This window comes from Anolis sagrei, chromosome 2 (genome assembly GCF_037176765.1).
Source record: "Anolis sagrei isolate rAnoSag1 chromosome 2, rAnoSag1.mat, whole genome shotgun sequence".
Lineage (NCBI taxonomy): Eukaryota > Metazoa > Chordata > Lepidosauria > Squamata > Dactyloidae > Anolis > Anolis sagrei.
Genome location: NC_090022.1, coordinates 121,516,604 through 121,588,692, shown reverse-complemented (window position 1 = coordinate 121,588,692; position 72,089 = coordinate 121,516,604). Strand labels below are relative to the sequence as shown.

Sequence of the window (72,089 nt, the reverse complement as noted above, 5' to 3'; positions counted from 1 at the left end):
GCAAGCATCACAGGAGGCAGCAGTAGCAACATGAGAGGCTTATGCAACATGGGAACATGTTGCATAAGAAACAACAGGGGAAAGCTGGGTGGCGAATCTTCCCCCTCATGGGATGAGGTCAGGAGGAAGGTGGGCCATGCAGATTGCAGGGTGATGGGTTCTCCGTGGCTCCTGTTGGACCCTGCCAGATTTACCATGATCCGTGGCAAATCAGGGGGCAAATATGATAAGGTCGTAGAACTCAAAACAGATGCATCCATTCTACTATTGAAGGAGCCAGGAGTTACTGCACCACAAAATAGCCAAAGCATGTAGAAGAAAAGTATGAATGAAGGAGGGCTCTCCCTCCCTTTTTCTTCTTCTCATCTCTCTATTCTGTTGCATGCCAGAAAAGAGCTGAACTTTCCTTGCCTCTTCTAATGAGAATATATCCCTAAGAATGAAGAACTGCTTGTTGAACATAATCAGGTGATGATTGTGGGGGTTACCATCATCCAGTCCTATTCACACAGTGGCATTGTCATGTATCAATTTTGCTCAAGGGCTGTTTTTAGCCCTCTACCTCCTGTACTCTGCTGAAGCTTTTTGGATTTCTGGAATGATGGGAATTAAGCAATTAACTGGAAAAATGGTGTTGCTGACACTTGGCAGGCAAATTGTCTGCCGTGAATAGATACGGTTCACATTTTTTAAGATTCTATGCAGCACAAATGTCTTTTATAAATTTGAAGGTATTTTTCTCTTCTCATGGGGTTCTCCTTTCACCTTTCAGATCCATGACTGGAATTGCTATGAATGAAAAAGGACCACATATGAAAACTAAACCAGAGGAAGAAATCACTTTTCTAAAAAGAGTGCTGCTTGTAGTCTTTTTTAGATTGGAAACAGCCTCCGGGTGCAACATGTATCCTACTAGTTGCTCATCATCCTGGGGTGATCAAGGAAGTGAGGGGGACACTTCTTCCACTCTACCCCATTGCATCACCCTGATGCCCCGATTGGCATCACTGCAGGTGTCAAGCGACCAGCAGGACCATGTCATGCCTGGAGACTGCCATGACGAGGAGTGTGGGAGGAGAAAGTAACGAGGCAGTCTGGCAGAGCTGAAACTGGGTTTTGTACCACTGTGAGGTTGGGGCTTTCACTGCACAGAATCCAAGAAGTTGGCTGTGTAATCCATCCCAGGGCCACTTTGGAATACACCATGCCTAATTGGTTATGGGATAAGAGGCTAATGTGGATCTGCCTCTTGACTTTATTCTTGACCTTCAAAATGGGAGTACATGACTTTCCTTACAGCAGACTTCTCTGGGTTGGGGCCTGTATTGAACCCAATAGGGTCACGGAAAACTATATTCCCTGTTTATAAAGACCTTTTTACACTTGCCTCTAGTCATGGAGGAGCAATTTCCTCCCTTTGGGCCAGGAGCAGACTTTTTTTTCCAAAAAATTGTAGATCCACTTAGGAGGAATGGGGACACTTTTTTGGCTTATGCATAAATAAATGCATTCAATGCTGGAGGTTCCCCAAGGGTCTCAAAATGGCCTTACACATGCATGCTGTGCCTTACAGTTTTGCATGGAGATTAAAATAGCTGTACTTTACTTATCAGTTGTACTTTACTTATCAGTCTACTGATAAGCAAGAAGGTTTATTTGTTGTAAGATGAAATCAATTATAGAAAGTTGCTATGCAAATAAACAAAAATGAAGACTGCTATATAAAAACATCATTTAGCATTATCCAGATCCAAAAAAGCTTATAATTATCAAATTAGGGTATCTCTTTAATATTTTTGTACTTTTATGTGAATTCAGAGTGGCTAAAAGTGGTTCTGAATGTTGCTAATATTTTCCTAGATTTACCGGCACCTAGATAAAATGTAAAGTACGACAGCACCCAGACAGTGTTTCACTTGCCAACACATTTACATGTAATTTAAGCATGCAAATTAAAAATCTATGTACCGGACCAGCAAAAGCCCATTTGTGCTGGCGTTCAATGTTTTCATATTGGCCTAAAACCAATGGGTTCCCTGAACTAGGACATTCCTGCTACATCGATGGCAACTTACCAGATGGATTCATTGGTTGCTATGAATCCATCTGGTAAGCAATTGATATCAATCCTCCTCCTCAGATTCAGTGACTATATTTTATTAAAGCCAGAGGGTTTTAAGAATAGTTGTTGTCATAATGGAATAGAATGTAATGGGACAAGAAAAGAAGCAAATTTTGACCCTTTAAAGAGCTGTGTAAAATGAGATACACTGGTGTTGTTGTTTATTTATGCATTGCCCGTGGGCTGAGAAAAGCGGTATATAAATATAGTAAATAGTAAATAAATAATGTTCATTCAGTTGCTTCTGACTCTTCATGACCTCATGGACTAGCCCACGCCAGAGCTCCCTGTTGACCATCACCATCTCCAGCTCCTTCAGTCAAGCCAGTCACTTATAGGATACCATCCATCCATCTTGCCCTTACTTGACCCCTCTTCCTTTTCCTTCCATTTTCCCCGACCTTCTCAACCTTGAAGGGGACTAAGAGCGGCCTTACAAAGGCAACAATTTGATATATACACAAGAGACATAAAATAAACATGTACATTAAAACATGAATTTAAAATCATGCAAAGATTAAAACAAATTATTAGCTTGGAGAAGACAATGATGCTTGGGAAAATTGAAGGAAAAAGGAATAGGGACCAACCAAGGACAAGATGGATGAATGGTATCCTTGAATTGACTGGCTTGACCTTGAAGGAGCTGGGGGTGGCAATGGCGCCGCCCATGAGGTCACAAAGAGTCGGAAGCGACTGAATGAATAAACATCAAAAATATACAATTCAATATCATAGTCAAAAAGCAGTTCCAATTGTCATTGCAAATTTTCCATCATCACTTATTGCTCTGCACTATTGGCCAAAGGCTTGTTCCCAAAGCCATGTTTTTACATGCTTTCTGAAGGTCAGCTGACCTGATTTTGCTGTGAAGGGAGTTCCACAGCCAAGAGGCCACCACTGTGAAGGCTCTGTCTCTTGCCCCACCATTCGTGCCTGCGAGGGCAGCGGGATCAAGAGCAGGACCTCCTCAGCCAATATTAATGCTCTAACTGGCTCATAAAGGAAGGTGCATTTGGTCAGGTAAGCTGGGCCAGAACCATTTGGCTGTTTCCCTTTCCAATCTTCCATTGATTTTTTTCATTTCAAAACTTCCACTTGTAAATCACATATTGTCTATCCAGAAAGGTTGAAATATTGTGCAACTGGTTTTGAAGCATTGCTGTTTTATGTCTGTTCATTTAACATCTTACAAATAGATACTGTCCTATTTGTGCATTGTAGGCTGAAGATGTGAATTGCTGAGATAGGTTGGTGTCAGTCACATTGGAGGGTGGGCAAGTAAATGTTACTCTGGTGTTGTGGCTGATGCCTTTAACATCTGCCAGACAAAACCCTGTATTCTTTTGGAGCTGAGCAGTTCTTTAAGACTGGGATAGTTAAAATGTGAACTGAAGCTGCTGCAGTCTTCCCTTTCTGATCCGCAGAAGTCCTGTATTAGTATTATCATCCTGAAACAAGAATGAAGACACTGCAGATCTAATTATTTTCCTTTTGATGCTTTATTTTGATAGTCCTTTCAAATGTACAATCCTTAATTCACAGTTCCCTAAGAATTGTATAAAAAACTAGAACTTTTTACAGCAGAGGCACTCACAATGTCAGAATATTCCTCCCTCCATGTTAGAAGCAGTCTTGCTGCCTGATTTTAAATATATAAAAATAATTATATTGGTGTATTTTTTCTATCCATCTACATCCATCTAGTATCAAATAATTTAGTAGTAAATAAAATAATGTGTATTCACTTAATTCAGCAGAGAGGAAGGTGGCAGGATCTTACCCTGACCAGTAGGCTCAGACAAAAGCAAACTGCCTCACACTCTCCTAGCTTGTATGATCTTCCTCCATAATAACTTTTATTATTGGGGACACACTCTGATGTTGCTTGGCCACACACATCCCAGATTTCTTCTGTGAAATGTTATAGGGTATGAAAGATTTGCGAGCAATATGGTAACAGATGTTTGGTAACTACTTGTCAAATATTGGAATAGTATTGAAAGGCTGAATGTAATAGAGAGAGTAGGAGAGAGAAACGGGGCAGAATCTTATTTCTGATAGTTGCGTTGAAAGATACGATTATATTCAAATATATATGTCAGGAAGTGTGATTTTTGAAGGTTTAGGAACTGCAGCTTAGGCTCAGTTGGCAACCAGGAGACATGAGATAAGTCAGAAATGAGTACTAAATCATACAGAAATATTCCAGGGTTCATATCCATCTTTCAAGTAAACCTTAATTAAGCCATGCTCCAGTCCTTAGGTAGCCTGGGTGGACAAAATCCAAGGCCAGAGAATACAAAACTGACAAAGCAAGGGCTACTAATTTGATTTAAGTTATGCAGATGAATACAAAAATAATTAAAACTCTTTGGCGCTTCCAGAGATTTCACCTGTTTGTTATTGTTTGCTGTTTCATGGAATAAGATGGAAGAGAAGGTCAAATGTGTACGTCTCTGAGTGACAGCAGCAAAGGTACACCATGGCTAGCCGAAATGTCAGAAGCAATTCCAGTCCTCAAAAACAAATGTAACCCATTCGTTCTTATCTTTTAGGCAGGTGATTTTTCTAGTTGTGTTGTATTGTTTCAAAGTTCACTGCAGTACAAGACTTTTAGTACCAATGTGTCACTCACTGACTAGAAAGGATTGTTGGAATTTTATAGGATTCATTACAAGAGTTCAAATCAAGGGTTGCAGGCCACCTCCTTAAATTAAACGCTACCATGACCCCCCCCCCCCGCTCCATGACCCCCCTGCTGTTCATATGGTAGTGTACAGCCAGCAAAAAGAGAATTGTTTGCAGATTTTTTTAAAAAAAACCTCAACTCTGTGACATTTTGGGTTACAAATGGAGAATGTGTATAGGATACATGTATCACTTCCTTTCAGACATACTGCAAATGTCTTCAGAAATGACATGTGGCCATGTTTGTACCCCCAAGTACTTGAATGAGTATTTTGTTTCAAAATGCCCTTTAAGGTGGGGGGGGGGGGGTTGCCACATGTTGTCCTCCTCTTGGCCATTTTAAGTAGAGGAAAAGGTCTTTTAAAACTGAAGTTAACGGGAAGTGACTTCTTTTGAAAACAGAGAAAGAAGTGGAAAGCATGGTGAAAATGCCCCTCTCAAGATGCTAGAAAGCACTAAGGAGCATGGGGAGCAAAAAAGTGAGGTACTTTTTCCATGTGTGTGTTATGATCTCCAGGATTTCCTAGGAGGTAATTGGACCCCTAGCCTCCCACAGTTGTCCACTCATGGTCTAAACAGATCTACATCTTCCATAATCAGACATTGGCCCCTTTCATGACACCATGATAGAACTATGATTAAACAGTAATTGCAATTACTTCATCATATGGCACCCTGGAACTTGCACCTGATTGATGAATTCTGAACCAGAAAGCTCTCATACCTCTGACCAAATTACAAATCTCAGGATTCTGCAATGGCTTTTAAAATGGAATCATAGTGCTAAAAATGTGTGATATGAAAGGGTTCTTGGTCAAACACCATAGTTTCCTAGACCACCAATATTAAAGGCAATATGGGTAGTACATAGTTTTCAAGGTGTTCAGAAATAGCTTTTGAAATCAGTGAATAGATTCATCATAAAAGGCATCTCAACAATGTTTTTATTTTTCAGAAAGAAACCTATAAATACACATTTGGGTACAAATGAATGTCTAGAGATCAATAGGAGATGAGCGTACTAGCCTCCTCCAAACTTCATGTTTTTAAGTGTAATGTATGCACAGAGCCTTGGAAAAGGAATGGTACCTATTGACAGAAACAAATACAACATTGTCCACATGGCCATGGTTAAGATAGTGACATTCTTTCTGAAGGTTCAGTGTTACCCACAAACAGCTCCTGTCCCCCAGCATTCCTCACTCCCTGACCACTTCTCCATACTTCATCCCTTTCATAGTATTACTCCCCATCAAGTTCCATCATTCCCCCGTTTTCTATTCCCCACCACTGTTCTACCCTTTTGGGGCCCACCACAGACTACTTGCTGGCTTCACCTTCTGTGTCACAGTTGGGGGTTGGAAGCATGTAGCTCTTTCTGATCTAGCTTCTGCCTGATGCTGTCACTTCCCATAGTTGATGTCTGGCTTCTTCCCTTGTATCGGTGTTCAGTTAAGTGTCCTGCTGTGACAGACATAATATCAGTTGCTAAAAATTCCTTCTATGTGAATAATCAAAGCACAAGGTCAGTAGCATAAGATTGTTTATTGTACAACAAAAGCACAGATGTATCCATTAGAGACCACCCATATTAATATTTATATAATATAAAAATAACATATTTTATATAATATAGTCAACTCTGTACAGAGAACAATATAACAAGTAAGGAAATAATTTCTCTATGGATTCAGATTCACAAATGGATAAGAATTACTCTGAACCTTCTTCTGCTAACTTTCCATTTTAATCTTTCATCTGCATAATCAGAATCTAAGGGTGCAACATTTCCATCTGAACAGAGATAAATCCATAATTCATCTTTAAATATTCATACTAGGAAGAGTTTGTGTTCACCTGATAATGGAAATATCACAAATTAGGGACCTTCAGAGTTAGTTTTCTTGGTAATTAAACTGTAAACAGATTTTGGAATGATAATTCACCCAAATACTGCATCATAAGAAAATTATTGGAGGTTGTAGCATAGAAGCAAGCAAAACCAATTTGACCATTATTGCAGACATAGAACCACATTGCAGAAGTTAGAGATTTCTAGAGTAAACAATTTAAACAACTCCATGAACAATCAAATTTGAAAAAGTCAGACCTGTAAGAACTTCTACAGCAACAACTCTAACTAAAGATTGGGAAATATGTATTTTTTTCAAAGGCATCCGTTAGAGTAAAAAATCATGAGGCACCATGACAAGAGGTGCAGGATGAGTAATGGCTAGCCTCTTGCTTTTCTGTAGGCTTGAAAGGCCTGGTATTATTACAATTCTGCACCCACAGCACATTGAGTTTAATGCTTTGTGTGTAACAAACACCCTCTTGTGAATTGAAATCGTGCCCAACCATAATTTCTTCAGACCTAATCAAAATTATTCTTTACATCATGGTAAGCACCTTGTCTAGAAAAGGAAGGGGAAAATTAAATAGTATGATATATAGAAATTGCATTGCATTTCTTTTTACTAGCATAGCACATTTAAGTCATTGCTTTTGTATTTTTAATTTGTTCATGCTAAATTAATGCATGCTACTGTATGGAATTAACTGTGGCATTTAGGATGTCAAAATGTAGTTATTACTTATTTTTAACCCCTTGTTGAATATTATAAGCTGGAGAAATTCACCATAAGGGAATATACATACATTTGGGCTGGAAATTGAATATAAAATGAACTCATGAAAGGCACTTGCTAAATTTGTATTTGGATGTGAGAACATGAATTATTTTTTCATGACTCTTAGTAAATACAGGTATACAATTACAATCACCCAATTTTCACATGCTCTTTCCTCAAGGTACTTACTTCCTCTTGTGGGTTTTTTTTCTGAGAAGGGGGGTGGACAAAGATTCACTTCTTATTTCTCAGTACATATTTTCTTGGAATGAAATAAATTAAACCAAAACCCCTACAAACCACCTAACTATAATGCAGACTGGACATCTATTTTAAAGAAGGATAGGGCCATCATGGTGCAGTGACTCTGCAGAACAAGGTTGGTATCCTGCTTAGCCATGGAAACCCATTGGGTGACCTTGGGCACATCAACCACTTCTAGCTTCAGAAAACCCTGTGGTAGGTTCACCTTTGGATCACCATAAGCTGAAAATAGCTTGAAGGCGCAAAACATGAAAAGAGCTTAGAAACATGACCATGCTAGTACAGGGATTTTTGGAGTTTATATTCCAAAAAACTAAAGTTTCCAATTTCTGCTTTGCAAGTATCTCCCCAGAGATATTTTTTTACTCTAGCTAGAATAAATTTATTCATTATTAAAACAATTCTCTGGTGTTTCCAATTTAATTTGGTGGAGATATTTGACTGCTATTTCATTACTTCAATGTATTTCCTGTTTCTTCTCCAATATGATGGTCGATTGGAATATGGATATGATGTGATATACCTCACACATGTGGACAGGTCTGGAATACTATCTAACAATACTACCGAACAGGAGCCCTACAGTCAGCATAACCAATAAGGGTAACATGCTGGGACCTGCAGTTGGGCAGAATATTGAGGGTTGCACAGTTCCCAACCATACTGGGAAAATCAGAAGTATCTAAGGTTGCAACTATTTCAGTTGATTAAGGTGCAGAAAAGACATACCGTCTCAACTTTTATGGGCAAGGTTACAGAATAGCTGTGTTTCTGAAACGTCTTCTCTTATTCTGAAGCTATTCCCCAAGATCAGGGGAATGATTTCATCACTTGTGATTTCCTAATTTCAGAAATCATAAGCTTTGCCTTTAGAAATCCTGGATATTTCCAGACACGCATGAAATTTTCTTAAATTAGGGTATCCAGATACTGCAGAGGTAAAGCACAGATGGTTTTGTACTGATGAAGGTATTCTGCAGATATGATTTTTTTTCATCTCAGCTGCCTGATATAACTATTCCTAATTATGTAAATCTCTTCATGCCAGTATGCATGTTAATTGCCATGTCTCCATCTTGATTTCATTGAGCTTCTTTACTTAACTAAGGATGAAATGTAAAATGGGAGTTTTTTAAAAAAAATACAGTCAATACCTAAGGTTCTTTGGGGTCATCTTACTTTAGTTCATTCAAAGAGATATGATTAATATACTTCTTCTTTCTTCCATCTTTGGTTCTTCTGCTGTTGCCTTGCTCTAGAAACAACATGTTTTCATTTATTTATTAAAATATATGTCAAAACAACTCAGGGAAGCATAAAATAAAGTCAATCCGATTACTTCATACAATTTAAAACCATAAAAGTCATTTACACAAAATTTTAAAAAGCATATTAAACTATTCAACAAATTAAAACAATACCATACAAAAACAGCTAGATCAGGCTTTTAAAAATGAATTTTCACGTTCGCACTAAAAAAGCATGAGTATTAAAATGGTATTTTTTACATGGTATTGAAATGACACCAGAACTGGCACAAATCTGGCCTCTCTAGAGTGAGGGTATTCTGTAACTAGGATGTTCCAGTAAAGAAGCCTCCCTCTCAAATCTTCCATAATGCATGGCCAAAGCCAAAGAGACATAGAGAAGGGCTCCTTCTGTAAGCCGCTTTGAGTCTGCTTGTGGAGAGAAAAAGCGGGGTATAAATAAACATAATAAAAATAAAAATAATAATACATAGATTTTCTGGGTGGTCTCTTTCTATTCAAACCAGTTGTTACAAGACAAGATGCAAAACCAAAAATGTTTAGGGGTACTCTAGGATTTTTGGGTTTTGTTGTTGTTGTTGTTGTTGCAATGAACCAAGCCTTCTTACTTCCTTCAGTGGTTACAATGGCCCACCTTGTAGGAAACCATCTGTGGAATACACAGTACCTCAGTATATCATTGCCTCATAACCAAATCCACTTCACAAGGGTGTTGTGAGGCTGGGAATCTTCTCTTGAGATGTTTGCCTACATAAATCAATGATAAATGAGTTCATGGGCTACAGAATTCCTTCAGACCAAGCTGAACATACAAGAACATTTTCTAAATACAATAACATCAGAGTAGGTTGGCTTTTCTTCCCCCTTGAAGTTTTAACATGACAAAGAAAGCTTTCAGTGTTCTGAACTAGCAAGTCATCCTTCCATTCCTGTGATATAACACACACACACACATTGGAGTTTCTGTGACATGAGACTTGTCTTGTCACACCGTTTCCAACCAAGATATTACTTCTACCAAAACCACTTCTGCTGCAGAAATGACTTCATGTCCAAATGGTGCTATGCCTCCCTAAACAATTTCAGGACTTCCTCATTGTCCAAATATAAAGTTGTGATGAAGATCTTACCACATAAGGAGATATTTTTCAGCCCGTGATTCCTTCAGAAATTGCTCCCCATACAGTATTGAAGTAGAATGTTCCTTTACTCTGTCATGGTATGTGTCATTTTATGCATTACAAACTAAATTGTTTCCGAAAGATAAGTGGAGACTCATGGAGAGAATAATTGCAGCATATAGAAAGAGAAGGAAAATATAGGCTGAATATAACATAGAAGTACAAATGCCCAGTCACATCAAAGAAACATTGTTTTGATGTGTGTGTGATAGCTAAATAAATAAAAAATAGTGTTTCATATCAAAATCTTGCATGTGCATCAGATAAGCCTCAAGCAATATAGGTAATATTGTGCTTTTCTAATAAGTATATTGAATACCAACTAGTGTGTATTTTTGTATTTAGTTTGATGTAGTTCTGAAATAGTGGTTCACTACATTTTGAATCTCAGACAAGCATAATGAATCATGTTCAAGAAAAAAAAGAGATATAGCAAGAAATCTGTTTACATTTCCCCAGGACAATATTTCTTTCTACATGATGATAGCATACCCTCTCTCTGCTCTTTAGCCACTGTGTATCAGCTGGAGTTGCAGAGAAACTCTGGTCCCATCTACAATAACCATTTAATACAGCTTCACACTGTGGCAGCTAGACAAGGAATGCCCACAATAGTGTGGGTAATCACCATCTAGACCTCAATCTGGTTCCATGATTTCCTATGTAATCATTTGCACAGTACAAACATTTTCTTCTACATTGGTTTATGTGGTCAGTGTAGATGTGCCCGCACCTCATCATATAGTCTGAGAGCTGTAATATGGATGTGCAAGTAACCATGGGTTAGCCTTAGCTAATAATCATACTTACTAATATTTAAATGGAGGAATATCTGTCAATGGGACTGTTGTCCAAGACAACTGAATGAGGTGTTGACAAATATGAATAATAATCAGCAGACCTGTCAATGGTGCTCTGTTGTTCTTGTCAGATTATTAGTCATTAGATGCCTTGGTTCTGAAGGCCTGTAACCAGTTCTGTGTGTGTGTGAACGCATGCAGGGGAAGGAGGTAAATATTCATGATGGGAGATAACATTCAATATGCTGCTTCCTTGCATCTATTACATTTGCTCCAGCAGATTTAATATAATGGGATGGCAGAGAGAAGCACTGGGAAACTGTCCAGCAAGACAAGAAGAAGACGAACTTTTCTGATCAGAGATGGAAAGTGAAAGGATTAGCTGTATCAGAATATGGCCAATGAGCAGAACTGTTTCCTTTTCCAAATGGCATTACATCGCTTTTTCTTTCATGCCAGAGCATGGAAACAGATAGACCGTTCAGCACCTGTAGTTCAGGCTACAGGTGCATAAGAGATTTGCCAAACAGGGTCTTCTGGGCAATTAATATACCCACAGAGCTGTGGACATATTTCATTACTTCTTGATATTAAGCCATAGCAGTGTGGCATCTGGACAGTGCCAGTTGTAAACAAAATAACCTGCTAAAGACTACATAGATATTATTTTGGAATAGCCTAATGATGGAATTTACTTCCAAATCAAACTTCCTATCTTGTCACATAGTTGTCAGAATCGTTGTGTGTTCTTGGGGGGGGGGCATGGGGAACCCGCCCCCCATGTCCCATGTCACCTGGCTCCAGAGTAAGGTGATCCCTTGGGGGGAAGTGTTGACCACAGCAAACCTCCCATGTTGCTGTGGTGGTGGCATGTGCCAGCTCCACCCTACTTCACCCATGGAGTCTTGCCACCACCATTTGATGGGAGCCGGCGGGCTCCGTGGATGTTGTAGTGCAGAGCCAGTGTATGCCACCAAAATCTGTCCTTTGTGATGAGATCCTTTTTTAGACCATCAGCCCAGAACTGTCAGATTCTCCGACACTAACTGAAATCAGTAAGATTTACTCCTATGTTTAGAGGCCCAGCATGGTATAGTGGTTTAAGCACTGGACTATAACCCTAGACAAGTGTTTGACTCCTTGCTCAGCCATGGAAGCTCACTGGGCGACCTTGGGCAAATTACACTCCCTCAGCCTGAGAAAAATACAAAGATACCCCCCCCCCCAACACACACACTAAATTTTACCGACAAAACCCCATGATAGGTGCCCCATGGGGTCGTCATAACTCAGAAATTATCTGAAAGCACAAAAAAACCCCAAACAAACCGATTCATAGGCTCAAGAGTAAGGATGCAAGTGCCCTGAAATTTGCTTGATTTGCATTCATTATAATGCAAAAATAAAGGATTGCTCATTCAAGGAAATATTACTACTGGGATATAAAGAGATTATACAGATGTAGGTTTTCTTCCATAAATCTATGGGAGGACTATTCTGATAGGCTGCCAGTCCTGGGGCATGAAACTGGCCAAGAAGTGCCAATGAGCTGGTCATGTGTTTCTGTCATTGCTGATTGTTTGAACATTTGCTTAGGTTTTCTGAAAAGGAGTATAAAAAATTGCAGTGTTCATTTTGTTGTTTTTCCAAATGCCATCTGCATTTCTATTAGTGAAATGTTTGGAAGACTTTGTTTTTCCTTCTATATGGATATCTATATCCTTTTTCTGAGATGTTGGCATTCAGTTACATGGTGTAGCTTATAAATAAGCTTAAAATAGTGCAAAATATCATTAGATGTCAATACTGTTTTTCCAAGGGAAATTAAATTTTAAAAAATCTGGCTCATAGGATGAAAAAACCTTTTCATTTCATTGTCCTCTTTTAAAAAAACCCAAACTTTCAAGCACAAGTACCATGTTATGCCTATCTGTCCTATATGCACTGAAGATAAGGGGCATCTCAGAAAAACAAAAACAGCAGCAACCTTACTATACCTTCAATGTAGCCAAATACAGAGCATTCAGAGTAAGGATGGGATGTTCATTTAACTTTTTAAAAATAAAAAACAGCTTTTTTGATATGAGAAATCCTGACAAGAAGATTCCCAGACTATTGAGAATCTTCACAGTTTAGAATTTATCCTGAGAAAATTTTGCATGGAGTTTTTTAAAATGAAAAAATAGCATCTTATATGCAACAATATTATTTTCAGTGCAAAAATTGGTGCTTATGGGTAAAACAAGTGGTGTTTTCTGTGCAAAACAACAATGTGAAAATGTCATGCAGGAATATATATCAACCTGTGGGTTCAAGGACAGTGTATTTTAAAAGACTCTCCAGCAGTAGGAAGAAAATTGCCTAAGATTATTCATTACTTGCTTTGAGAAGCAACTTCGTGAAGAATTGCATCCCTATGAATAAAACATTCAAATTCCTGGATAGGCGAATACCCCAGTTTCAAGTTCCTTCACATTATGCTTTTTAAAAAATTCTCAGGTTCTTTCCATTCTGAATATGAAAATACTTGTGAATTCTGGCAACCCATAGCAAAAAAACAAAATGAAAAAAATTCTTCCTTCTCCTAATTGCATTTTAAGGAATGTACACTGTTCAGAGTAAGATGAATGTAACCATAAACACTTCTTTGTTTGAAGTTGCTATCCATTTACAATCATTTGCTTTTCCTCTTGTTTGTACTCGGTCTCTCTCTCCATTCAAATTAATTCAATTTCACACCTAGGTAAAATAAGCATGACTGAAGCCATAAAGGTACTTAATATTGGTCAGTTCATTGCCAATGTTACCCATGGTGGTTTCTACTTTGGAAGAGGTACAACATTGCACTTTCTTAAACAATGTTGAATAATAGTGATGCCAGTTCCTCAGCATTCAGATATGAAAACAATTAAAATACAGAGTACATAATGTACAAAATGACAGGCTGTTCCATGAAAATGTTTTTTTAAAAGATGGTGGTAATAATAGGTTTTCTGATCTCTAGAAATAATCAATGCCCAAATTAGGTATCTTTGCAACTGAATAAAGTTGCACTCTCTACTACAGCACCAAATCCAATTGGACTGGTGTTTCTGTCAGTCTCTTCTAAAGGAATTCTTCTGTTACTGTTCCTGTCTTATCAATTTAGAGGAGACAATATCAGGGATTAATAAAGATTCCATTATGCAAAAGATCACTTTGCATCCTGGTTCGAATACAATTTATTTTTAAAACTTCTTTAATTTCTTGGGTTATGCTCCCAGAATTCAGACCTTCATTATTCCTTTGTAAGGGAAAAACCTGTTAACTATTGCACTTGGTTAACTTTGCATGCTTATGCTCATTAGATGTTGGAAGTTTAGGGCATGAAATGTATCCATGGTGATGTGTTTGTATTTATATGTGCCTTCAGCTCACCATTAAAGGATGGCAATCCAATATGTTTCACAGGGTTTTCTTAGGAAATGAATTCTTTGCCTGTTCCTTTGGTGAAGGAATTGTGATTTCCCTATTCAGGTATTAGCCAGGGCTTATCCAACCTACCTTCCAAAATCAGATAAAATCTGCTACCTTTAGGGTAAAGTCTAGCAGGCTACATCAAATGTTTGTTTTTAACTCTTTCCTTAAGTAAGCAAAATGGAATAATATACTCATTCATGAACAATGCCTTTAGCTAAGATTTTTTGTCATGATTTCCAAACAGAAAATATATTTCCTTTCCCCTTTCTCTTTCTTTGTGTACACATTTGAATGATATGCTGTGAGCAACATTTGGTAATTATTTTTGTGGTTGCGTGCTTTCAAGTGATTTATCACTTTTGCCAATTATAAGGTGGATCTACCATGTGGTTTTCTTGGCAAGATTCACGGGGGGGGGGGGGGGGGGTTGCCTCTGCCTTCCTCTGAGGTTGAGAGAATACGACTTGCCCAAGCTCACCCAATGGCTTTCCATGGCAAAACCTGAGTAAAGCTGCTTTTACACACACACACACCCAAACATCTATGTAACACAGACATTACCATTGTATTGACAATTATGATAGTGCTATGCCATCACAACTTACCTGTTTAGTTGTTGCAGAGATCAACATTCTCTACTTTTGTAACAACTGATCTGTTTGCCAGTCCCTTTTTAAGCTTCTTCTTCCCCAAATCTGGACATTTTCTGGTTAGCTGATAGGAAGTGAGTGGAGGACTGCAAATAATCTTCCAGTTGTTTTCCTTATAGTTGTATGAGGAGCACTCATGGAACCCTTCAAATATCTGTTGCTGTGTGTCCATCTATAGGATTACAGGTGGATGCTTATTTGATGCTCTCCCTCAATTCCGAACTGACGTGAAATGGCCATGTTCAGGGATGGGAACCTATTACAACTCCATCTCATTGCTATGTCTCCTAATGCAGGATTGCAGGCAGATATGCTTCTTTCTCTGCTGGAGCCATGTGGATGGGTAGATGTGGGACTGGTTGCTGTTCAGATTCTGTTTGAGAGATCCACCAATATCTCTCACATTTACCAACAGCATTAAAAGTCTTCAATAAGAGATGTCATAGATCAACTGATGAGGTGGGGAGAAGTGCATTTTTAAGAGGAAGGAAAAGAAAGCAAGACATCAAATCTTTAAAGACTGTAATTTTGAGAGGAACATTCTAAAAGAAGATACACTCAAATACTAGCAGTTATATTGTATACATGTTCCACCACTTCCCTCTTTCTTCTCTGGACCCCTGTGACCACAGAAAATTTACTCAATAGGAGTGGAATAAAATTAACATTTTGTCCTCCAATTAATTCATTATTGTGCACTTTTCTGGTCTAAAACGTCAGGTCTTTTTGCCACCCACTGTCACCTCCAGTGAGATTTCAACAATATGACCTCTATCTAAAATCAGCCTGCTTAGTACTCAGCTAATAACAGGGGATGAAGCTTCCTGGCTTTATAGACTGCATTCAAAATCTTAATTTCCTTTACCAATCAATGGAGAGATACAAATTTGCTAAAATGAGATTAATAATAGAACAGCTTGTACAATAAAACTTTAGGGCCCACTGTGAATTTCTGTGAAAATAACATCCATTTCATCAACATTGTTAGAAGTCCTGGGCTTTCAGTAAATGTGGTTTAAATGATGTTAATTTTGTATAAATTTCCTGAAAGGAACATACAATAGCTCATTGATAATTACAGATGGGGAACTAGAATTCTAAAACATTCCTCTGAAAAGAACAAATGTTTCAAGTTCTTAGAATGTTAATTAACAACCTAAAATAGAATTGACTGGTAATTTACAGCAAGAAACGGGCATGTCACAAATTCTGGGGGGGAAAAACATGAAGTAGCTTTCAATATTATTTCTGAGTGCTAATATTAAGCACTTTAAAACTAATAGCTATAAAGTAATGATGAAGGCCTTAACTTCTACCTTACAGTGGACCTTGGTATCCACTGGAGTTTGATTCCAGAATATTCTAAGGATACCAAAATCAATGGATGTTCAATCACATGATAGGCAATGGTCTAATGAAATTGTATCTCTTATAAGTAAAGGTAAAGGTTTCCCCTGACATTAAGTCTAGGCATGTCCGACTCTGGGGGGTGGTGCTCATCTCCATTGCTAAGCCAAAGAGCTGACATTGTCCTTAGACACCTCCAAGATCATGTGGCCATCATGACTGCATAGAGCACTGTTACCTTCCCGCAGAAGCAGTACCTATTGATCTCCTCATTTGCATGTTTTCGAACTGCTAGGTTGGCAGAAGCTGGGGCTAGCAGCGGGAGCTCACTCCGGATTCGAACAGCCAACCTTTCAGACAGCAAGTTCAGCAGCTCAGCAGTTTAACCTGCTGTGCCAACAGGGGACCCTGGTATCTCTTATACTAAATGAAAAAAAATCAAGGTTTGTTTATTGGATTGTTTAAATCCGTGGGTGGTTAAACCATGGATGTAGAATTTGTAGATAAGGAGGGTTAACTGTACCGTGCTATATGCCTGCTTTATAAAGATTATAATGTTTGAGTCAGGTAAAAACTGAGAATTACTCCTATTTCAATTGTAAGTCAATTTTCCTGTGTAAAAAATGAGATCTTTGCTGAGATCATTCCATATGAAGACAGAAGCAGCGCATATTCCTTGATTCTGTTAGTGGAATCTGCATGAAAAAGATTGCAATGAAATTTTGTTTCTTATTAGGACTTCTCCTGTTTGGGATTTCTGCTTATCATCTGGCTTTGCATTGATGTGCCCTTGGGGGCTGTGGGGGGTGGTTGGAGTGTGGAGGGAGGGGTGTGCTTTTGGCGGTGTGTGCTGGGGAAGGCATTTAATTTCGTGTGCAACAGCACAATGACAATACAGCTATTTTGCATTGGCCTCATTTTGATTTCAGTCATGTCAGCCCCCTTTACTGATAGGAAGAGTGTTAGAGAGGTTTTCCCTGATATCCTTATCAACTGCTTTCACCATCTATCAAAGCTTTAGGGAATGAGAGATTCTTATCTTTACATAGCACATGCAAAACAGTATATTGTTCACCCCGTCTTATCTCTCCTTGAATCCCTTTCAGGCTGACGTAGTGGCTTTGCTGTGTTATCTATTTCTACTTAAGTCAAAGAAAGACAATTTTTGTATGAAATGACACTGTACATATTTGAGGGATAGGAAAGCGTTTAGAATGACCCCCTCCTCCTAATTTTGAGGAATGCAGTAGTAGTAACAATTTTGATCTAGGTCTGTATTCCAAAATTGACTACAGTGGCTAAACTGAAAGCTTCATGGTGAAGATTAGTATAGACAAAACTGGCTGAGGGGGAAGCAAGAGGAAAGTATAGAGTTGTTTGGGGAGAAAACAAAAAAGGGGAAAAATCGAACTACAGGTTCAAGAATGCACATGCCACCATAGCTACTGGCTTGGAGGTAACATAAATGGATCTCCTTAGTGACAGCAGTATTGAATATCTACGTATACAAAATTGCATTTGCAGTTGTTTCCAGAAAGCACCCAAATATGGACGTTCTGAACACCAAGAGCCATTGTGAAGGTGCACCAGAAAAATTCTTGACTACTTATTTCTACAATGCCATGAAAAGGAAGACATGGATAACTAGAAAGTGCAAGGGTTAATCTATTATCTGTAAATCATAGAATCATAGAGTTGGAAGAGACCTCGTGGGCCAAGGAGTAGGAAAATCACCTTCAAAGCACTGACAAATGGCAATCCAGTCTCTGTTTAAAAACCTCCAAATAAGGAGCCTCCACCACACCCCAGGGCAGAGAGTTCCACTGCTGAACGGCTCTCACAGTCAGGAATTTCTTCCTAATGTTCAGATGGAATCGCCTTTCTTGTAGTTTGAAGGCATTGTTCCACATCCTAGTCTCCAGGGCAGCAGAAAACAAGCTTGCTCCCTCCTCCCTATGACTCCCTCTCACATATTTATACAATAAACAAATGTTCACTTGTTTATTTGTTTCACAACTATCTCTGCCTCTGTCTACTAGCTAGCTAAAGAGTCAAGTCATGCTTATCACAGCAAAACCATAACAACACTATGGAGTTCACTCTGAGGCCCAGGCTCCCAGTCTACAAAGAGATTAAGTGGGGGGAAGGGTAGGTTTAGTGACAGGAAACCAAGGGGACCATCCTGGAAAAGGGATCTATCACACCAAAAAGGTACATATTCTTACAATGCCATTGCAATGTGTCTAGTGCTGCTACCTATCATTTAATGGTGTGGTCTCAATCGATATTTTAATGACTAAGTAATATATGTGCTCTGATGGTTATGCTTGCTATAAGCAGATCTTGGTTGGCTAAGCAGTCATGTTTTTGTCTTTCATTTAATGAAAGAAAAGTCCATTAAGAAGGACTTTAGCTGCCTAATTACTTCAGGGCTCAAGAAAGACTTAATTGGATTTTTTAGGTAATGGCTTTGGAGAGGCCATTATTATTGTTTCTATGAGCATTCCATTTACTCCAGCATAGAGTTGTGGGATGGAAAGAGATCGAGAAACTAACAGGTAAAGAGACAAACTCTGGCTATTTTCCAATGGCAAGTGTTTAGGGGCTCAGACCATTTTTTCTAACTTGTCCTTTAATCCGAGTTTTGGCTCCTCACTAAAAAAGGGAAAGATATCTCTAATGCCATAGCCTGTCCAAGCCAGCTCTTCTTACCTCTGTTAAAGGCAGATTTCTTTTAACAGTATAGGGGGATAGCAGTATTATAAGTCATTTTGTGAAGGGGAAGGTACACAATCTCACCCTCCGAGATTTTGGCAAGAAAGGCCGAGTTAACCTTGTATTTCAATTTTGCAAGAGATAATGGTCTAAGATGCATTCCATTCTGTCTAGACAGTTTTCCCTGGTGTACTTTGATCAACTCACTGCAAGAGCACTAGATTTATCCCAATCCCAATTCTACTACAGGGCATTTGCGGCTTGGAATGGGTCTTTTGGTTTCCTTGCATGGAAGACTGCCTTGAATGGACTCATGCATCTCCTTCCCTTCCCCCTCCTTAGCATGTGTTCTGTCCACAAAGCTTTTGCTCATTATTTGCAATGAGCAATATTCACTACTGCTGTTTCAAGAACAGAGGAGAAAATTGTCAGGTGAGGGAATCAGAGACTAGCCTAGAAGATGCTTGTGGACAGCTCCTCCTTTGTGTCTTCAACATGTTGGTTCAAAGAAATAAAAGAAGTTCATTATTTTTGGGTTCAAATCAGTATGCAATGGGTGGCAAGAATCAATCCATTAGTGCATCCTCTTTTTTACACTATTAATACTTTGCAGTGGGAACTGGTTTGGTTTCAAAACTAAGACTAAGACATTTTGCTTTTTACAAATAGCTTGAATATAAATCTAAGAAGAGATAATGTCAGAAAAATATGACATATATTTTTAAAGAAAATGTGTAACAAATAGCCAATCTGTTTACTGAGAAGATTTCAAAATATAATTGAAATAGAAATAACAACCCTAGCACCATCAGTTTTATGTGCATTTTCTCAGCATTCAAAAAATATGAATGCAAACAGTATAAGAGATTGCGAGATGAAGGCATGTATAGAGTTAACATTGATTATCACTTTGTCAGTCTATATGGATGGCTCAGATGCTCTTCCCCCAAGTGTAATTTGTCTGTTAGAAACTACCAGATATTTTCCACTTCAAACTACAAGAAAGGAGATTCCATCTGAAAATGAAGAAGAACTTACTGACTGTGAGAGCCGTTCAGCAGTGGTACTCTCTTCCCTGGAGTGTGGTGGAGGCTTCTTCTTTAGAGGTTTTTAAACAGAGGCTAGATGGCCATCTGTCAGGGGTGATTGGAATGCAATATTCCTGCTTCTTGGCAGGGGGTTGGACTGGATGGCCCACAAGGTCTCTTCCAACTCTAGGATTCTATGATTCTATGTGTGCATGGTGCTGATACTAATGCTAGCACAGTACATATATTAGTGTTTTCCTGTAATCAATTGTTAACAGTGCTGGATAAATGAAGCTAAGTTGTGGTCATTGAAAATTATTTAACCATGTGAACTGAAGTCTAATGTATGCCTGGTGCAAACATTCATTCACTTAGAAATGTAAAATATGCATAGCAATAGAGACATCTAGTGGATATTTGAACAATTTTCAGAGAGACTTTCTATGAGTGAAAAAGTTTTGTAGTACTGTCAATACTACCAATATCTCTCATTATAAACTTTTATAGAGCCCAGAAGAGAGAGACTGGAAGCCAGGAAGTTGCTGAAATTCTTTGGGTATTTTGGTAACAACTGTTGGCCTGCTGTATCCCTGGAAGTTGCGTCAACAGATTTACCCAGTCACAAGTTGAAAATATTGGAGGGAAAGCAACATTTCTATAAGCAAACTTTGATTTTGTCATTTTATATAAGATATGCCATTTTTAGAATCCATGGGTTTTGTTATCCACAGATTTTGTTATTCACATTGAAGTGGGCAACACAGAGATCTAAGTTTTACATTGTTCCCCACTCAGGGATTTCAGAGGACCAGGTCCCCCTGATCAATTTTTGGGATCCCGAAAGGCCAGTCACACCCCTTGGGGATACAAGTGAGCATTTATCATGAATATTAGGCCTGGAGAGGACTGTTGTCAAAATAAACAATGACAAAAAACTGGGCTTTTGATCCTAGGACAAAATTAGGTGATTCTCTGTTTCAGATAGATCTCTTTAGTTTTTTACTTAGTACATCACCAGATTAATAAATACCTGCTTTACATATGCATTATTATTATTATTATTATTATTAATAATAATAATACCCCACTTTATCTCTCCACAATGAGACTAAATGTGGCTTAATATAAATGCATTAGCATATAATTTGAAATATACAAATATGCAAACATTAAAACAGAATAAAATATAAACAATATTTTAAAAATCACAGTTTAAATCAATTAAAACATATCCAAAGTTAAATACCACAACATCTCCCGAATTGATCTTAAAAACCTCAACCTTTAAAAGCCTGTCTGAATAACAAGATTTTAGCCTACTACTGGAAGGAGAGCAGAGAGGGGGCCGTTTTGGCTTCCTTAGGAAGAAGAGAGTCCCAGAGTTGAAGGGCAACCACCAAGAAGGAAGGCCCGCCTTCTCGTTCCCAGTAACTGAGCTTGAGATGGCGGTGGGACTTAGAGAAGGGCCTCTCCTGAAGATCTCAAGGCCCAGCAGGTTTGTACAAGCAGATGTGGTCAGCCAAATAGCCTGGACCTGAACTGTCTATGACTTTAAAAGTCATAACCAGCACTTTGAATTGTGCCTGGAAACAGACTGGCATTTTCAGAGGCAGCCCCACACAGAGCATGCTACAGTAATCCTGATGGGATGTAACTAAGACGTGTAAATGAATGAGGGAGAGGGGTGATAGGGAGAGGGAGGGGGAAAAACAATGGAAAAGGGATGGATACAAGTAGGGGACAAAAGTGATGGCTTATATTTTTTTCTTTTTTGTTAAATAGTGTGTGTGTGTGTGAGAGAGTTTATACAGACACACACACACATACACATATACATTCATACTGTATACATCACCTATATTATTTTCTAAACTCCCTCAGGAAGAACTGTGGCTGTGTTATACTCTACTTGTTTGGCCCTAATTAAAAAGTTGGGATGTTTTAAAAGCAACCAAACAATTGAAATGACTGAAGACTTAATTAGAACTGACCCTGCCAAACTGGGACCATTGGGGGACATTAGAAATTACTTAACATTTAATTTCCCAATATTTAGAAAATTGCCCAATGTTTAAGTTTTTCCAAAATGCCATAGAGCACAATGAGAAAATCACAATGCCTAATGCTGCCCACCTTCTTCTGCCACAAGCCAAGTGTTGAGAATAAATACTTGGGACAACTGTGAATCACCCTGAGTCCCCTTCAGAGTTGAGAAGGGCAGTATGCAAATACCGCAAATAAATAAATACCGCATATAAACAACCAAGTAAAGGCCCTATTGGGATGCTTGAGCCCAGGTCTTGCTCAGTGATTCCAAGTCTACCATTAATGCTGCAAGATGACTGATTATATCATTGACCTCCATATCGTCTGTGAAAATCTCAGATGCAAATTTATTAAGTGTACATACTGTTGAAACTGATGTGATACAACAGAACTACAGCATGTTAAAAATGAAAAGGGTACGGCAGTATAAAGTGAATAATGCTTCAGAATAGACAATAGTAACAAGGTTAGACACCTGAGTGACTCAGACTGTTCTCTTTTTTGTTTGCCTATTCTGAATGACGTAAACTGATATTCCTTGGGATGGTTTTCTAGATCTTTCCCTTTCAGTTTCTCCCAGCAATTCCTCATAATGAAACTACATTAGATCAGCACTGTGAGTAGCTTTCCTGTTTTAAAATGAAGTTCCCACAGCAAAGCCTTCAATTTGCTTTTCTAAACCATTCGTGTCTTTGCTCAATACTTAGGATCTCTAATGGCTGCACATACTCTCCACTACGCTGCTCACATTTTTCATGTAAATACTGCTGTCATGGCAGGGTCAGCTTTCATTTTCCACCAGCAGAAGCACTTTGGTGCCACGGATCAAGTTCAGTTATTGTTTGCTGTGTAAACAAAGTTTGAATTCTCCTGTTCCTTGCTTGTGTTTTATGGTGTAATGTAAAAATCTTTAAAGATTGTAAAAGAGAAGAAACAACAACTTTCTCTTAATCCTGTCTGATCAAATATTTTCTTGGATTTGCAGATGTTTTATTTTCCAATCTCACGGGTCACTTTTTCATATCAGTCATGACATAAAGAAATTTCTATTTTTATCCTCCTTCCTTCCTTGTTTTTTGAACACAGGAGATCAATGTTCAATTTTTCAGAGCTGACGTTGCAAAGTTTCAAGAGAACAACACTCACATTTCTAGATCCGAAGAATTGCCATTCCAGTTTTTTTTTGTAAATACATTTTGCAGCTAAGAGACAGTTTTCAGAGATAGTTAAAAGTGCTAGTTTTAATCTACAAAGTTGCACAGTGTCTACAGGTTCTGCATCCATGGATTCAATCAACAGTGGCTTGAAAATATTCAGATTCCACCCCACTCTCTACAAAGGAAAAACCTGATTTTGTAACATGTTAAGCTATACAAGATGCATAGGCAGCACATACCCTGCTGAAGCCTGCAATCATTTCACAGACCCTCAGGTCCTCTCTGGCACTTGTCTGAGATGTCTACTGTTTTAATATAAGGGATACAATTTTATTACACATTTGTATATAATTAGGCTTCAGCATACACATATTTGATATTCATAGGGGTCCCAGAATTGAGCCACAGTGCATATGGGTCCCACTGTTTATGACTTGGGTTTGGGTATTTTAAAGAGCATAATTTATTTGACCTATATTCTGTTTCAATCAAAGAGAGAGAGAGAGAGAAAGAAAGAAAGAAAGTAATTGAACTCTATGAGATTAGCATTCAAGGTAAAAACTGTAAGGATTGTCATAAAAGGGAGATGTTGCAGCGCTATGCTGCTGCACCTCTCTCTCTTCCTTACTTCATCTTGCACTACTGGCGAGCCAGCCAGGGGCCCCTGCCTTGAAGCTGATCTGACCTGCACCAGGGAGTTCCACAGTTCTCTGTTGCCCGCTTGGGCCAGCATCCAAGGGAATGTGGCCACAGCAGCAGCTTCAACCAAAAGACTCTCTTTCTGCTTTACTTTCTTCCCCTACCTAACATTGTAACAAATCCTCCCAATAAAGTATCAATTAATTGTAACCTTTTCCTTTACTGCCTCCAAACCATTCTCTGCATGAACTTTCTCTTTCCCAGGCTGCAGATGGCTGCCGGCCTGCCCGGGATGCAATTCCAGCATCCCGGGGAGGCCGAAACTGTGTTCCTCTGAACCGTGGATACTGAAACCCATCAGGTCCCCTTATCCACAGGTCAATGGATTTCCCCAAAATTGGTGCCATTCTTCTCCTAGACTAATTTCAAGACTAATGGCTATCTCGCTTTTGCTCCGCTAACCTCTCCGCCCCAGAAATAACCCTTTTTGCCCCCCAAAACTTAACATGGAACCCAGCTGGCTCTCCGCAGCCACAACATCGCTGCTGCCATCTCGTTGATGCCTGAAGAGCCTGTTCACCTGGGGTACCTGCTGCGGCCACCCCTTGGGACCTCCAGGAAGCCGACGGGCCATCCTGGTCCTTGACGAGAGGGGATCTACAGTTTTCTCCATTTTCCAATATGGATCTCGACCTCCAGGGCTGGCAGTCACCTCATAAGGAATTAATGGACTCCGTGGCACCTTCCCCAAATTGCCTCCATGGATTCTACAGTTTTCCCAGAACTTTGACCAACTTTTAAGAACTTCTGAAAACCTTTTGGAACTTTTGCTTATTTCAAGCCCCATGGACTCCCTTGTACGATTTTAGGATTTTATGATTTCATGACTTTAGTCTGGTGGGTGGGATGGGACAATATGAATTTCCTTTCCCCTTTTCCCCATGTATACCTTATGAACCCCATATGTATAAAAAATATGGAAAGCCACCTTTTCATGACCTCAGCATGACAAACTCTTGGGAAATTCCTTCCTATTTCCTGAGATGAATTCCCCATTCTTAAGGACTCCAACAAAGACTTATTGCATGATAATAACAATGGTGACTCCTAAATTCTTGCTCGACATCAGCACATCCACCATGGCCTTTACAGTGCAAGATAAGGGGGGAAGGGAGAAAAAACAGAAAGAAAGGCAAAGGCCCCTTATACACTGTCATACAAAATCTGGATTATCTGCTTTGAACTGGATTATATGGCAGTGTAGATTGATATAATCCAGTTCAAAGGAAGTGGGGCATAGCAAGGTGTGAGGTCAGAAAGGAAGGGAAATGAGGGAAGGGCAAGAGGTGCAGTGGATCTGAAAGCATAGGCATAAGATAATAGATGGTGCAGGACAATGAAGAGTAAATGGCATGGGGTAAGGCAACGAGAAAATAGAAGATAAGAAATGCAAGCAGCAGAATACAGTGAGCAAGGTGAAGGTTCAAGATGGGGTAAAGGAGAGAGATAGGTGAGGCAGCAAAGTGTTAGAGGGTTAAACATTGTGAAGACATGAGGTAAGGTAATAGAGAGAAAAGTAGGCAAAGAGGGTGAGAGATTACGGGAAGGAAGGAATGAGCAATACGTGTGGTTTGTAAGTTGTCTCACTTTGCTTTGTCCAGGATTCAGTTGACAGAAACTGTCAATGCTTCCTGTGATATTTTCATGGAAGTAGTTTTCTTGCCATCAGTAGAAAGATTATAGCAACCTGATAGCAATTTGAAGAGACTCAGTTCTTGTGGGTTTTTTCGGGCTATATGGCCATGTTCTAGAGGCATTTCTCCTGACGTTTCGCCTGCATCTATGGCAAGCATCTTCAGAGGTCTGCTGGAGCTGGGAAAAAGGGGTTTATATATCTGTGGAATGACCAGGGTGAGACAAAAGGCTTTTGTAAGTTGGGCTAGGTGTGAATCTTTTCAACTGACCACCTTGATTAGCATACAATGGGCTGACAGTGCCTGGAGCAAACTCTTCTTGAAGGGTGATTAGATGTCCCTGCCTGTTTTTCTCTCTGCTGTTTTAATTTTAGAGTTTTTTAATACTGGTAGCCAGATTTTGTTCATTTTCATGGTTTCTTCCTTTCTGTTGAAATTGTCCACATGTTTGTGGATTTCAATGGCTTCTCTGTGTAGTCTGACATGGTGGTTGTGAGAGTGGTCCAGCATTTTTGTGTTCTCAAATAAAATGCTGTGTCCAGGTTGGTTCATCAGGTGCTCTGCTATGGCTGACTTCTCTGGATGAAGTAGTCTGCAGTGCCTTTCATGTTCCTGGATTCTTGTTTGGGCGCTGCGTTTGGTGGTCCCTATGTAGACTTGTCCACAGCTGCATGGTATACGGTAGACTCCTGCAGAGGTGAGAGGATCCCTCTTGTCCTTTGCTGAACGTAGCATTTGTTGGATTTTCTTGGTGGGTTTGTAGATTGTTTGTATGTTGTGTTTCCTCATCAGCTTCCCTATGCGATCAGTGGTTCCCTTGATGTATGGCAGGAACACTTTTCCTCTGGGTGGATCTTCATCTTTACTCTTGTGGCTTCAAAATTTGAAGAGAGTACAGTAAGATTAAAAGTGCCTGTGCATTATAAAATATTGTTGAATATGCCCACATTATGTGATTCCAGGCTTAATATGTGATTTCTTGCCACAAATCACATGAAAGATTCCATGACAAAATAGACTATTTCTATTCTAGATCCAGCACTTTAAACTTGACTCAAAAGAGTATTTAGTATTTTTTAAAAATAGTATGAAAGCTGAACGGTTATGGTAAAAATGTAGTTATTAATCAGTTGATTTTGCACAATTAGAAAGTGAAGGGACAATGTGCTTAATTTTAACAGTTTGCATGCAACACAAACTCGATGCTCTGGATATCAATGCTGGAACATGACAACCCTGAAGGCATTCCTATTGCAATCCAATGTATTTGAAGGTGGCTGTATGAAATATAATCAAAATTCATAGCCACTAAAATAGCTAGAATTTGATTGAGACCAATGCAATCCCTGACACATTTGGACTTTATATAAGACCTGCACTTCAATTGTTGTTGTTGTTGTTAATGATGATGTTATGCCTTCAAATTGTTTCTGACTTATGAAGGCCCTAAGGTGAGCCCATAACAGAGTTTTCTAGGGCTGAGAATATGTTACTGGCACAGAGACACCACGCAAATCCACTATTTGAACAGCAGCACCAGGAAAGGAAAGGGCACTAGCCTTATATGTGTGAGGTGATAGTTTATTAGTTGCTAATAGGCATAATTTCAAAGTATGTATTGCAATTCCTACACCCACATATTTATACCCCATTACCCTTCCTGACTATTGGCTATGCTGAAAGTTTTGCATGGAAGCTGCTATTTAACAGCAATTGGAGGACCATGTGTTCTCCACCCCTGCCCTAAATCTTAATGATAGTTCCAGTAACATATCTCTATTAAAAAGAAATGAAATGTGGCCTAATCAGGATCTTATGGATGCAATGGATTTGCTCTAAGATAGGGCTTATCATTGGACTTGATCCCTTAAAACTGCAAAAACACCAAAATAACATGACATTTAACTCTAATCTAAATTCAGTCAGAACAACAAAGACATAAGTACTATTTTTTTTCAACCTTTTCTAAATGAGAAGAATGTTCCTGATATTTTGTATGGTCTACGTTTTTTAGCATTTTGTTATAATTATGGGAAAGGAGGGAAACCTGACATTATTTCCAGATGCAGTCTTCAACGTGCCATTCTAGTGGCAAAACTCAAGGGTATATAAAACATGTCACATGATTGAGAATGACATGTTAAACTAACACTTCTGTTCCATCTAAGTCAATGATTCATTATTTATCTTGTACAACATCAACTTTTCTAGATCTAATAAGTTCTCTCCGATAGACCTTTGGCTGGAACACCTTGAGGGCTTAGGCCAACGTAATGCCTCAGCCGACATCACTTCACGTAAAGGCTGACAAGGACTCATGTCATGTGACACAGAGGACAGGAGCAGTCGGTAACTGCCATCCCATGTCCCCAGTCCACCTGAACCCAAAGGAGCCCCCGGTGGCGCAGTGGGTTAAACCCCTGTGCTGGCAGGACCAAAGACTGACAGGTCACAGGTTCGAATCTGGGGAAGGGTTAAACCCCTGTGCTGGCAGGACTGAAGACCGACAGGTCGCAGGTTCGAATCTGGGGAGAGATGGATAAGCTCCCTCTATCAGCTCCACCTCCTCATGCGGGGACATGAGAGAAGCCTCCCACAAGGATGATAAAACATCAAATTATCCGGGCATCCCCTGGGCAACGTCCTTGCAGACGGCCAATTCTCTCACACCAGAAGCGACTTGCAGTTTCTCAGGTCGCTCCTGACACGACAAAAACAAAACAAAAAACATGAACCCAAGGGAAACAGGGTGGCTGTGAAAACAGTTGCTACTGGTTCTCTTTCAGCACTGGCCTAATTGATCAAACCGAATTGAGAGATAGTCCAAATTCTGGGCAGTGCCCTGTTTTAATCTGGATTATCTCCCCAGTGGTGCAATGGGTTAAACACTTGTGCCAGCAGGACTGATGATTGACAGGTTGGCGGTTCGAACCAGGGAGTGGGGTGAGCTCCCATCTCAGCTCTAGCTTCCCATGCAGGGACATGAGAGAAGCCTCCCACAGAATGGTAAAACATCAAACATCTGGGCATCCCTTGGGCAATGTCCTTGCAGATGGCCAATTCTCTCATACCAGTAGCAACTTGCGGTTTCTCAAGTCGCTCCTGACACATACACACAAACAAATCTCCATGCTGCATTCAGCTACCATGGAGGTGATTTAGGGTCCATTCCACCAAAATGGTCAGTTTAGCTGTGCCCATCGACACTGCACATTCAAATAGGATCAGGGCATTGTGATAATATAGGAAAATGTGCCAAGGCTCCAGTGACTGTCAAAAATTCAGTTGTAAGTCCTGGAAGAGCTATTACCATATGTTTTGCCTTCTGTGGTAAAGAATGGAACTGTATGAGATCTAGGTTCTGCACCTGACAGTGTTCTGTGCCCAAAATGAAGGCATCTTTTGTCTTCAGTTTATGGTGCAAAAGTCTGGGGAAGGATGAAAATGAACTCCAACCCCTCTGAGGTTAGCAGCTTCTGGCTTGTTTGGATCCATATAAAATGTCTAGTATACAATCTTGACAAGTTTCAAGCTTTTAAGTCAATCTGTTTAATGTTTCCAAATTAAGTCATAGAGCGCAGCCTTCTTGGGCCCCTGAACTGCTAGTTGCCCTTTCCCATACTGAGTAGGCTAGAGGCAAAATGTCCTCAAAACAAAAGAGTTGACTGTGTATACAAAAAGCCCACGCTTTTGCAAGGGTTAGAGGTGCAGGATCCTCATATATGTGGAAAAACAATGAGTAAAAAACAAACAAACATTTTTTCCCTGAAGGCACATTTCTCCAGGTTGTCCAGTGTGAGTTGATGTTCAACTTCCACCAGAGGCTGACTGTAGCATTATGCAGGAGGATCTAGGGATTCCTCATGAAGCCATATGGATCTAATCCATAAATAAATCCACAAAAGTTAAACCTACAAATGTATATGAAGGCAGAATAAATGGAAATGTTATCAACTCAAAATATGGGAAAAGTCTTAAAGCTCATAAAATGTTTGCTTTGTCACATGGAATTGACAAGGGCTCCTTCTACACTGCCATATTAATATATGGCATTGAAATGTTGCCTTTGTAAGGCTGCCCTGAGTCCCCTTCAGGGTTAAGAAGGGTGGGATGTAAATGGGGTTGTCACCCTGCAGCAGAGGGATTAGACAGAGGCCCCTTCTACACTGCAATATAAAATCCAGATTATCTGCTTTGAACTGGATTATATGGCAGTGTAGACTCATATAATCCAATTCAAAGCAGAAACGTGGATTATCTGCTTCAGTAATCTGGATTATACAGGAGTATAGAAGGGGCCAAAATAATGTCTACCTAGCTGGGACTTTGAGATTAAAGTTCACCCTCAAGTTTCATTTTTGAACATTCTCCCTGGGAGTTTGAGAGGCCAAAAAGTCGCTATATAGCCACATCCCAGGAAGTGAAAGGTCAGTCTATAACAGTGGTTCTCAACCAGGGGTCCCCAGGTGTTTTGGCCTACAATTCCCAGAAATCCCAGCCAGTTTACAAGCTGTTAGGATTTCTGGGAGTTGAAAGCCAAAAGATCTGGGGACCCACAGGTTGAGCACCACTGGTCTATAATGTGCCAGAGGATGAAAATAGTGGCCGTCCATAGCTACATTTCAAGCCCCCACCTTAGAAACTTTCAAGAAGAACTTCAAAACGTGGCTTTTCCGTTGTGCTTTTGGAGAGTGATTTTACATCTCCGTTTGTCATTCTCCCCTATAATGGATGTCCTCATATTGCACTGCCTCCTGTCCTCATGAAGGACTGTCTCCACTACACCATTCATGAGTCTCCCTTACAAATGTATATGTTTTATTTCTATCCCATCCTTAGTTTTTATCACTGTATCTTGCACATGTAGCCCGCTCACTGTGATTGTGTTTGATCTTCTACTGTATTACTTTGCACTGTTTATTGTATTTTATGCTTGATTTATTTTATTGTGATGTTTGCTTTATGTTTTTTATGTTATTGTATTGTAATGCACTTCTGGGCTTGGTCTCATGTAAGCCACCCTGAGTCCCTCTTGGGGAGATGGTGGTGGGGCATAAAAAAGATGATGATGATGATGATGATGATGATTATTATTATTATTATTAAGTGCTGCTGCTCACAAGAGCCATAACAAAAGTTTCAATTTTTTTCAGCGTGCTTGAAGTTGACTGGGACATCCCATGGGAGACAGATTCCCAAATTTCAAATCCTTGTTTCCCACACAGCAACTTCCACAAAAAGGCAGCCTCACATCTGGATCAAGAACATCTGTTGTATGAGAAATGAGGACAGAATTCTGAGAAAGGCAAGAGAAGCGAAAGTGACAGTTTCCAGCCTGCTTGCCAGCAGAATCTGCAGTGATAAACCCTGTGTCAAGTTTGCCTTGGGGTTGCCATAAACCAGAAGTGACTTGAAGGCAAACAACAAAGCTAGCAGAGGTCATCAACGGAAGGTGCATGACTGTTTTTGTTTTATAGGATGTAAGCAATAGTAGTTGAGCAGGACCATAACATAAAACAAAGCTGAAACACACAGGTGATTTTAGTGTTGTTTGTCATCAGATTTGTAAACAGAGTAACAGTAAACCACATTATCTACTTTGAGCTGAATTATATGAGTCTACACTGTCATATAATCCAGTTCAAAGCAGATAAACTGGATTTTTGTAGAAGGGGCCTCAGTGACCGCAATGGAGCACTAGGCAGAACATGTAGAATGAATGCAGATTGACACCACTTTGACTGCCATGGAATCCTGGGATTTGTAGTTAGACAAAGCACCAACACTTTGGCTGAGAAGGCTAGAGACCTAGCATTGTTCCATAGCACTGAACATGGCAATTAGTGACATCAAACAGCGTTAATTCTACAGCGTAGATGCATCCTTAGTTATGCCTGAGAAAGAGAGCTAATTCATTGTTTCCAAGTACAAGACTAAGAGTGCAACTACACCGAAGAATTAATGCAGTTTGAGATCACTTTAACTGCCATGTCTCAATGCTATGGAATCCTGGGAGTTGTAGTTTTAGAAGCACTTTAGCCTTCTCTATCAAAGCAGTGCTGAACTGATATTGAATTAATAATTTTTTTTATTAAAAAAAGGTAAACAGTTATCTGAAAATATGGTGAGATGCCTTAGGTGCCATTCGGGGAGAGAGAGGCAAAGGAGAATAGATAACAGCAGAAGTACTGCTGCAGCCGAAGTAGACAAGAAAACCCACGTGATGTCTAAGCTTAAATTGGGGCGGGGGGGGGGGGGGGAGAGATTATTGCTGAAGCCACGGTTTAGCCAGCTGATCAGGAGTTAAAGAAAGTTTCTCCTTGTTCAATAATTAACTTTAATCAATCTAAGAGAACGGAAAGTGAAAGCTGGCAGGAGAAAAACATACTTGCCAGCTGCAAATCAAAACAGAAGATGTTGGTTTTCCCTTGAGCACCGAAACTTTGGGATTTGGGAGACTTAAAAAAGGAAACCGCAACAGCAATTACACTCTTCTTCGCCAGGGAGGAAGAGGCGAGGGGCTCACCAGGGACCAGGTAAGAGCCTCCCCCCCCCCCCCCCGCGCTCCCTCCACAGTCTCCTTCCTTGAAAGGCTTTGCCCATTGCTTTCCCTGCAGTAGAGCCCTGGGATTCTTGGCTGCCTCTCACCCAAGCCAGGACCACCCAAAGTGTCGCTGCACAGGCTGCCGTTTTTGCTGGAGAGCAGACTTCAGAATGTGCCAGTCAAACCCCTTCTACACTATCTTTCCATCCCAGGATGTGATCCCAGGTTATCTGCTTTGAAATAGATTATATGAGTCTCCACTGCCAGATAATCTGGGATAAGAAGATAATCTTGGACCAGATCCTAAAATATAGGGAAATGTAGGACCCCTCCAGACAGGATCTTATCCAAGGTTATCTTCTTAGAAATTGATTATATGAGTCTCCACTGCCAGATAATAAGATAAGAAGATAATCTGGGATCAAATCCTGGGATATAGGGAAATGTGGGACCCTTCCAGACAGGCCCTATATCCTAGGATCGGATCCCAGGTTTTCTGCATTAAACTAGATTATGTTAGTCCTCACTGTCAGATAACTGGGGGAAGGGGACAGTTCTGCCTTGTCTCCTGTGCTATGCTAATAATATAACATAACTAGCCATCCCCTGCCACGAATTGCTGTGGCCCAGTCTCATGGGCTGGAAAATAAAGTAACGAGAAAGTGTTGGTTTCTAATATATGTAATGCTTGTGGGATAAAAATACTTCTTGTTGTTTCTTTGTCAGTGTTGATGTGGAGATTGTCTGGTTTGCCTACTCTGGAACATGCAACATATCATTGTCCTTCTTTAGGGGTCCCTTTTAAATTTATGATACTATATCTGTCATATACATATGTGTGTGTGAATCATATATATCTATCTATATCTATGGCTGGATGGCTTTTTGTCAGGAGGGCTTTGATTACGTTTTCTTGCTCTGGTGAAGGGAGTTGGACTCGATGGCCTTAAATATTTTCTGTTGCTCATGGGGTTCTGTGTGGGAAGTTTGCCCCAATTCTGTCCTTGGTGGAGTTCAGATTGTAGGTGTACTATACATCTCAGCAATTACAACTCCCAAATGTAAAGGTCTTTTCCCCCCAAATTCCATCAGTGTTCAAAATTGGGCATATTGAGTATTTGTTCCAAGTTTGATCCAGAACCATTATTGTTTGAGTCCACAGTGCTCTGTAGATGTAGGTGAACTACAACTCCAAAACTCAAGGTCAATGCTCACCAAACCCTTCTAGTGTTTTCTGTTGGTCAGGGGAGTCCTGTGTGCCAGGTTTGGTTCAATTCCATTATTGTTGGAGTTCAGAATGCTCTTTGATTATAGGTGAACTATAGGTGAACTATAAATCCCAAAAACTCCCAAATGACAAAATAATAATTTTTTGAGTGATGGTCACTCCTGGTGTGGTTTTGTTCATTGGTTCTTTTGTTTTTAAGGTACTCATTACACACAGAGCATTTTTATCTATATAGATGTAATACAATATATTATATATACATATAATATTTATAATATTATAATGTAATACAATATAATACTAATAATATATTATCATTATATTTTTATATTACTAATAATATTACAATATAATGGTATAGTTTAATATAGTAATATATATTACTGATATTGTACTATGCTAATAATATATTGTATGTATATATATCTTGTAAGCTGCTTTGAGTCCCCTTCGGAGTGAGAAGGGCGGCATATAAATGTCGTAAATAAGTAAATAAATAAATAAATAATCTGGGATAAACTGAAAACATGGGATAAGATCTTGGTATAAAATATAGCTGGCACCAGTTATAATGTGCTGAGGCTATTTGGGCAATATAACTCCCAGCAGCTGTACCACCACTTGTAATAGAATGTGGCTTCTGTGATTCAAACCCAAAATCAAAAAGCTGCACTAAGCTGGAACAAACTTCTGGCTGAAAAACCTTTTAAAGAACTCTAGCCCCAACCAAACTTAAAAGCAATGTTAAGCCCTTAGCTTACTTGAAGTAACTTAAGCAAGAATGTGCTGGATTAGCACTCAGGCTTATGTTCTGAGGTAACACTGAAAAGATTGCTCCTTTAAAATATACGCTGCCACCATTACACTTTTGATTGCTGCAGGAAACTGCTTTTAAAACTTCACCCACAGAGGCACACGTGAGGCAGATGTTGTGAACAATAAAACAATGATGTTTATTTAAGAGAACTTGAACAAAACAGGCATTAAGTTTAGCTGTTCTGAAGTATTGGCATAAAAGCATGTGGTTTCTTTAAGCAGTTCAAATTTAGTTGCACATAAACACTCCTCTCTCCCTCCAGAAATTACTGACACGATTCCTCTCTGCCAAGCAATTCTAAACTCCACCACAGAGAGTCCCTTCCTGGGTCTATCTCACTACTCCTCCACCAGCTATCTTCCCTAATAGCTGTAAAATCTTCTCACTAGTTATCTTTGCTAACCAACTGACCAACTTCAGGCCTCTCCCACTATCTCTTCTCCACTCCAAACTCCTACTTCTTTGACACCCAGACTCAATCTGAGCTGACAGGGTTTTAAAACACACTTTTAAAGTCATTTTTTCCTTTTCCAAGTTAAGCTCCGCCCACTCTTTCCCAGCCAATCCCCAACTCCCCTAATTTTCCTCCACGCTGTTTCTCCCCTCATTTCCCTCCATGACCCCTTCAGGAAATGAATATCTAAAATAGATTCCCCCGGCACCCTTTCCAAAATGGCTGAAGAACTTCCTGGGCCTACTTTCCTAGGCTTTTCCTAGCCTAACAGGTAGAGAATTCATCACATATGGCCTGTTTGGAAGAGCCTGTAGAAGGAGCCTGAGTAGCTCAGAAGGAGAGAGAGGTTGGAAAACACTGTTAAGCCCTTGTGCTGGCAGGACTGCTGACTGAAAGATTGAGGGTTGGAATCCTGGGGAGTGGGCGGAGCTCCTATTTGAAAGCTCCAGCTTCTTATGTGGCAACATGAGAGAAGCCTCCCACAGGATGGAAAAACATCCAGGCATCCCCTGGGCAACGTCCAATGTCCTTGCAGTTGGCCAATTCTCTCACACCAGAAGCAACTTGCAGTTTCTCAAGTCACTCCTGACATGAAAAAAGGGTGTGTGTGTACAAAACCCACTGAATCTATTGATGATAAAGAATGTGGTGCTAGCTAAGTCTGATTGGCGCTCAATGTCTGTTATTCATTGTTTAATCAGAGACTTGGCTTGGTCGTAGCCCATACTGGTTAACAGTCTTGGAGAGTTGCCCAGGGATGAAAATTTTGGCTGCTATTGTCTTTTCCCATCTGGACTGAAAGTCATCACATATAGTAATTGGTGCAAGGCCAGAGGGAGAGAGGGATAGTCAAAGCCAATATTTCGGCAAACGCTGCTTAGTATTGATAAGGAGATATTGGGAAAATAGATATTTATTGATTTATTTATGCATAAAAAACATATGTACTTTAAATGTATAGGAAAATCTAGTTCCCTCTGTGTAGCAAGAATGCTAACAGGCAAGCAAACTGCTTGTCTTCAGAAGGGGCTGAAGAGGGAGGGGGCATGCATTCCAGAAGAGAGATAAGCCACAGGCTGGTACGACAGGCTCAGTGTCTTCCTTCTAAGGAGGGAGCCAATCCCCCCTCCCTCCTGACATCTCAAAGTGGGCCTATTGATTGATGAATGTAAGCACAGCCAAGAAGGAGGGGGACATTCCATGCTTGCTCTCCAGCAAGACACAGACATGCTTGCTCTTTAGAAACACAGACATGCTTTGCATGTTGGAGGGGGAACCTGATATTCTTATGATGCTCAGATGATGTAGGGATGATGATGATTGTATGAAGATGTATGTACTAGCATGTTTCTTTGTTTGCCTGGACCTGGCATCTATAAAAGGGCAGTCCGCGCCTGTTTCATTGCTCTGGTTTTGCTTTTTGGGACGCGAGTCCCACCAGAGTCGCCAGCTGGAAATAAAGCCGTACCTTTTCTTATCTCCAGAAAGGATGTCTCTTGGTAATTATATCTCCTTTCCTCAAAACCTATTTTCCTGCCATTTCAGTATTCATTGGTGGTCTCCCATCCAGGGTCAAACCTGCTTAGAGGTCAGTCAGAATCTGGTGCCTCTGTGGTATGGAACCACAGTATAGTATGGAACCATGACAATTACGGTGGCAGCAGACTGTGGTGATGGTGCAGGGTTGATGAAGGGTCCATCTGCCCTATACATTTATAGTTCCACTTTAACTGCCAGAAATGCCAGCCCCAGCATTTCTATGGGATGCTGGGGCTGGCATTTAGGATGCTCAGAAAAAGGACCTCACCAAACTATGCATCCCAGGAGTCCATAGAGTGCTGCCATGGCAATTAAAGTGGATCCATAGGGCTCCAATTGGATTGTATAAGATTGGCTCTTAGTGAGTACATTTGAAGTTTATGCTGAAGGAGCAGGAAGGTGTTTTTAACTAATGTAGTTAGAATTCTTACATAAAAGCAGAGATTGCCACGTTGGCTGCATGATAACAGCTATATCGCTGGAACATAGTATGTGGGAGGGAAATGTTTCTCTCTCTACCTGTCCACACTTCCCTATCTGATTGCGAATCCATTTTGTCCAAAGGTGCTTTGCAAAGCTGCAGTTTCATCCTTAAGGAAGTGGGGCAGGGTTTAATTAAAACCCCAGTGGACTCTAGGTGGGATACAGCTTTTTACCTATTAATAAAAAAATCCCAATGACACTAATTCTGTTTGTGTGGGGAGATGGGGGGAGTTGGTTCATATTCTTTGTGTTCCACAATTACTAAAGTAGCATTAAAAGCACAAATTCCTGTCTGATCTTGGACACTAAGTAGAGTCAGCTCTGGTTAGTGATTGGATAGGAGGCCACTAATTTCAGAGGAAGGAATGTGCTGTTTTTATTTTCTGACTGCTCTTATTTTAACCTGGTTTTTGTAATTTAACAATTTTTATAGTTTTTCAATGGCAGTAGTTTAATTCCATTTTGAATGTTGATTTTTATTTTAATTTGTAAGCCTAATTTTTGGGGTAGTGCAGTAAATAACGACTGGGATCACAAAATGAATATTTTCAGCTGTGGTCAGTGAATCCATGGATGCAGAAGATATGAAGGACTTAAGTATACATTATACCGTATTATAATAAAGATAAATTTAAGAAAAACATTTCCAAATGATTGCCCTCCACTAAAAGAGTTAAAAACTACATCACTGCCTGTCAATCTCTTCTCTCTCTCTCTCTCTCTTTCTCTCTCTCTCACACACCCTACAAATCTCAAATGTATTTGTATTTTATTAAACAGAAGGGGATATTCCATCTTACTGATAATTTTCATTGCTCTTTTTAGTAACTAAACACTGCAGGACATTGAATCTACACATATTTTAGAGCTGAAGGCGAAAGGGCCGGGGGATTTTTATTTCTTCCCTATTTTAGAAATGTAAACAACTCCTAAACAAAACCCAAAACTGATAAATGTAATTATAAGTTAAGGATGCATTCCTACAGAGGTCTTGCAGATAAGCATGTGAAATAAATAAATGAATAAAGCAGAGTGGATTTCAGGAATGAATATGCTATATGAAATTATTCAGAAATATAACTTTAATTTACCTCCTTCCAATTTAGTTTGCAGATTTTTTTCTATTTTTATATACCATGTGCACTAGATAACAGAATTACATGTACTTCTACATATCCTTATTTTCTTTGAAAAATAAATCTGATTGGTTCAGCTAAAAATGTTATTTAGATTTTTAAATGAATGGAGGGAAAGAATACTTCCCTTTTGGCATCATTCACATTTGTCTGTTACATTTTATCCTGTCATTTCAATTGAAAAATAATTCTCCAAGCAACAAACAATAATTAAGGCACAATAAAAGCCAAATTAAAAATCATGTAAAATAAAAGTAGATTGGATGGCAAATCTATTTGTTATATAGATCAACACAATAAAATCAGGAATAATCAAAACTATTTTTAAAAGACAGCTGGATCTGTGTAAACTTAAACCAGCCAAAGGCTAACTGGTAGCAACTTCAATGGGACCGCATTCCTCAAAACTTTCTGAGAGGCGAAGCCAAGCATATTGGCATGCCTCTCCAGCCAATCAGGGCTGACGAAGGAGGGAGGGGGAGGCAGAGGTGAAGATCGCTAAAAAATGTTGTTTTAAAAAACTTTGAAAATTCCCAAAAAATCAGTGGTTGAGTGAAACGTTAAGAAACTTGATAGGCAAAGGGTGGAAAAATATGTTCTACCATTGTAGCAAGTTTCACCCCAATAACTTTAAAAATGAGTGAGATAGGAGCCCCATTTATAGTGATTATGTTTAAGCATATGCCTGTGCTAAACTACATTTCCCAGAATACATTGGGCTGCAGCAGCAAGCTATGGCATTTAGCCAGTTTATAATAATTAAAATAATAGAATCTGAAAAGAGGGATTAAATAAGTAATAAATCTGTGCTAAATTGTAGTTATTTGGCTATGTGTCAATAGCGGAAGAATATTAATTGGACATCAGGAGAGTTTGGCTTGTGCCTTTCTGCCTGGAAGAAGGGGATCAATTTAGATCAGGTATGATCTAAATCAGCCAGTAGGCTGTTAGAAATTGATCAGGCAGTAGGCTGTTAGGAATTGTAGGAGTTGAAATCCCAAACAACTGGAGGGCTGAAGTTTGCCCATGCCTGGTCAAGATGTCCCTTGATGGTGTCTGTACTATGATTTCTGTTTCTGGGTTCTAAATGTCATTACATAATTGGTTCTGTCATAAAAACATGGGACATCATCATCGTTGGTTGAGTCTCCACTAATTTAACATAGCTTCTGCCACACAAAGTCTCTGGAGTAGAACAACTACTCTTAAAGTAAAGACCACACAATAAAACAGGAAATAACACTTTTAAACCAGGAACAGATTTTTTAATTATTAAAAATTTTAAAAAATCTTTGAAAAATTGCCAAAAATCTGTAAATAAGTCAAATGTTCTGGGGGGGCGGAGTTACCATGGCCGGCTGAACAGACGTCTTTCCTCCAGCTCTTGTGGAAATATAAGCAAACAAGCAGTGAAAATGAATGGATAATTGTCCTTTCTGGATCAAAAGGGAGGCGAAAGTCTGGTGCATGTGGAAAGCCTAAGAAGGTAATTTATTACCAATTAATTGCTTTGATTTATGAGCTTTGGCAGAAGATAAGGCGGCTGCCGAAAAGTTGCTCGGAAGCTGCTGCTGAAAGTGAAACCAAGTTGCCAATTATAACTGCGCACTGACTTGGAGAAGATAAACAGCTTGCAATTTAAATTCAATATTAAAATACTAGAAATATTGGACTTAGTGACTTAATGATCCGGGAAGGCAAAATAAAGATTAGAGGCAGATTCCTCCTTTGAAGAAGGATCGAGCTAGTCTCGTCATATTAAAGGCGAACCCTCGTGGCATTGCAAGGCATATTTGAGTGGGACTTTCTTGTACTGTGTGCTGTGTAGAACGGGAAAACTAAGTAATTAAAAAACTGATGAAAGCAGGAGGAGTAAAACTGAGGTTGAATGAGAAGGAATAAAAAAAGTCAGGATACCCCAAAGCCAAATCCTCTTTGGTTGCGTTCCAAACCTTCGGACAGATCGCTTTCAAGATTAGAAAGACTGGATAGGACCCCTGAGGAAATGAGCACTGTCAGGAGAAGTCCTCCCCTCCCCACAATTAAGGGAAAGCAGCTAAAACGAACACCCCCCCAAACCCCCCCTCAAATGGAAGGGGGGGCAAAAGGGGGAGGAACTATTTCTACCTCGCTGCCATGTTTAACAGCAGAGTTAAAAGAAAGCAGGATGAGCAGTGAGAGGGAAGAATTGGGGATGGGCAGTAGTCAAATGCTAAGTAAAATAGCAGAATTGATTAAAGAAACGGCTGAAAGACAAACAAAGGAAATGAACTTGAATTTGAACCTGATGTTTGATAAAGAAAGAGAAATAAGGAAGGGCGAAATTCAGGCATTGAAGCAAGAAATTCTGACCAGCAACAAAGAAATGAGAGCAGCGTTGGACGCGGAACGGAAAAGCTCAGATGAAAAATTTCAGACAATAAGAGAAGCCCTGGAGATTGCACAGGGAGAAATACGAAAAAACAAAGCAGAAATTGAAAGAAGTACACAGGAACAACTGGTACTCAAACAACAAACGCAAAAAAATGAAAATAGGCTCTCTGATGTGGAAAGAAAGTTTGTGTACATGCAAGACAACCAAAGAAGAAACAACGTAATAATAAAAAATTATCCAGAAGGAAACAAGAAAGAAGATCTGAAATCTGAGATCTTGAAATGGTTGCAAAAGATTTCGCCAACACTAAGCTGGTCAGAACTGGATATTGAGAGAGTTCATCACCTTCCGGCTGGAAGAAATAGAATAATTCCTAGGAACATAATAATTCGATTTCACAATTTCGCAAAGAAAGAAGATTTGATGAAAATATTAAAGAAAAATCCAGATCTCCTAAAGATGGGCGACTCAAAATTGGAAATATTTAATGACTACTGTCCTGAAACTAAGAATTGGAGATACTTAATGAAGCCTATTACGACGCAGTTAATGAAAGCTGGAATTGTGTACACCTGGGGATACCCTATCTTTCTTAAATTTCAATGGAAAGGCAAGAGATATAGAATCGACACACTGGAACAAGGTTATCAACTACTGGAGGAGCTTGGCATAGTAAGAAGACAAGAGAGAGATCGAAAAGAAGAGGAGGTGAAGGATCCGGAGGGAGGAGAATTGGAGGAATTAATCGGTGCCGTTGGAGGAATCGAGATGTAAGAAGAAACTATACACTGCAATCAAGCTTTTTATTGATTTAAAATTAGCACTCGGGGGGAGGGAGACTCTGGGCCACGGGATGACTTCGCCCCCCCCCTCCCCAATTGGGAAGGCCGGGGGCCATGATTGGGATGAGTAGTCCCGAAGATTGGAAGGGGAGGAAGGGGGGAACGAGGGAAGTGGGGGGATTGGGGGGGAGGGGGGAATGGGGAGTAAGGGTAGGGGAGGGAAAGGGACAAGGGTTCACGTTGTTTCAAGCCACAAAAAAGCTTTTAAAGGGAAATGGAAATGATGTCCCATAAATTAAGAATTTCAACACTTAACACGAGAGGGTTGGGGACGGTAATTAAGAGAAGGCGGATTGAATCTTTACTGAAGAAGGATGCAGCGGACCTCATCTTCCTACAGGAAACACATCAAAATAGGCGGGGCTCAAACGAGCTAAAGTCGAGCTGGATAAGGAACTATGAAACATCTTTTGGGTCATCAAAGTCAAGAGGAGTAGCAATAATAATAGCAAAGAAATGTAATTTTGTCATAAACAAGGTATTGAAAGATGAAGAGGGAAGATATATAATAATATATGGGGAAATAGGGGAGGAAAAATATGTATTAGTAAATGTATACGCACCAAATGTAAAACAGCAAGAATTTTATGAAAAAGTGTTAGAGCAAATAGAGAACTACCATCAACAAAATGTAATATTTGGAGGAGATTGTAATTGCTGTATGGATTTAAAGAAGGATAAAACTACGATAGCATCAAAAGCTAGAAATATTGAGACAACGGAATTAAGTAGAGTAATGAATAAATGGCAATTAAAGGATGTGTGGAGATTGGTAAAAGGGAATGAAAGTAGATATACATATTATTCATCGGTACATAAGGTATATACAAGAATTGATTATATTTTTGTCTCCAAAAATATGACAAGTAAAGTACTAAATGCTGATATAGGTATGATTAAGGTTTCGGATCATGCTTTGGTTTCAATTGAGATTGTGTTGAAATGTGATTATGACAAAATGAAAAGGTGGAGGTTAAGTACAAGAATACTAAATCACAAAGAGATAGTAGATAAAGTGCAAGCAGAATGGCAAGAAATATGGGGCTTTAATGAAAAGGGGGTGACAAAGGGAGTTCTATGGGACACTATGAAAGCAGTGACCAGAGGGTTATGTATAAAAGAGACAATTAACTTAAAAAGAAGGCAAGAAGAAAGGAAAAGGAATTTAGAAAGAGAAATAGAAGAGATTGAAAAAGCATATGTAATAAAGAGAGATACACGAATTTATGCTAGGTTAAGAGCAAAAAAAGAGGAATTGGATAAAATGGAAATAGACGAAGTTCAAGAAAATTTAATTTATTTAAGGAGGGAATATTTTGAGTTTAGTGATAGGAATTCAAAGATGCTAGCCAAATCAACACAGAAAAAGAAAATGGAAGGAATGATAAATACGATAAAAGATAAAACAGGTAAATTATGTAGAGCTATGAAAGAAAAATTGAAAGTATTTGAAGAATTTTATAAAGAACTATATCAAACCAAAGCAAGCCCCATAGAGGCAATTAGGAAATATGTGGAGGAAAATTGGGAAAGTAAGCTGGAGGAGAAAGATAAAGAGTTACTGGAACAACCTATTAAGAAAAAAGAAATAGAGGAAGTTATTAAGAAATTAAAAGTAGGGAAAGCTCCGGGCTTGGATGGTCTAGGTACAGAATATTATAAAAGCTTTAGAGAAGTTTTAACCCCAAAATTATTAGAATTGTACAATGGAATAATGAAGGGAGATAAAATACCCGAATCATGGAGGAAATCATTAATAATATTAATACCTAAACCTGATAAAGACTTAACAGACCCAGGATCATATAGGCCCATATCATTAATTAATCAGGATGCAAAGATATTGTCCGCGATAATAGCCAATAGAATGAATAAATGTATGTATAAGTACATAAAAGAAGATCAGTGCGGGTTTATAAAAGGAAGACAAATGTCAAATTTGATAGGGAGAGCATTAAATAAAATTCATTGGGCTAAAGAGGGGAAAGAAAAAGCAGGGATATTATCATTAGATATTTTTAAAGCGTTCGATTGTGTGGAATGGGAGACATTAAGGGAAATATTGAATAAATTTGGAATGGGAAATAGAATAAAAGGAGTACTAAAACAATTTTACTCAAGGAACTCAGCAGTGGTAACTATAAATGACGGAGTGACAAACGAAATAAAAGTGACTAGAGGAACCAGACAAGGGTGCCCTTTGTCTCCGATACTATTTGCCATGGTGATAGAACTGTTTGCTAATAATATAAGGAATGATAAAAATTTAGAAGGGTTAGGAAAAAAGGAGAAACAGAAGGTGAGTTTATTCGCTGACGATACATTGTTATTTATAGAAAATATAATGGAGAAAATGGATAGAATAAAAGAACATTTGGAGATATTTGGGAAAGCAACAGGTTTACAAGTTAATTGGAACAAGTCAGAAATGATGCTACTTAATTATACAAGAGAAGAAGAAAAAGATTTTATAGAACAGAGCAAAAGGGGAATAAGAATTAAGAACAAACTAAAATACTTGGGAGTAATAATAACTAAGGATTTAAAAGAGATAGAGGAAGTAAATGTAGTAACATTAAGGAAAGAAGTCCAGAAAAAGTTAATAGAGTACGAAGGTATACGCTTATCCTGGTTTGGAAGAATAGCATTAGTAAAAATGAAAATACTTCCAAAAATAAATTTTATATTTAGGATGCTACCACTTCAAATTACAGAAGAAGAACTAACTAGATGGCAACAAATGATTAATAAGTACTGTAATGGAAGTAAAAGAAACAGACTAAATAAACAATTATGGTACAGATCGCAAAAGGAGGGTGGACTGGCGTTACCTAATATAAAAAAATATTATGAAGCAAGTAGATTAAGTTTGGTTATAGAAGGAATGGTCAAAAAAGAGGGAATAGATTGGCTTAGTAATGATTCAGGAAAAGTGGAAGATGAAACTTGGAATATATTTTTTAAACAGTTTACTAGAAAAGAAATGAGGGAAATTAGAAACCCAATGTTGAGCAACATACTGAAAGTATGGAATAAATATAAGGGGAGGTTAATAAAGGAGGGATCAATCATAACCCCAATAGTGATGGAAAAGAAGTTCCCAAAATTTTTTTAAAAAGTAATGGATAAAAAGGTAAGGGAAATAAACTTAGATAGGATAGGGGATTGGATGAAGGTGGAAATGAAGAGGGAAATGATGTTGGAAGAGTTTAAAGAAATAAAATTGTCATGGTTTCATTGTATACAATTAGAACAATGGTTAATAAACTGGAAAAAAATTAATAGAAGTGGAAGCCAACTCAATCAATTCGAACAAATAATACAGAAGGGAAGGACTGTAGAAGAACACGAAAACTTGAGAGGTATAATTAGCAAAATTTATAAGATACTAATTGAAATGAAAGATGAAAAAACAAAAAAGTACACCCTTAAAGAGATTTGGGAGGAGGATTTAGGGATAAAAATAAGGGAAATAGAGTGGCAACAATTATGGGGACAAAGACATTTAAAAAATTTATCGATACGAGTTAAAGAAAACTATTGCAAGTTAATATGGAAGTGGTACTTGACACCGGTAAGAATAGCATATATGAATAAAAATAACTCAACAAATTGTTGGAGAGGGTGTCAAGAACCAGGAACATATATACACATGTGGTGGCAATGTAAATATGTAAATAATTTTTGGGAGAAAGTATTTAGAGAAATAGAAACTATAATGAATATAGAATTAGATAAAAGCCCTAGTATAGCCTTACTATCAATATATAAAGATAAGCAATTGAAAAAGGAGGATAAAGAAGCGATAACAAACTTACTAATTATAGCAAGACTGCTTATAGCAAGGAATTGGAAAAAAGAAATGAATATACAAATAGAGGAGTGGTATAAAGAAGCATGGAAAATAGCAATAAATGATAAATTGACATGTATATTAAAGGTTAAAAAAGGTATATGGAAACAAAGCGATTTTGATGCTGTATGGGGAAGATTTGTGGTAAATGGATTAAAAAATAAGGAAGGAAAATTACCGTCACAAGAAGAAATGAAATTTTGGACAGATGAAATGTAAGAATGGTGGCTTGGGACGGGTGGAGGAGAGCACTGTGGTGAAAAAGGGGGAAAAAAAAAGAGAAAAGGGGTGGAAATGTTAGAGCAAAACAACAAAACAACATGTTAAAGAGGTTGATGTACAAAATGTAATAGTATGTAATAAATGTGATAAAACAATAAAAAATTATTAAAAAAATAAATTCTAATACATTTCAGCCTGTACAAAAAAAAAAAAAGTCAAATGTTCTGAAATTTGGTAAACTGACAGTGGTGAATGTGTTCTATCACTGCAGCAAGCTTCATCAGGATAGCTCAAAAATGAGGGGGAGAGAAGCCCCTCAAGTTTCCCCACTAACAGTAATGTTTTCCTTAATGCACATGCACGACTGCCATTAACTAAGTACTTATGAAGATACAGAAGTTTCGTAAAGTTTTGAAATTTTTACCCCAAAATTTTTGAAAGGAGTTTAGAAATGAAGCACCAGTGCCCCCTACTTTTGAACAATGGGTTCAAAACTTTTTCCTCAAAAAAAAAGTTGTGGGATGTTAATGCCGATTTCTCTGTCAGGAGGCATTTGAGAGTGCAACTTTCTTAGTATTGCGCTATACAACATGATTTTGGTTCCTGGGTTATAAATGTCATTTCCTAATTGGGACTATCATGAAAACATAGGAAAAGTTTATTATACTGCAAAAACTGTTTTTGTGGGACATCCCGCAACACATTTTGCTGTACTTTTTCAATGAATATCTCATGACTCTCAGCCAATTCAACATAGTTTGTGGCAGACACAAAAATGAAGTTTCTGGAGTACAACAACTACTTTCAAAGTAAGCACCACACAATTAAACAGGAAATAACTGTTTCAAACCAGGAATAGAACATTGTTCAAATTTTGCTATGCATTGTTCTGGACTCCTTTGCAACTACTAGGATATTTCCTCCAGATTCTTCCACTGTTTGCTAAAGGAAGTGCAGAATGGGTGTTTGTAGGTCAGCGTAAAGATTTTCACAATCGAATATCAGACTTATGTAACTTGGTGAGTTTTCTCTTTCACTTTCTTTTCACTGAACCAATGTATTTTCTTTTATTGCTGTTTTTTGTGTGCCAGCTTCCTTATTAAACAGTTCTTTGAGAACTACACTGATGAGGCTTAATATATTTCACTTAGGGGGCCTCTGTGTTCACCAGCCATGTGCACACATGCCAAAATTGCTTTGAATGTAGGGTTTTGCTCTTCGCTTAACATATTTGTTGCAACAATCAGTAATCAATAAGACAGAAACAAAAACATTAGATCAGGGAAGGCACTTGACATCCATAAGGGAGGAAAGCACAACCAAAAATTTTCAAAGTGCCTGGATAGTTTATTTCATCCAAGCCAAGAAAAAGATGACCTTTGCAGCCATTTTTAACTAGCATAGGGAACATAAATCCAGAAGCTGACATCAGAGAGGGGCTTTGCAAGGCACTGTCCCTGAGGTCCGCACTCCTTTGCTCTGGCTAAACTGTTATTTTTCCCTCTCACTGCAAAACAAATACAGTATATGTGGGTGATATATTCCTGGACTTTGGCTGGATATGACAATTCACTGATAATAGCAAAGTTTCTTATTTCCAAAGGTGTGGCTTGTACAGGAGATTCTAAGTGAAGAAGTCAAACATGGATGAGGGAAACTGTGGATACAGGGGTTGAACTGTGGATAGTAAGTACTGTCAGGACTGGTAGTGGAGTTTGAAGTTTTAGTAGAGATCATACAGAGTTTAAAAGTAAAGGAAAGACTTTTTACACTACAGTAACAGTCCCAATAGTCCTCAGTTAGCATGTCCAATGACTCCGCATGTTTCAGAATTATAGTAAATTAAAAAAATTTTTTTTCATGTTCTGAGACAGCAGCATGGCAAAGGGTTAAATTTACCCATTTCCCCCAAATGCCATGTTGATTCTATTCACCTGATTTCAAAGTCCCAGGGCAGGTTTCGTTTAAAGGATTAGAAGGAAAACTTGACATCAACCACACAACAGATGGCTGGCTTGTTGCTGCCAAAACAATCTTTAAGCCTTTTCCTCTTCCTTGCATATCATGAATGAAGTCAACTGAACCTGCAATTTTTGGCAAATAGAGGACAAATAACCAGCAACATTGGTGTTTTCTTTCCTTTTGGGCTATTTGCCTGTAAAAGTCAGAGGCAAAACAGGATTTTCTCCATGCTTTTTCAGTATTGTTTTTAAAGCAATATCACACACTGCCCCAGATCTCCTTCCTCCCAAGAAAAAACAACCCTAGGCTTTACTGCCGACCCTGCTCTTGGGCTCTCCTTCTAGATCTTTTGATTTTTCCAGGTTTTTCAACTGGATCCCTACATTCTTTTAAAACGACAGGTGATGGTAAGTGGTCTGAAATCACCATCATCTCCCCATTTCACAAATTGTCTTATATTATCAACCACGAACCTGCAGAAAGTTTCATTTTCAAGATTTTCAAGTATGTTTGAAGCAGACATATACAATTTATATTACAAATAGGGAAACTGCAGTTCCTGTGTCATATTTAGTCCACGTGTTCAGTGAGGTTTCCTCTTTTGCCTCCCTCCTAGACTTAGGCCACATTTACATTGACTATGAATGAAACCAATTAAACCTGCAGGTGTTGCAGTTCAGAGCCAGCTGCAAACTGCAGTGTGCAGACAAAAAAACAACAACAAAAAACCAAACAAACCATGAAAGCATGTAAAAGAAAGCTGTTAATGTGGATCAATTTTCTGTGGTTTGTGTAATCACTAGGGTTGGATAGGTTCATTCAAAAGAGCCTAAAAGTCATAAAAAAAACTTCTGACTTTTGACTTCTGAAGCAGTTTTGAACCATGCAGGAAAGGTGGGAGGGGCAAATCCGAATTTGAACCACTTACCTTTTCTTGGGAAATATTCCAAAATGTTTGAATGTCTCCCAAGGTTATTTTATTCCTTCCTCCTCCACTTTCCATAGTCTTCTTGTCCCTCTCCCTCAGCCTGTGCTGGGTGAGGGACAAGGAGAGGAGGGAAAGCGGAGGAGAAAATACCTTTCTTCTCCACTTTCTCCACTTTCACTCCTCTTCTTGCCCTTCTCCCTTGGCTTGTGCTGGGCAAGGGACAAGAAGAGAAGGGAAAGCGGAGTTGGAAATTCTTTCCTACTCCGCTTTCCCTCCTCTTCTTGTCTCTCTCCCTCGGCTTGTGCTGGGTAAGGGACAAGAAATTCTTTCCTTCTCCACTTTCCCTCCTCTTCTTGTGACTGGCAGCCTGAGGTGCAGTGGGGAAGGCCTGCCTACTGCTCCCTGCATGGCTCCGGAGGCCAGGGAGGCAGGTAGGCGCCCTTGGGATGGGCCAGGAGGAGCAGCTGCACAAGTGCTCCAAGTTGTGGGAGGGCAACTAGAGCCGACAACACTTATTGCGGAATGGAACATTATTCTTTATTTACAGTATTTATATACCGCTTTTATCACCCCTAGGGTGAGGGAACACTGTACTATGATTTCTGTTCTCCACCAATTTAACGCAGTTTGTGCCACACAAACAAAGTTTCTGTAGTGGAACAACTACTTTCAAAGTAAAGACCACCCAATGAAATAGGAAATAATGCTTTCAAACCAGGAACAGGTTTTCTTTATTATTAAAAAATGTTTTTTTTTGTAAAAAAATTGAACATTTGCCAAAAATCCATAGAGAAGTCAAAGGTTATGAAATTTGGTGAGCTAACAGTGGTCCTTGTGTTCCATCACTGTAGCAAGCTTAATCAGGATTGGTCTATAAATGTGGGTGGGAGAATCCTCTGAAGTTTCCCCAGTGCTCTTTTTTTCCCTACTGAGCATGCGTGTCTGCCATTAACAAAGTGATTTGTAAGTTTCTGAAGTTTCAGAAAGTTTTGAAAATTTGTTTGAGAAATTCAGAAGTGACTTTAGAATCAAACTTCCAGTGCACCCTACATCCGAAAAGAGTTTTGAACCATTTTCTTTGATCAACCAAGCCTAGTAATCACTGTTTAGGCCTCAAACTTGTCCCATAATAGCTCCTGAGAAAGTCTGATTTGGCCAAGGTCATGCAGTGAGTTTCCATGGCTGGACAGGGATTCAAACCCCGATCTCCAGGGTTCCTATGCTCAAACCAATACACCATGCTGCTCTCAAAAGCCCCTTCAGTGCCCATTTCCTTGTGTATGTGAGTGGGATTGGGTTGTGTTTTGCACCCCTCCCATTGGCAAAACTGTGCTCCTGGAATGTTGTTTATATGCTTTCAACCCAACACTGATTTCCAGTTGAGTCTGAAATGGAGGGGTTATTGCTGTGGTTGCATAGTCCTTTTCTACATAATTGCTATTTCCAAATTGTCACTTGGTTGCCATCCTTCTGGAGATACATCTTTCTTTAGTTCCTCTGTCAGGAAAGACTGCCTACAAGGCTGCAGGCAAAGTTCTTGCCCCTTTTAAACAAATTGCTACTGCATGTAGAGTATATGTTTAACTTTCATAGCATCCATGACACAAAATTAGGGAAGCTGTTTCAAACGTGGCTTTTCCTGAATGCAGGATTTGCATTTATAACTGCAGGAATGTCTCAGAGCATAAACATGGTACTGTGTTTTCTTTATCTCATTCCAATTCTGTGCCAATTTATATTCAAATGTGCCATCTATGTTTGTAAACTGGTTTTATGAAATTAGAATTTTCCATTAAATATGGAAGAGGAAAGGTTTGGAGGGCAGCCAGTAGGACAAGGAAGGTATTAGAAACTGTGCAAACTGCCAAGACGCTTGAAATCCTGGCCAACATTACTCTGCCCTGACTACAGTTTAGGAATAGGCATGTCTACATTTTCTTCGAGTACCACTAGCCTTCAATACATCTTTAGTTCAGTTTATATGTTTTTCCCATTGCTGTCCAACTCCTGCATCTAACAGAAAAGTAAGTTAACCATTTATCTCTCAAGATAAGGACCTCTTTGGATTATTGCTTAGCATAGTAGTTCCTGTCTTCTAGAAGTCCCAGGCATTTTAGCTAATAGACAGGAATTCTGAGACCTGACATCCAAACATCTGGAGAGCCACAAGCTTGACATCTCTGTGCTAGAATACTGAAGCCCCATTTACACTACCATATAATCCAGTTTCTGAATCTAGATTTTTTGAACTTGATTATATGGCAGTGTGGATTCATAAATCCAGTTTAAAGCAAATAAACTGGATTCAGAAACTGGATTATATAGCAGTGAAGATCCAGCCCAGTTGGCTCTTTAATGGACTCCCTCCAGGCTATTGGATCCTAAAGTGCTTTTTTGCTTATGATTGTAGCAGATCTTATCCCTTCTTGGCCAAAACATATCACAAAGGTCTTTTGTCAGTAGCTAATTTCTTTGCTTGATGGGCATTCCTCAAATATCACTCTGTAATCATTCTCATGAGTTGAGCTACATATATATTGGCACCTCTTTCTGATCATCGGCAGAATGAATCTCCTTCTCCCCATGCAGATGATGCTTGATAACATAGACTGGAGGACAAGTTTCGATCATGGCAATAGGGCAAAATAATCTAAGCAGTGATTTTGAATATAAAGTAGTTGACATTAGTTTAAAATTCCGTTACCAGAACTCCAAACATAAAATTTATCAGATGTGGTGATCTGCTAAGTACTATTTATTTAGGTTTGTCACGTACTATAAACTTGTAAGTTAGCTCAAAAAACTCACAAGTCTCTAATCTGGAGAATTATTCAACTCAGACAATAATAGGAAAGGTTCACTTAGGAGTGGTTAAAGAACCAAAGGCAGAGGATATGTGTGTGGAAGGGGAAGTAAGTTAGAAAATACCACAAAAGTTAATAAACTATGGAAAAAGTAGACAACTACTCTCACAAAACTTGAACCTGGGATCAAGGCTGCATCATCCATTGATGTTTCAAGAAGGAAAAAACAAAGTGTATCTTTACATGCCAAGCTAAACTGGGTTTCAGTATTGAATGATACAAGGATGATTCACAAATTCACATTGCTTCAGAAGGGATAGGGCATGTTAAAGTGAGAAGGTAATGTTGCTGGCCCTCATTTGCACAATAACTTTTTTTCATGTTTGCTGTGATAAATACCTACATTATTTCCAAATTAGGTCTGTTTTGGGATAGAGAAAATGGAAATTCCTCTTCCCTAGATTTCATAAAAAACTTGGTGGGGAACAATGAATGAAATGTTCTCCTGCTTCTTTTTCAGAGATGTGAAGTCCTATTTCGTGCAGAACCTGAACATATTCATCTAAAACTACCACCCAAGGTAAATTTGTTACCCTGTGGGGAAATGCATATTCTAAGACAGTGATGGTGAACCATTTAGAGGAAGAATGCTCAAACCAGAAGGGGATGGGGAATTGAGCATTGGGGGGGGGGGGGGGCGAGGGTGAGTGGGAGGGCAAGCGTGTAGAGGGTGTCCAAGTTTTTTTCCTGATCTTCAGGAAAAAACATAAAAAGTGGCTTTGGGACCAAGCCTTTAATCAGTAATTTGAGCAGTGTAATAAGGGATACAAATTAATATGATTGACAAATGGAATGGCCCTGGATTATGATTTGGATTGCGTGATTTTAATTGATGTTTCCATAATTGATGTTTTTAACTGCTTGGATTTTAATGTATTTGTTTATTTTATGGCTATATATATGTATGGCATTGAATTGTTGTCTGTTGTAAGACCACTCTGAGGCCCCTTCGAGGTGAGAAAAGCGAGGTACAAATGTGGCAAATAAATAAATAAATTTTATTTCTTCCATCTGAACATGATTTTCTCTTTATTCCTGTGCCTTAGGCAGTGTTTTAAACCCTTCTTTCTGCAGATGTTTTTGGAGAAAATCTTCCTGAATGTGGGTTAACTTTACCTTGACTTTGCCCCAGACAGTCTTTAGAGCTCCCTCTTTTCTCCATCTACAGCAGGGATGTAGAATTAATATTTTTGACCTTCCAAGTAGCCTGTGCAGGCTCAATTGCCACAGTGCCATCCTATTGACTTCTTTATTTCCAGTACTACCTGACCTGCCAAAACAGCAATAAGTGTCCACCATTATGAGGTACCAGGAGGTTAGAAGCTGGGCTCCCTTGGAAAATTTGAGCATGATCAATGACTAGGTAAGGGCAGCCAGTCTACTTGCTCCCATCTGGAGAGCACTGATTCTCAAGAAAAGAAAAGAAAAGCTGAATCAATGAATTAGGGATGTCAAAACATTCGGCTGCAACTGCTGTTTTCTCTGCACTTGCTAACTGGCTATATTGTCGCTTCCTCTCATACTGAGGAGTTGAAAAACAATTATTCAAGGAATCCAGAAAGAACAGCAAACTAATCACAGTGGAAGCCAAAGCAGCACAAATATAAAGTTAAAATTGTGGGATGGGAGAAGTGACAGGTAACTTGTCAGAACTTAAACACCAAACACTGGGAGGGCAGTAGGTTAAAGCAGGCAAGACATGACATCACATGTGTGACACAAAAGGATCAGCATGGCTTGGGAAATAAGGCTGACAGAAGAAATTATTTGTCTGTGGCAAGTTTAGAGAAGTAGAGTAATGAAATGGAAGAGGCTTCATAGGCCATTGAGTGGCACTTCCTGCTCAGTGCAGGATCTCCAGCTAAAACATCCCCAGCAGATACTGGTCCAGACTTTTTTGGAAGAGGCACAGGCCATTGATTCTTTTGCTGGATAGCTCTCACTGTCAAGAAGTTCCTTCTAATGTTTGAAGTTCCTTCTAATGTTTGATTAAAATCTAACTTCAAACCATTAGACTTGGTCCTACACAGGGAACAGGCCCTTTCTCTGTGGCAGCCCTTGAGGTGTTTGAAAAATGCAGTCATGCAACCCCTCAGTCTTCTCTTCATCAAGCTGAGCATGCTTCGCTCCCTCAAACTTTCTTCATACGTTTTGTACTCCATATCTCTTATCATCCTTAATGCCATTCTCTAAACCTACTCCTTCATAAAGTGAACTGAATACAGTACTCCAGGTGAGGTCTGACTAACACAGTTTATAGTGGGAATATTATTACCCTTGATTTGGAAATTATGCTTCTCAATGCATTAATGCATTTACCTTCTTTGTTGCAGCATAACACAACTGGCTCACATTCAATTTATCACCCATGATAATCCCAAGGTCGTTTCTGCATATGGCCTAAATGTAGATTTTTTTATTTGTCTTCACTGAATTTAATTGTATTAATTTCTATGAACTTTCTAGTTTATCTTGGCCCTTTAGAATTCTGTTTCAATATTCCAATCTATTTGTTATGTCATCTATAAACTTGATAAGGATTTCCTCCACTCCATCATCTAAGTCATTGATCAAAATGCTGAAGCATAATGGCCCTTCAGTAGATCCATGCGGCACTCCATTCAAGAGCTCTTTCATGTCTGAAGTACAGCCATTGGTCACAACTTTCTGAGAATAAACATAATTGAGGTCTGTGGACCCAAATATAGTGCCAGTCCTTGAAGTCTTGGTGGAAAAAAACTACTAACCCTCCACATCTAATAGTTTAAGTATTATATCCACTGAATTTCAGAATCACATGCAGTGCTACATCTTTAGGTTGAATGATTACTTGCTGCATTTACATATTTAATCAAGGAAGGCTGTGATGATAGATGTTGGTCGCTATTTGCCCTCTACAACTGTGCAGGCAATTTTACTCCAACAAAATAAGCAACCAGTGTAATATGACAATTCTGTTAAATAGGAGCAGTACTCCCTCTTCTGATAGAAAAGAAGATAGAATTGTCCTTGTACAAGCTTCATGTTCAAATGGACCTTTTCTAGTCCTTCACCTGGATGCATTGGTACAAAGGGTTAAACTATATAATTTTAATCTATCATCTTCATCCATGCCACCTACATAACATATGCAAATATATTTCATTTAATTACTCCATCTTCTAAACAACTCTGTGGAATACCTTTATGTATGGAGGAGAAGCTAAGACAATAGGTTTCTTAGTTCTGTCTCATTTATCACATGATAAAGTGGAATCTGAAAATATGTGTGCTACGTGGCTGTTGAATTTATTAAAGAAATGCTACTTACAACAACAATGCTACTTGATAATGAATTTACAGCAGATCTATGATGCAAAGTATTTTTGGTATAGTCCTTTTCATATCCCTTCCAACTGGATAGTACTAGGAATGTGGATAAACTTCTAGGGCTGGGCAACCACGGAAAAATTTGTTTCTAAATTCGATTCTTTATTAGGGTGCGCTGGCGTTTCGAAATTCCTAGGACTTCCGAAATTTGAGATTTTAAAGTTTCGTTATTTATGAAATTTTGTTATTAATTACGAATTTTGTTATTAATTACGAATTAATGGCGGACATGGTTGCGCAATATGCTAAAAAAAACCTCCAAACGGGACAGGGGGAACTTCTGAAGCTTCCCTCTCCCTTTGTTGTTGACTGTTGGTGTGATAAAACAAACAACAACTATATTATATTATATCATTATAATATTATTATATAATATTATTATATTACATTATTGTATATTATATTAAATTATTATATATTATATTTTATTATATATTATTATATAATATTATTATAATATTATTATATTATATTATTGTATATTATATTATATATTATAATATATTATACATATATATTTATACATATATATTAATGGATGGACACCTGTCAGGGGTGCTTTAATATACAATTATATTAATATAATACAATATACAATAATAATAATAATAATATAATATAATATAGTAATATAATATATAATAACATAATATAATATACAATAATAATATACTATAATAATATTATATTATTATAGTATATTATTATTGTATATTATATTATATTATGTTATTATATATTATATTACTATATTATATTATATTATTATTGTATATTGTATTATATTAATATAATTGTATATTAAAGCACCCCTGACAGGTGTCCATCCATTCTTAATAATAATTACATTACATTACATTATATTATATTATATTATATTAGAATAGTTTTAAGCTGCTGGCCAAGGAAGACTTTTAGCTGGGTTGAGACAATCCGTTTCAAAGCGGTTTAAAGACTGGATTCTTACATCGGATTGTTTTTGGATGGACATTTCATTCTGACTTAATCTTCTGCTTTTGGCCATGCTGTGGGCTTGGGACAGTTTTTTGAGAACACTTTTCCTTGCTTCCACCCAATGTTTTCTAACCCTGTGATTCTGAAGCAGTTTGCTTGAACTGCTCTTATCCCAGATTATATACCAGGATAATCTGGATTATTTGCTAAATTATGTTTTTGGCACAGCAATTTGCTACAGACTTTAGTTCTTGATACTAGAAGTAGATACACTGAATTAAGTGCTTCTAGCTATTTTTGTTGTTATAATAATAATATTATAATATATAATATGATATAATATAATATGTATAATATATTATAATATATAATATAATATACAATAATAATATAATATAATATAGTAATATAATATATAATAACATAATATAATATAATATACAATAATAATATACTATAATAATATAATATAATATTATTATTGTATATTATTATTGTATATTACATTATATTATTATTATTATATTACATTATATTACATTAAACCGTTTCAAAGCGGTTTAAAGACTGGATTCTTACTTCGGATTGTTTTTGGATGTTTCCTTCTGACTTAATCTGCTTTTGGACATGCTGTGGGCTTGGGACATATTTATATATATATATATAATATGATATATTATAATATAATATATACAATTATAATATAATATAATAATAAAATATAATAATAATATAATATAATAATAATATCGTAATATAATATATAATAACAATATAATATACAATAATATTATATTATTATTGTATATTATATTATATTATAATATATTATATTATATATATTATATTATAATATATTATAATATATAATATTTATATTATATTATATATTATTATACTATATTATAAGGTGGGTTATTTGAGACCACATTGCCATATAATCCAGTTTAAAGCATGTATTGGGGGATTTTCTGCTTTGATATTCTGAGTTATATATGGCTGTGTAGAAAGGTGGGTTATCTGAGTCCGCATTCCTGATAGTTCGGCTGATCGGCTGATCAGTAAACACTAAACATATTCATGAATTTCCTGCTGTTATATTAAGACTCTTACTCATGCTGTGACACTTTCCCCCTCCCCCCCCCAAAAAAATTGAGGACCCCTGATATATAGTAATAATAATAGTTTGAAGCTGCTGGCCAGGAAGACAGCATGAGGAAAGGTGGCTGGCAGGAGGGGAGAGACTAGAAGTGGGGCAAATGCGCCGCTTGCTAGCTTGCAACCTGGGAGGGAAGAGAAACGGAGATGGAGAGATTGTAAAACTTGCACCAGAGACATACGAAATAATTACAAAATAATTACAAAAATTGGGGGAAAAAATTCGATTCTTAATTACTCCTCACACTATTCCAAAATGGCTCGATATTGGATCGTAAGCTAATTTAAATACGAATAATTAACGAAATACAAAATTAACGAACGAAATCGCCCAGCCCTATAAACTTCCTGTTTCTGCTTATTCCAATTTGGAGTCAATCTACTACAAGCTGGCAATTAATCTAAAATTTTATATCCAGAAATGCTTAATTTGTGAAAGTCACATAATCTCTCACAGGGCAGATCTAGACAGCACCTTTATTGTGGAAACTTCTGCAACAATGCTGTCTAGAGTAAAACTCTGGTGTGTGGCAAATTAATTAGATAATGTCTTCTTGGAAGGTGCTGGACAAACCAACTACTTCCGGACTACTGCAGTCCAGACACCATTTCCACAGTTAGCCCAGAAAACTGTGGGAATCCCAACCCCTCCCCAAAAACTGTTTTCCTCCCCCCCCCCAGTGCATCATTACTACATGCTGGGAGAGCTCTGGCAATACTCTACTAGAGGCCGGTAAGTTTTCCTTACTTTTAAAAGGGGTTTTAGGGCTTTTGGGGTGGGGGTTACAGTCTCCCAGTGTTATACTGGGAAGTCCCAGTACAACATCTGGACACTAGGGCTGGGCGGTTTCGTTTCGTTAATTCGTAATTCGTTAATAATTCGTTAATTTTTTCAATTACAAAACGATAACGAACCATTCTGGAGCAATTATTAAAAAAACGAATTTTCAAAAACGTTTTGTAAATGCTTCGTGTTTTGATATTGTATTCGTTTCGTTATTGTTTTGAGGTCGTTTCGTTATTATTTCCGCATGTCTGGGCCAGTTTTATGGTTTAATTAGTGAAAAAAATATATAATATCACACCAACAGTCAACAACAGAGGGAGAGGGAAGCTTCAGAAGGTTTTGGAGGTTTTTTAGCGTATTTCGCGGTCGCGTCCGCCATTAACGAATCGATTTGTTATTGTTTCGGAAATCGATTCGTTAATTTTTTGCCATTTACGAAATTTCGTAAATATCGAACTTTTTAAAAGGAAAATTTTGTAATTATTTTAAATATCGAAACAAAAAAAAACCCCAAATACAAATCGATTTTAGAAACAAATGTTTCCGTTGTTACCCAGGCCTACTGGACACCTACCCCAGAAAGTGTGCACTTTTTGGGGTGTATGTGACCAGGCCTCCAGGATAATGGGCTGTCTGGAAAAGCCCACAATCTTTCCCCAAAACAAACTCCATGTAACTCATGCCTTAGGAGCCCATTTCATTGTCCTGCCCATTTCCACAGGGTTATTTTATTTTTGGTGATAGGTCATCTGCCCTTCCCAATCTGAAAGCCTAAATAAAAGCTGAGTTCACATTCAGTAATATGTTTACATTGAAGCAAGCTTCCTTTGATGGAAGCAATCTTCCTTTGCCCCAGGAAATACTGAAAAAAATGGTTCCCAAGAGGCTGTCTCTGATTTGAATTTCATCCGAATGTGTTGCATATCTCAGGCAAAGACAATAGAGTATGAATATCTTATTACAGTATTTCTTAATACGAGACCATGCATTTCTTTTTTCAGATTCAAATCAATTTTTAACTTTGTTACAGCAGAAGAATTGTCTTAAAGCTATTCATGGAACTATAGCAATATTTCAGCATTTTCCAGATGGCATTCCTCCACATCATTCCTCTGGGCTTGATAATACTGAATATAAGGAGTATTTGTTGTGGTAAGGTTTACTCTGTTCCACTAGGTAACACTTTTTTTATTTTGCCTGGCTTTTCATTTCACTATGAAAGCAGAAAACCCCTAATATCTGACCCTACCAGACATTCTGACCCTACCATATATTCAGTTGGAAAAAACTGATTTGCCAAGATTGTGTGTGCATTTATTTTTATGTACAGTCCAGATTCACTGGGAATTGAGAAGGGCAGTAAACAAATACCGCAAATAAATAAATAATAAATAAGAGTACAGGACCTCTGCAAAATAACCAGTTTTCAGAAATAACTGCAGAAATGGCAAGATAGAGTCCAGGAGTTCACTGTAATTATGGAGTTTTCTCCTACTTCCCTAATTTTGGGTAAAACTGGGTTAACTGGTTTTACCCCAGCTTAGAGACTAGAAGTTCCTGGATATAATCTAAACATTCAGTAGCACTTCTGGTTGATGTACTGTTTAATGTTTTTTATCTTGTTGTTGTTGTTCATTCGTTCAGTCGTCTCCAACTCTTTGTGACCTCATGGACCAGCCTACGCCAGAGCTCCCTGTCGGCCGTTACCACCCCCAGCTCCCTCAAGGTCAGTCCAGTCACTTCAAGGATGCCATCCATCCATCTTGCCCTTGGTCGGCCCCTCTTCCTTTTGCCTTCCACTTTCCCCAGCATAATTGTCTTCTCTAGGCTTTCCTGTCTCCTCATGATGTGGCCAAAGTACTTCAACTTTGTCTCTAGTATCTTTCCCTCCAGTGAGCAGTCGGGCTTTATTTCCTGGAGGATGGACTGGTTGGATCTTCTCGCAGTCCAAGGCACTCTCAGCACTTTCCTCCAACACCACAGCTCAAAAGCATCGATCTTCCTTCGCTCAGCCTTCCCTAAGGTCCAGCTCTCACATCCGTAGGTTACTACAGGGAATACCATGGCTTTGACTAGGCGGATCTTTGTTGCCAATCTGATGTCTCTACTCTTCACTATTTTATCGAGACTGGACATTGCTCTTCTCCCAAGAAGTAAGCGTCTTCTGATTTCCTGGCTACAGTCTGCATCTGCAGTAATCTTTGCACCTAGAAATACAAAGTCTGTCACGGCCTCCACGGTTTCTCCCTCTATTTTCCAGTTGTCAATCATTCTTGTTGCCATAATCTTGGTTTTTTTGACGTTTAGCTGCAACCCGGCTTTTGCGCTTTCTTCTTTCACCTTGATTAGAAGGCTCCTCAGCTCCTCCTCGCTTTCGGCCATCAGAGTGGTGTCATCTGCATATCTGAGGTTGTTAATGTTTCTTCCAGCAATTTTCACCCCAGCTTTGCATTCATCCAGCCCCGCACATCACATGATGTGTTCTGCATACAAGTTAAAAAGGTTGGGTGAGAGTATGCAGCCTTGCCGTACGCCTTTCCCAATCCTGAACCAGTCTGTTGTTCCGTGGTCAGTTCTGACTGTTGCTACTTGGTCCTTGTACAGATTCCTCAGGAGAGAGACAAGGTGGCTTGGTATGCCCATCCCACCAAGAACTTGCCACAATTTATTATGATCCACACAGTCAAAGGCTTTAGAATAGTCAATGAAGCAGAAGTAGATGTTTTTCTGAAACTCCCTGCCTTTCTCCATTATCCAGCGGATATTGGCAATCTGGTCTCTTGTTCCTCTGCCTTTTCTAAACCCAGCTTGAACATCTGGCAACTCTCGCTCCATGTATTGCTGGAGTCTTCCTTGCAGGATCTTGAGCATTACCTTACTGGCATGAGAAATAAGGGCCACTGTACGGAAGTTTGAGCAGTCTTTCGCATTTCCCTTTTTTGGTATGGGGATATAAGTTGATTTTTTCCAGTCTGATGGCCATTCTTGTGTTTTTCATATTTGCTGGCAAATGGCATGCATCACCTTGACAGCATCATCTTTTAAGATTTTAAACAGTTCAGCTGGGATCCCGTCGTCTCCTGCTGCCTTGTTGTTAGCAATGCTTCTTAAGGCCCATTCAACCTCACTCCTCAGGATGTCTGGTTCTAATTCATTCACCACACCGTCAAAGCTATCCTCGATATTGTTATCCTTCCTATACAGATCTTCTGTATAGTCTCGCCACCTTCTCTTGATCTCTTCAGCTTCTGTTAGGTCCCTGCCATCTTTGTTTCTTATCATACCAATTTTTGCCTGAAATTTACCTCCAATGTTTCTAATTTTCTGGAAGAGGTCTCTTGTCCTTCCTATTCTGTTGTTTTCTTCCACTTCCATGCATTGCTTATTTAAAAATAGTTCCTTATCTCTTCTGGCTAACCTCTGGAATTGCGCATTTAACTGGGCATATCTCCCCCTTTCACTGTTTCCTTTTGCTTTCCTCCTTTCTTGGGCTACTTCCAGTGTCTCAGCAGACAACCATTTTGCCTTCTTGGTTTTCTTTTTCTTTGGAACGTACTTTGTTGCCGCCTCCTGAACAATGTCGCGGACTTCTGTCCATAGTTCTTCTGGGACTCTGTTTACTAAATCTAGTCCTTCAAATCTGTTCTTCACTTCCACTGTATATTCGCTAGGAATGTTAGTGAGATCATATCTAACTGGTCTGTGTATTTTCCCTGATCTCTTTAGTTTTATTCTAAATTGGGCAATAAGAAGTTCGTGATCTGAGCTACAGTCAGCCCCAGGTCTTGTTTTCACCGACTAGATGGATGTCCGCCACCTTTGGCTGCAAAGGATGTAGTCAATCTGATTTCGGTGTTGACCATCTGGTGAAGTCCATGTATAAAGCCGTCTTTTAGGTTGTTGGAAGAGAGTATTCGTTATACACAGCGAGTTTTCCTGGCAGAATTCTATCAGCCTGCGTCCCGCTTCATTTTGTTCTCCCAGACCATGCTTGCCTGTGATCCCAGTTGTCATTTGACTTCCCACCTTGGCATTCCAGTCTCCTGTAATGAAAATAATGTCTCTTTTTGGTGTATTATCCAGTAGGTCCTGCAGATCCTCATAGAACTGATCTACTTCTGCTTCTTCAGCAGCTGTGGTTGGGGCGTATATTTGGATCACTGTGATGTTGAAAGGCTTTCCTTGCACTCGAATTGAGATCATTCTGTCATTTTTTGGGTTGTATCCAAGCACCGCTTTAGCGAATTTCTTATTAATTATGAAGGCTACTCCATTTCTTCGATGTTCCTCTTGTCCACAGTAGTAGATCTGGTGGTCATCTGATGTGAAGTGGCCCATTCCAGTCCATTTCAGTTCGCTGACCCCCAGAATGTCTATCTTTAGTCTTGACATCTCGCCAATAACGACATCCAATTTGCCCTGGCTCATAGATCTTACATTCCAGGTTCCTATGGTGTGTTGATCTTTAGAGCATCGGATTCGTCGTTCGCCTCCAGTACCGTCGGCCGCTAGCCTTCCTTTCGGCTTTGAGCTAGCTGCGTCATCACATCTGGGGCTAGTTGAACTTATCCTCTGCTCCTCCCCAGTAGCATTTTGGCCATCTTCCGACCTGGGAGTCCCATCTTCCAATGGCATACCGACATATCTCTGGTTGTACTGGTCCATTTAGTTTTCTTGGCAAGGATACTGGAGTGGTTTGCCATTGCCTTCCCCAGGGATCACGCTTGGTCTGACCTCTCTGCCACAACCGTCCCGTCTTGGGTGGCCCTTCACGGTTTCACTCATGACATCATTGAGGTGCTCAAGCTCCAGCGCCCCGACAAGGCGGTGATCCTTTGCTGGAGGTTTTTTATCTATATTATGTTTTATGTATACTGATCTGTTGAAAACCACCTTGATTCGCCAATTGGCTGAGAAAGGCGGTATACAAATACAGTAAATAAATAAATGAATAAATAAATAATTTCTATCCCGCCCTTCCCACCCAATGGGTATTCAGGGCGGTTAACAACATGTAGCGGCAAACATTCAATGTGTAGAATGTAAACAACAAACAGATAAATTACCATAAAACAAATAATAACACATTAAAAACATCAGTATGTTCTTGCCATTAGTCCCACTTTTTAAGGTGTTTATTAAAATCTTTCCTCATTATATAGCTCTCCAGAACATTTTTTTGTACAGAAGTAGCATCCATAATGTCATGATTCAGAGTTCTTCTGGGTATTCATTTGTGTAATTAGAGATATAAGTCATGTTAACTCAAAAGGCTGTGAAAAAATTATTGGAGTCCTGGAAAAATTCTTCAGAGGTTAGGATCGTATTTTTCATTTATAAAAATGTTGTGGTTTTATTAATTTTATTTTAAATGTTCTTTGAAGGAAGAAGCATTTTGTTTAGATATGCATCATTTATGAAAGTCACACAGTTCTTCAACTGTTGCTTAGATCAGTGATTCTCAACCTTTGATCCTCCAGGTGTTTTGGATTCAACTCCTAGAAATCCCAGCCAGTTTACCAGCTGTTAGTAATTGTGGGAACTGAAGTCCAAAACGCCTGGAAGAGCAAAGGTTGTGAATCACTGGTGTAGATAGAATGCACAGCCCAAGTCCATTCACCTAATTACAGTGCTATTGTTTACATCATTGATCACAAATAAATCACAATTAACATTAATAGGATTTACCAGCATAACTATCTGGGACTGTGGGGATTGAACTCAAATTCATGTACTTACAAAATATGTGCTCTATAACTGAGCTGTGCCCAACTGAGTTGGGGGTGCTTTGAATGCAATTTTCCTGCTTCTTGGCAGGGGGTTGGATTGGATGGCCAATGAAGTCTCTTCCAACTCTATGATTCTATCCCTCACTGACAAATACAGTGGACCCTTGGTATTCACTGAGGTTTGGTTCAATGACACATGCAGACACACATCCATGGATACCAAACTCTGTGAATTCTCAGGTTCCTTCACATATAATAGCGTAGTAAAATGGTCTTCTTTATATAAAATGGCAAAATCAATGCTTGCCTTTAAAAATATTCAAACCATGGGTGATTGAAACCTTGGATACAGAATCTGTGGATATGTATAGCATGTTGTAATTGATTGCAGTAATAAATAGCTTACTAACCTTTATATGAATGAATTGTTTATTGTACTAGCCATAGGCCATGACATCAGTAATATACTAACTTTATAAACACTTTCCAATATAAACCTTAAAACATAACAAGAATTAAAACTAAAACAAGTTCTTTAAAATTATGAAAGCAGAAACAATAACCTTTATATAATGCTTGACCTAACAAGGAACTGGTGTATATCTTTTGTTTTCTCTAGCGTTTGGTAATTTCTCATGTGAGACATATGGAACAAATGCAGAATATGGAAAAAACACTAATATTACTTGCAGGAACAATAAGGCTATTACATCGGTTGCAGTGAAATTCTGCCCTTACAATAATTGCAGTTGTCCAGCTGTCCCTGAAATCAACACATTCGCGGGAATTTATACATCTAAGGATAGAAGAATTTCACTGAAGTTGGACAATTTTGCCATCCTGATTTTCAACAATGTACAAATATCAGATGAGAGATGTTATGCTTTTTATCTTTACTCTTCCAATGGGCGCAAACCTAGGAATATCCGTTTTACCGTTGTTGGTAAGTTTGAGAAAATAAGCATGAGCATTAGGCAGTTTCTATTCTTCTATATATATATAGACTGGAGTTATATGCAAATTCTTCTACTGTATGGAGCCTTTGGAAGGGAAGCCTTTATATTTCTCTATTAATACCAAATAACTGTTGTCACACAAATAAGAAAACCAAGGTATACAATTCTCAGCTCATGGGAATGGAAGGTGGGAAGTATACAAATACAAATATAACAATACTAGTCTTGCTTTTGATAATTTGAACACCTTTGGTTGAACTTTTAGGTCTTTAAAACTACGTATTTCCTATCAATTTGTTATGTAGCTCAACCTGTTAATAACACCTATATATTTTTCAGCGCCCTATACTAAACCACAGCTCATGAGGAAGAAGGAAACTGTTGAATGCACAGCAACTGGAGGGTATCCAGATAAGCACCTTTATTGGTTTGATTCCAATGAAGCCAACCTAACTCACAATGCAACATTTATGTCTACGCAATATGTGGATGGCTCATTCTTTCTCAACAGTTCTCTCCACCTGGATTCTCTTGCCAATGAAAGGACATATTGTTGTACTCTGAACAATACAAGTTGTCATTCTTCCCAAAGTGAGTTTCTTATTTATTTTTACTTTTTTTCTTTCACAATAATTCACTACAAACTTAGCTAGTTTTCTTGCCTATTTGGCACCCCATTTCCTAACCAAGCTACACTACATACTGCAGTTCTCTTACAGGGATCTCATCATATGGACATGTTCCTCTGTTTCTACCCATTTAAAATGGATTCTTATGGAGGACTTCTATTTGTGGTTGTTCATGGGATTCCATTGCAGCATGTGGAAATGGGAGGATTTTGGAGATGGGCAGAAATCAACTCCTCTCCCAGTGCATATAAACTCTTAAAATGGGTATACTTCCTTGGGATGGGAAGTGGTGGATTTGTCTGATTACTGTGTGATGTTTCAGTTAGAGTGTTCTTGTGGGTAGTCTGCTAATGCTCCTTCTGTTTCCATTAGTGGTTTAAAGACAGTGTGGGTCCCACTGAAATAAGTGTTTGAAAAAAGTCTGACCCCCACACTGGCAGTCTTTAGGAGGAGCTTGAAAACTTGGTTGTTCCAATGTGCCTTCCCTGAATAAAGGAAACAACACCCTGATCTGACCAACATTCTGCAATATTTCCTCTGAAGCACTTTATCTACCTGTTGGAGTAATTATCCTATATTACCCTAAAAAAACAACAACCCCTGCTTAGACATATTCAATCTCTGTTCACAACCAGTGTTTTTAAATCTTTAAATTTTTAATCTATTACATTTGGCCCTGCCCAGTGTGTTGGATTTCTTTGTTTTAAATTTCTTGTGTTATCGTTTATATGTTATTCATAATATTTTGCATGTATTTTATTTTGCTTTGCCTGCGTTGTGTTTTATTGATGTATTATTGTTGGGGCTTGGCCTCATGTAAGCCTCCCTGATTCCCCTTGGGGAGATGGTGGCGGGGGATAAATAAAGTATTTTTATTATGTTATTTCTCATTAATAACATTTACCATTTTGCTCTGACTCTGTTGACAGCAGATCAAGGGAAAACAGATGTATTCCCCCACCCTCCAGATATATATATATAGTCCACAATCCTACACAACTATTGCCTATTATGTAATACTGTAAAAATGTTAAATTTTGGTGTAACCCCCACAAACCCCACTTGTCAAAAAGTAGCTGCTGGAATCTATAGGAAGGCATTCCATGTTGATCAAGAAACAGCTGCCTGACATACCCACTCTAACCCTTGAGTGATCTCTGATGCCAAAAAGGACCCTTTCACAAATCATTCTCACACTGGAGACCAAATTGCATGAGTGAGAAAAGGAAGGTCAGGCAGCTGCTTTCTAATTTCCAGGGGAACAGATTCCTGTTGATTGCAGTGGTTGCTTACCATAATTGGGATTTAGAAGATATTCACAATCTCATAAATGTAAGGCTGCCTGGGGATTGTGAATATGTAGTAGATGCAAATAGGTAACATAGGTTATATATTTGCAGTTGTTCAACAGATTTCCAACCATTATAAAAAAATGGATGCTCCTTCAAATCAGGTACAAGTCAGAAAAAAATGTAAATTGTATTTTATTTAATCTTTAAAATTATACTTTAACTTTTATACTTGCTGCATAGAGTAGAATACATAAAAGAATAAAACCAATTGAACAGTAAGAGTAAAGGTCATCTAAAAAAATTAAATTGTTCAGCAAGATTTGGTAACTAGCAAATATTGTCAACTGCAACTTTCCTCACTATCGATGGGGCAGATAGGATTTGCAGTCCAATGCCTGGAAGGCCACAAATCCACCACTATCGCCCTGACAAGAAAATAGAACACACCAATGGTAACAACAGGGCTGGATCTATATAGCCAACCCCCCCCCCCCCTCTTTTGGCTTGGATTGAGTAATGAGCAAGTACCATAATATCAGAGTATGGTCAACATAGTAAAATGTATAAATGAGGAAGTGTACACAAAATTGAGAGAGGCTTTATCTGAATCTATGGGGGGGGGGAGTTTTCACTCTTTCCTCAGATGAGTTGATTGACTTGAAGTTCAGCTTTCAGCAACAGAAGGAAGGCAAAGAGAAAAGTGAGAAACACGAGGAAACATACAAAACCGGGATATTTTAAAACAAGCTGGAAAAGTGTTATTCAGGATTTTCTATGCCAAATTGGAACAGTTGGAGTACAAAGCTGCATTTTTCTATGCACAACAGGCTATTGATTGAATGCTTGGGAATGTGGATGTTTTAGCAACAGAAATGGGAAATAGAATTGAAGATCGGATAAAGGAAAACCTATTCACATATGTAAGCAAAATTATACTTGAAAGCGTGTGATCCCTGGTTAGGAAGAGTGTGCTATTATTATTATTATTATTATTATTATAGAAATTCAGACCTTGACTAGAGATAGTATATTTGAATTGATTCATGCCATCTGTGACTTTTATGACTTGTTGAAGTTCACAGGCCAAGTACGTAAATAAGCCCCATCATTCCTTTGTGTTATCTTCAGTGTCTTTTCTCAGGTGATCCACCTCTCTCACAATTTTTCTTATTATTTCTTTTTCAGAAAGCATGGTTAAACATGAGCTAATGGTTATCATTGCTGTGGAAGGTGATTCTGTCAATATGACATGTCACTTTAACCATCTAGAACTGATAGATGTATATTTGAAACGAACCCTAGGGAAGCCCATGGATGTGATATATGCTACAGCATATGGAAAAGACAAGAACGAAGCTCCTGAATATAAAAATCGTACAGAATACTTTCAGCTGAACAACACAGTGATGATTACACTACAACAGGTGAAGAAGAGTGATAGTGATGCATATGTGTGCGAAGGAACCCTGCTAAGAAACAAGCAGCCTCATATAGTGAATAGCAGCAGTTTCATTTTAGCAGTGAAAGGTAAGAAGATTTTACTATGACAATGGCAATTACTTCTATGGGAAAACTGAAAGCATAATACATCATCCCTTCCAACGGATGGCAATCTCAATCCTCTGTCATTCCATTTTTTCAGATATTTTAAAATATTTAGTTTTTTCCTTCTTCCCACTTCCTCCTCTGTTCTCAGATTACTTCAATTGCTGCACACTGAATTCAAAGTACCAAAGTAGTTTGCATTCAGTTAACTTAACAGGAGAAGAGTGGAAAACAAAAGGAAGAAATTTGCCAGTAGCTCAGGCAAATTTCTTTCTCACTTATAACATTTGCTCAAATCTGATGTTGCTTGCCCATAGGCATTCTACTTTTCATCTGTGAAATGTTGGGAGGGTATGGTAACTTTAATTTATTTTATAGCTAAAGGAAAAACAAGCTTGTATGAGTGTGTAGGTGTGCACATGGGCACACTATGTAGATTTTCTAGATATAGACAAAGTATTTTTAATGAATAATACAAGTAGACATAGAATCTAGAAACATGATTCTATCTCTCTTTTTAGCAATCTGCACAGTTTTTAAATAAAATGAAATGATACAGACTCCATTTTGAAAACAAGAGTTTTCCTTTTTGTTCTTAATTGCTGTCTTGTGGTAAATCTATAGATAAGAGACCTCTAAGTCTCATAATCAACAGTCCTTCTCATGTCTTTGCCAACTGAGAGCCATGACTTCCTTATGCGAGTCTCTGTAATATGGCTTCCTGTTTTAGCCCTCCAAATTCATTGGACTTAGGGGCAAAGGATCCCCATGAAAGTAAAAAAAATGAATAAAGAAATTGCTTTTCCCCTGAGAGACTATCTCTCTAGGAATTTCTAGGTCTTCCAGCACAACTTCATGGACAACTTCCAATGGAAGCTGAACACAGAATCACATTGGAGGACCTAGATATTTATAGAGTGGTGTTCTCTCTAGAAATCTTTAGGACCCCCAGCATGACTGGAGGAAATTGACTCTAGTGTCACACTGGAGGACCTAGAGATTTCTAGGATAACATTTTAAAACAAATCCACAAATACTCCAATCTGCAAAAGTCAAAACTATAAATGTATTCATGCTTCCTCAGCATATACCCATTGTATGATAGCCTCAGTTTCATCATCTTGTACAGGTTTACTCAGAAGAGAGCCCTGCAATGTTGAATGGGAAATACTGTGCTGAATAGGAGATACTCACTGATAGGACGACATCTTAAATGAAGATTATACTTCCTCCTTGAAGTATCATCTTCTTCTGAGAACCTATAATAAATTTCAAAGCAGTTAAACTACATTCTGTAATTACATTACATGGAAGCATTGATGAGGCCAAGGAGACAGCATTTGCTCCTAATAGATAAGGAATTGTCTGTGGCTTTGTTGTGCTCCACTTAAGTTAAGAGGGTCAGTGGAAGGGACTATTATTATATCCACCTTGATGTTAGACTCTAGATAAAATATGCATGTGAGCAATTTATTGAAGAGTTTAGCACAAATGAGGATCAGAACCAAAAGTAAACACATTTTTCCAGCATAGGGAATGGATTAATTTCAGTATAGGTTAACAAGCAAAATAACAGAGTAATATTAATTCCTCACTTTCTTCCTCTATCTAAACTTCAGAAAAGACAGAGGATTCCTCATCTCCCTGGATGTTGCATACCCTCGTCTTCCTGTCGTTGCTGGTAGTTTCTATACTGGGATGCTTTTTTCTCTCTCATATAAATGTGAGTATGCTAAGAGTGCTACTCTGTTTGGTAAGTGACACCCATCTTGCAGTATAGCAGATTTGTTTTCTTCCAGTGAGGTCATAGAATGAGAAATGTATCTTTCTCTGGAAATATTTTAAAGCAATATCCAAATTATAATAATGAAGTTATATCCAAATAGCTCTCTCTTAAGGAAAACATTCTTTCCCATGTAAATGGTCTCCGAGTCCCAATGGCTATTCTGCACTAAACAGTGAGCCCATGTGCGGCCAGTTTGATGTCCAGGGTTTTTGCCCCTGAAATGCTTCGGGGGCCATACAAATTACCAAAAGATGAGAAAAGAAAATGGAATTGGCCTGAAGTTACTTCTGGGGCCCTTTACACTACACAGCTATAACACTATGATTCCACTTTAACCATCCTATGGACTAGCTGTCCAAGAGCCTTTCCCTCTGTTTGTGATCAGGTAAAGGGCAGTCCAGGGAGTATGAAGTGGTCCAAAAGCCACAAATATATCTTCAGGGAATCCCAGGACTACAGTCCCCAACCCCCTGTTCTACCCCATTTTATGAACTGTATAGGGCTCACACTAACTCTTTTAAGATAAAAAAGGGAGAAGACAAGTTATTCAGATCATGAACAAACATATTGGTTTGACTAGTGGACAGAATTATCCTTATTTGACACAAATGACGAACCCCTACTAATAAAAGACAAGTCACAAAGTAGTTCTGACCAAGAGGACAGAGTTAAGAGGTTCCTTTATGTGTAAGGATATAAAAATTGTTAGTAGTCTGATAGAGATCTCTCCTGAGCAATGCATACTAATTGTGGTCTGTTTTCTACTCCCCTTTCCTTTAACAGGTCAAAAAATACTGCAGAAAAGGAAAGGGACAGGAATTGCAAAATATAGTCTATGAAGATATGACTTGCAACCTGAGATCCAACACAATGGCTAGATCAAATCTGTATAGTGTAACATGAATAATATTGCTGAAGGCTTCTGGAATTCCTATTTATCCTCCTATTTGTTTTGAGATTTGCAATTCATTTTGGGAGGTTTATCCAAATGTGTTTAATCGATGCACTGGTTAATATATTCAGTGCAAGAGTATTTTCACACCATGCAATTATAGCATCTTGATTTCACTTTAAAGGCTGTGGTTCTATCCAGTGGTTTCCTATCCTGGGATTAGCTGTTTACTGAGGGTTATTTAGGGTCCTCAGTCAAGGAGGGTTTAGTGTGTGTGTGGCTCTGAGCAAGCCAAAGAGACTGTGCATTCCCTATACAGACAAAATGAAATAATTGTGCTATAATTACATAGTGTGAAAAGGCCCTTCATCTGTATTGGCTGATTAGAATTTGATGCTCAAAATGTACATTCTGACGTCATTTTTATGCTTCAAACTGTATGGAGTTTCAATAGCTCAAGAGCTCTTTCCTTGGATAGACTATTTTTTTTTAAAAAAGTGATACCATTCTTATGACACTCTGGGCCCTTCCAGACAGGCTCTATATCCCAGGATCAGATCCCACATTTTCTGTTTATCCCAGATTATCTGGCAGCGTGGACTCATATAATCCAATTTAAAGCAGAAAACCTAGAATTGGATCTTGGGATATAGGGCTTGTCTGGAAGGGGACTGTGTCTTTGCTATGTTTTTTTTAAACACATGATGCGTTATTGACAGCATTTAATTTTGCATTTAAGAGAGATCGTGAAATAGTTACTATGGGTTTAAACTGTATAATTCTTTCTGATGATTTAGACATACTTGATTTGAAAACACAATCATTGTGTTGGAATGAGATTAGCAACTATTACATATAGGATATTTACTGGGTTTATCTAATAATGTAGAGATATTAAAAATTAAAGTTTTAAATATCTCTACATTATTAGATAAACCCAGTAAATGTTTAGGGATTGATGTTTAGGAATTCTAACTTTATAATTTTTCCTGTTTCAGACAACTCTTTGTACATTACCTTGTAATATTAGATAAGACTGAGGCAACTGGAATGGCAGTTAAATGCATGGGCATTGATATATTTTTCAAGAGTTGTGCAGCTGTTTTGTAAATGGCTTGGCTGAACAAGCAGAATGATGTATTAGTTTTTTCAGCTTCATAAATTGTTGGAGCTAATGTAAGATTGTCTATTTTGATGAAGCACGAGAAGTGAAAAAATAAAATGTTACTTTTGATGAAGCAAAGGAAATGTCTTCACTTTTTAAAGTGGTACAAAATAAAGCAATGCTTTATAACAAATATTGCCGGTGGTGATGTGGGCTGTGAACCATATGTAGAGAAAGCAGTTCTGTATCCCACAAACACAGTGGCATTTTTGTGTGAGTGAGAGAGAAAAGCACCATATTCTCCCCAATGTAACTGGGTCTACTAGACTTGTGCTGGGAGTTCACAATCTCCCAGGTGCGGGGGATGCATAAATTGTTTTGTAACAGACTCTTTCCTAAGCTTTGCTAAATAGGTTTACTAGGATGCTTTTGGTGTTTCAAGAGGTGGAAGAAGCAAATGTCTCAGAACCTCTATTCTGTCTTTGTTCAGGATGTTCAAAATATAATCTTCCGCCTTCCTCTTTTGCTGTTGTATGAATGAGCTCTCGGGCCCAAACTTCCCTGCCACTAAATTCAATGAAACAATTGTATTGGCCTGGTGCATCCACATGGCACACCAAGCTAATGCAATTGAAACAATGATAAGACAATTAATTCAGCTTGATCACAGGTTTAAAAAACACCCAAAGAGATCAGAATCATTCAGGAGGATTCAGACCTTTCCTGGTTTTGGGGCAATGGAGACTGTCATTTTGGATCCTCATGTGGAAACTGAGATTGCGTCCCCACCACCATCCTGCACTCCCTGGACTGAGGCAACTTGGAAAGATGGGTTGGCTGTGTTTTCTTACCCTCTCTGCACCCCCACTCTCCCTAAAATTACAAAATGAGCCCTTATAATCCCTGCAGGCTCTTCCTTTCCTGAATCTGCCTCATACAGAAACGAGGGG

General features: G+C 38.5%; 1 protein-coding gene and 1 long non-coding RNA gene across 2 annotated transcripts; both read left to right on the top strand.

Moving 5' to 3' along the window:
- Positions 1-31,954: 31,954 nt before the first annotated feature.
- LOC132768558 (uncharacterized) lies at positions 31,955-64,477 on the top strand. Its single transcript, XR_010909443.1, has 5 exons — positions 31,955-32,227; positions 51,398-51,457; positions 58,236-58,357; positions 63,554-63,877; positions 64,230-64,477. It is a non-coding gene; the product is annotated as an uncharacterized lncRNA (long non-coding RNA).
- Positions 64,478-66,438: 1,961 nt separating this feature from the next.
- Positions 66,439-71,268, top strand: LOC132768559 (T-cell antigen CD7-like). Its single transcript, XM_067463808.1, has 3 exons — positions 66,439-67,338; positions 68,976-69,079; positions 69,926-71,268. The coding sequence occupies exons 1-3, from the start codon at positions 67,002-67,004 to the stop codon at positions 70,043-70,045; spliced, it is 561 nt and encodes a 186-aa protein (XP_067319909.1). The 5' UTR covers positions 66,439-67,001; the 3' UTR covers positions 70,046-71,268.
- Positions 71,269-72,089: the final 821 nt, after the last annotated feature.

What these genes read in the sequence shown, in the direction of transcription:
- LOC132768559 (XM_067463808.1), top strand. Translation starts at nt 67,002, where the DNA reads ATGGTTAAACATGAGCTAATGGTTATCATTGCTGTGGAAGGTGATTCT. An exon ending in TTTCATTTTAGCAGTGAAAG is followed by an intron (nt 67,339 to 68,975) that starts GTAAGAAGATTT and finishes TCTAAACTTCAG; the next exon opens with AAAAGACAGAGGATTCCTCA. An exon ending in TTTTTCTCTCTCATATAAAT is followed by an intron (nt 69,080 to 69,925) that starts GTGAGTATGCTA and finishes TTCCTTTAACAG; the next exon opens with GTCAAAAAATACTGCAGAAA.